The 71,134-nt window shown below is 19.6% G+C and overlaps 1 protein-coding gene and 1 pseudogene across 1 annotated transcript; both read right to left on the bottom strand.

Annotated features, from left to right (window-relative positions):
* Positions 1-10,688: 10,688 nt before the first annotated feature.
* On the bottom strand, positions 10,689-21,524 carry LOC122715586. Its single transcript, XM_043937874.1, has 5 exons — positions 21,487-21,524; positions 16,527-16,779; positions 16,391-16,459; positions 10,845-10,931; positions 10,689-10,790 (listed from the first exon to the last, which is right to left on the bottom strand). Exons 1-5 carry the CDS (start codon positions 21,522-21,524, stop codon positions 10,689-10,691), a joined length of 549 nt encoding a protein of 182 aa, XP_043793809.1.
* A 12,519-nt stretch (positions 21,525-34,043) lies between these two features.
* LOC122715579 lies at positions 34,044-39,515 on the bottom strand (annotated as a pseudogene).
* Positions 39,516-71,134: the final 31,619 nt, after the last annotated feature.

The raw sequence follows: 71,134 nt of genomic DNA, 5'->3' as shown, positions 1-71,134 counted from the left end.
AAAGTTTTTTAGAAAATATTTACTACTAAAATATGAATGTGATTTGAAATGATATTGCTCATTCACAAAGGTCGTTAAAGTATATTTTTTCATTGTTGGATAAGAGGAACTAACATTTGTTTCTCGTCAAAATCTTTAAATTTAATATCTACTGACTTTTACAAATGTTAGAAATAAAATATACAATACAAAAAATGTTGTATAAACATGTTATGTATGTTCTGAAATACAAAATTATTTTCTTCTAACGCGTATTATTATGAAGTTATATTAATTTAAAAGTAAATTTGAAATTTTTAATCAATAAATCTTTATTTTTTTAAATATATTGGATTTATTATTAATATTTTATAATCAATAAATTAGTACATTGGTATTTCTTTGTCTAATTAAATCATTTTTATATGTCAAAAGAATAAAAAATTAATCGTATAATATATAATATAAATCCTTTATGCATAAGGAGTATATTTAATTTTTCGTTAAATTAAAAGCTCAATTTCATTTTTAAATTCAGAGTTTAACTTATTACAAAAATATATAAAATCTTTATATATTTCTTTGTTTTTTATATATCAAATTTTACAAAATTAATATATCTCCTAAATTAATCTCCAAATTAATTTTTTTTTTGCATAAATAGCTTAATATTTTTTTAGAAAATAAAGAGTACTAATTAATACATATATAACTTAAGCGCGATCAAGTTTATTAAAAGCCCAAAATTTTATGGAAGAAGTAAGCATATTGACGTACGCTATCACTTTATACAAGACAAATTCAACAAGAAGGAGTTTTTTCAGTAACATAGCATCGGAGGATCAACAGGCAGACCTGTTGACAAAACCTTTAAGAAAAACAGTATTTGAGATATGAAAAAATGGATTGAATATCAAGAATATCGAAGGTTTATAGAATTATGACACTCAAACATAATAAATATACACATACTATTTAGTATATTTATACTAAATGTGTATATTTATATATATAATAAATATATATAAACAAATTTCAGTTCATAGGGGTTGTTGTAGAATTTAAAGTTCATTGAAATTATATTTGTGATTTTATTATTGAATGTTGCCAGCAATACCACTATTTCATAATAATTGATATCTATTTGTTTTTTATTTGTTTCAATACACATACTTTAAGTGTTTTGTAAACAGATACACGCAATCACATATAATTAAATATATTCATTCAGTTAAACCTGTATATTTTTATTTATTGTTTTTATTGCTCAATCAACATATACATAAGTAAATTTAAAAAAAAATAATTCTAATGAAATTAAAATGAAAATCGATACATTTTAAATTTGTTAATTGTAATTAATTTAGTTACTTAATGCATATAATTAATCTGGTATTAATTATAAGTAATATTACTATAAATTATAAGAAATTATATAAATTACAAGAAATTTAAAAATGCATCATTACATGTTGTTAGAAAAACTTGATTTCAAATCCAGATATCTTTTTTTTATTAAATCATTATTCAATTATTTCTATTCAATTTTAAGATCATAAATATTTCTTTTGAATAATTTATCTTACAAATATGATTAAATGAAATTCTCGTTCATAATTATTAATATATTAATCATAATTTAACAAGATAATACTTATCATTATTATATTGAACATAATATATTCGATTTTGGAAATAAAAATAAACACAGAAATTATTGTTAAAAAACAGAAATTAAAACATTAAAACAGAAATTAATGTTAAAAAATTTTCGTTGAGGTTTAAATAATAATTAAATGAAACAAAATGGAATCTACATTATGGCAAAGACAATTATGTCTATGTCTAATTTAAAGCATTTTAAACATTTAAAGCAAATTGCTAAAACTTAATAAATAAGTCATCATTCGATATTCTTGTTTATTCTAGTTTTCGATTTTTCAAAGATAATCCATGAAGATATTATTCGAATATGTGAGGAAAAAATATATAAAAGTTTTAAATTTACTTAATAAAATTTACATTTCGTGCGTGTTATTGAATGAATAGTTACATATTGCCTAAATTAAAATTTCATTCATTTAAGTTTGCTTTTATTTTTTTATTTTAATAAATCAAAAAGAACAAACAATATTTGATAGATGAAATTCATTATTAAAAAAATTTATTCATTTACAATTATTTTGGACTTTGGATGCATATCCAATATTTGAGATATATTCAATATTTTATTTGGGAACATATTCAATAGAATTTCTAGTATAAATAATATTAATATAGTGATTTTATCAGCATTGCAATTAGTTTCTTCAATGATAAAATGATTATTTATATTATTATGCGATATCGGCATTTTTATATGGATCCTTTAATAACAACAATTAATAAATATTGTTTTTTTAATTTATAGACTTTCTCAAATATAAAATCTTTAGAATACAATAGCAGCATGTTATACTTCATTATGTTTAAATTTCTGTGTCGAAATTAATAGTGTTTACTTATTATTTCATTTAACAATATTGTATATATGAGATGATTCTGATATTAAAAAATTTAACTATATAGTTATGAAGATTTTTTTATTATTATAATTAGCATGAATAATCTTTAAATTTTAAGAAATATTGTTCTCTAACAACATCATCCTTTGTTTTATACTTAATAAAAGATCTTTCAATAATAATAGGGAATTTTTCCAACGCAAAAAAACTTTTTCCGAATCATGTCATAAATCATAAGACAGATTATAAATTTCATGCCCAATTACCTCATCGTAAATACATTTTTTCCCATATCATATTATTTTTTTCATATTATATTGAATTTTTAACTAAATTCAATTGTTGTTAAAAGTATAATTTTAAGAAATATAATAATTATAATATAATTGCATTATAAATAAATGCTCTAATAAACTGTAGTTATAGGATTTGTAAATTTAAATATTTACTATCAATATAACTATTATACAAATACAATTTGAAAAATTTTGGTTCTAAAAATTATTATATATTTTTAAATATTATTTTTTCAAAAAATATTCACCAAAAAATTTTAATAGGATTTTCGATAATATTTTTATTTTCGCATTTTTCATATCTGAAATCATTGGATTTGAAATATTTTAAACCCATTATATATTTTATTGTTGCATAATTTGTTTACATTAAAAGAATATAAGTGATGATCAAATGCATATTCAGTCATGAATACATATAAACAAATTTTATGCAATAGTAGCAATCTTTTTTTGCAAATATTTCGAAAGCTAAAGCCAAACAATTAGAAAATTTAAAAAAAATTACTTGAAATTTTCTATAATATATCTAAAAATTAAAAGGCAGTAAAATTTTTTTATAAACAATTTTTTTTATTCATTTAATTAAATATAATATATTCGATAATACTATATTTTATATAATATATGTATATTATAATATAATATAATATATATGTACATATATTATATAATATATGTATATTATAATTTAAGTACTATTTTATTTATAGATTATTTATGTGAATATTTTATATATTAATTTTTTTATACATTTAATTAAGTAGTAGTATATTTGATAATAGTATATTTTATTAATATAATAAAATATAATATTACTTCAAAAACTTTTCATAATGTCACATGTTATATTATTGAAAATAATCCTGATGTATTAACGTATGATTAACTTATGATAAAACAACTTATGATTAAAACAACTTATGATTAAAACAAGAAGAATGTCTACTACCTGTAGTTCAGACAAATCTGAATGTTTATTTAGACAAATTATATTCTTATAATCAACTTCAAAAGAAAAACTGCATATGAATCAAATAAATGATTAAGAATCAAATTTAGTTCAACAATTCATTTTATTCGACATATTTGCTCTGATTTTATTTCTAAGAATTAATAAAAATAGCAATAAATATTAAAATTGATAAAAATCGGGACATTGAAACGGATATTATACTATATAAAAGTAAAAGCTTTTTTCTAATATTTCTTTAATAATTTATTAAATAATTTTATTAAACTATTTTATAACTATGTTGTTGTATATTATAATAATTTAAAAAATATTTACTTTTATATTCAGGATTCAAGAATTATAAAAATCATGACATATATAATATTAATATATGATATTAGTTTATAACTAATTTTTTGCAGATCAATTTTTATGATTTTTATTAATTGTTGTATTTAAAAATACAACAACATATAAAATAATTTTTTATATTAAAAGAATATATAATTTTCTTACATAAAAAAAAATGTATATATTAATATTTATTTGCTTTTCATATTCTTTTATAGTTTCATTTATGTGAATAATTATACTTATTTATTTGTGAAAAATACATGTATATATTTATTTACTTTAAAATTTTCACTTTTTTTATTATTATCTTTTTTTGCTCCTCTAAATTGTCAGTTATTATTGCAAATTATAGAATAGTTTTATTTATTTATATATTGTCACAACTCTCTTTACATCTTATTTATGGCTAAATATAATAATAATAATTAAAGATAACCATCGTGTTATCTGGAATTACATTTATAATTATATATTTTCAACATAATCCTTTAAAGATTAATAGATTAATAGATTAATAGAAAGTCGCATAAATATTATTTTATTTATTTATCAATTAAAATTAAAGTGAAAAATGTAATCTATCTTTATAGTACTATATTTTTTATTTATAGCTTTTTATAGTTTTTTCTTAATAAAAACTTTTGTTATTTTTTTCATAAAAGTTTTTTTTATAAAAATTTCATTTTAGGAGAAAATTATGATTATTGATAATTAATATATATAAATATATATATATATATATATATATTCTTTTTACATTTTGCATCTAGTTTACGTCTATTTTTTTTTTGTTTTTTTTTTTTCATATATATTATATTTAAATTTGGAACCGAGATTTATTTCTAAATATATTAACAAAAATATGGAACATCTTTAAAGGCTGAGTTCTAGACTTCTAGACAAAACGATGAAAAAAGTTCATATATGTTCGATAAGATTTAATTAACAAGTTATAATCATTTTAAGACAACGAAAGAGCGAGAACGCTCAGCTGGGTGCATGGCAGTATCGTATTGCAATGTCGCTTGCGATGTGATAAAAGGTAAATTTACTCGATAAAAATAAATATACTGATATTTTTTTATATAAAATTGATTATTTCAAATGAATTTCAAATGAATATAAGATAATATACAATGTATATAAATATTATATAATGTAATTATGCAACATTTTTATATCATTTAAAAAAAATTTTAATTATGCAAATTGAATTCTGTGTAATTAGTTATTTAACAAAACCTTTTACCTCAGACAAATTATAGCAAATTCCACAATTTGAAGCTATATGATGATTATATAATATTCTATTTAAAATCATAAATGAATCATTGTATTTCATTCAACCTACCATGTTTATCGAAATCTATAGAAGCAAATCAAAACATACTTCTATAAGATTTCGAATTAGAAAAGTAAATGTGATTTTATAAGCACAATTGCTTTTTTAATTATTTTCACACCTATAAGAAAGTCCGAAATATGTGAATCAATTTAAATTTCAGATTATTAAATTATCCAATCAAATCTCTAACAAATATTTATTTTTATTTGACCTGCACTAAATATTTTTCATTCTTATGCAGAGAAAAATAATAATCGAACTGGATATCATTTATTAATAATATGAATCAATATTATACATTATCATATATTCATAAAAAATGCATACATATTGCAATTTTTTTTTATATATGCTTGAATGAATATTAAATTCACTAATTTTATTTTTATACTTTTATTTCTAATGAACGTTAGAAATGAAGTCCAGAACAAGCAACACTATGTTAGCAACGGGAAAGATTGTTGATCTAAGTTTTCATATTCTTATATTAAAACACACAAACATAACATTCGATTTCGAATATTATTATCTCGTTTTTTCTTTATATCAAGTCTCTCAAGTTTCTTTTTCTAACGCTTAGCATTCAATTATTAGCAACACTATTTCAATAACATTGTTGCGTCGCAAAATCAGTTCAGAATTTGATGAAATAATACATACTTGAATATTTGTTTAAAATAAAGTTTTAATTAAATAATTTTCATATAAAATTACATAATAATAAATAATAATCGAAATAATTTTATTTAAAGAAATTAATGTGAATAAAAAAAATCTAATATGCAATAGTAATATGAAAAAGAAAAATGCAATGCTTATTTGACTTTTTTGGTAGATATAAGATAATGGCATTAGTATTATATTAAAATAGATAATATAGATATAGATATATATTATATATCTATATATTATATATCTATATAGATATATAGATATTGAATTTCAACTTTTTTGTTTAGTAATCTCATATCGGAAAAAAAAATTGAATAAAAAATATTGAATTTAAGTGAAATAGAAACAAAAGTTTTTCATTGATTCCTCTATTGGTCTATGAATTTTAAATTGATTCAAGTGTCATTAATAATTTTCTTGTACATGTGAGGATGAGCAAGTTATGTGTAAAAAAATACGTTCAACTTTTCTAATCTGAAATCTTATAGGAATGTGTTTTGATTTGCTTCTATGGATTTCGCTAAATAGGCAAATTGAGTGTCATACAACAATTCAACTATGGATTTAAATAATATGTTTGTACTATAGAATAATTTATCTAAATTTATATAAAGTGGTGTATATGTTAATATTCTGGAATTTACTAAAACTTATTCGAAGTAAGATTTTGTTAAATAAGAAGTTACATAATACGTACATTATATTACATTACATTATAATTCATTTGTACATTAAAATTCATTTGAAATAATCAATTGTATATAAAAAAGTATCAGTATATTTACTTTTATCAAAGGGCTCTGCTACGCAAACGACATTGCAATATGGTATAACTGCTGCGCATCCAGCTGAGCATTCTTGTTTTTTCGCTGTCTTGCTCTATCTAATATAAACTTAAAATGCTCATAATTCATTAAGCCTTATCGGATATATGTGTATATGAACTTTTTTGATCGTTTTGATGTCTAGAATCTCCAAAGATGTCCCACATTTTTATTGACACTCTGTATATTTCATATAGCTACTATGATATTATGTAACTATTTTATAATGTGATCGGTAAATTTTTTTCTTAATAGTTTATGTGATCTAATCATATGTATGCTATGTGTGATTTGATTAAATTATTTTTCATTATGTTTTATCCAATTGTTTATTTTGTTGATTTGAAATTTATTTCTTTACATATTTTAAAAGTTATTATACCTGTTTGGCCTGAATTATATTTATGAAGTTTATTATTCCTTTTGTTTTATTCATTAGTTTTTATATTTTTTAATTTATATTTTCTTCTAAATATATTCTAAATTGGTTTCAGTTTGTTCTATTGTTGTACAAATATAATGTTAACATTCGTTTAAGAATATATTACATATTACTTCTGTATTTTTATTAGTCAATTTTTTATTTTTGAAGAGAATAACTTTAGACCATGGTTTTTAATAGAGAAAAATATTTCTTTTTAAATTATTTTCGAAATACTTAAGTATCATAAACCATTGTTTCTATATCATAATTATTTCGCCAGTGTATATCATTCTTGTTTAAAGCATTGTAGAATGTTTTTGAGATTTGAATTTGAGATTTGAATTTTGTTTCTTAATGTAGGAAATAATCTTTGTAGTTATTTTCTTATTGTACTTTATAATTAACAAATTGATATATATAGTATTTTACATTATTTATTGATATGTACAAGAGTTCTATTAATTCCTACTATATTTATATGTTTGATAATAGAGTCAATTAAGATTTGTTTTTTTTGTTTCTAGACAATTGGAAAATAATATTATATTTAATAATTTTGATTTATTGATTTTATATATTTCTTTATTGTCTTCTCTAAATTCGATGAAGAATAGCAGTAACAATTACTTTTATTTTCTATTTTTATTTGGTTATATTATATATTTAACTTCTTTGAATTTGCCATATAATAATTATTGCATGTTTTTATTATTATTTTATTATTAAATTTTATTATTATTATTATTATTATTATTATTATTATTTTATTATCTCTTGGAATGCATTTCTTTTAATAATTTTTGTAATTTTGTAGCTTCCTTTCTTTTTGAATTGATGGAAAATTTTTCTCTTTAAAAATTAAAACTAATTTGTTAAAAATCTCAACAATATGCTTGCATTATTATCTGATTTTCTTTTAATTATTTATAAGTAAATTTATTTTACACAATATATAAGTGCAGCGATTCTAGTATTTATATATTAAGTTGCAAAGAAAATTTTTACGGTTTTTATTATTTTGATTTGAAATGCTCTATTTTTGATTAAATTAGTACAAAATTTCATTTACTTTATATATAATTTTAAAGTACAGCGAAAAATACGTTCGCTCTATGAAAATATCATATTAATTTTATTTTCAAATTAGTTTTTTTGATTTCTCAGAATTGAAAACATAATGGACTAGAACCAGATTCGAGTAATTTTCCTATTCCAATTCAAATTAGGTCGGAAAGCTATCAAAACATATTTGCGATATCAATAAGGATTTGGTCCTGGAACCACTAACAAATATAGTGTACAATGGCGGTTTAAAAAATTTCGAAGTAGTGACGAAAGCCTTGAAGACAATGAGCGCAGTGATCAGCCATCAAATGTTGACAACAATGATCTAAAGGCCCTAGTTGAAGCCAATCTTCGGGAACTTGCTTCTGAATTAAGTATAACGTATACAATAATTTATAACCATCTATAGAAAATTGGAAAAACAAAAAAGCTTGATAAATGGATACCACACGAAAACATAAAAAAAAATCATCGTTTTGAAACGTCGTCTCTTACGCAATAAAAATGATACATTTCTCGAACGAATTGTAATGTGCGATGAAAAATGGATTTTTTATAACTATCAATGACGATTGGCTCAGTGCCTAAATTATGAGCTTCAAAGCTTCACAACACTTCCTAAAGCCAAAAAAGGTTTCACCAAAAGGTCATGACGACAGTCTGTGGCTGGTTTGATTTATCATAACTTTCTGAATCCTGGTGAAATCCATTACAATTGAAAAGTACTGCCACCAAATCGACGAAATGCACAAAATGCATAAAAAAACTTCAACGTTTGTGTCCAGCACTGATCAACAAAAATAATCCTATCCTTCTCCACGACAACATCCGGCCACATATCGCCCAACCGACCCTTTAAAAATTGAACGAATTGGGCTAGGAAATTCAATCTTATCCACTATATTTGCTAAATCTCTCGCCTACCGATATTACTCGACAACTTCTTATGAAAAATATTTCAAATCTCAGAGAAATGCTGAAACGGCATTCAATGAGTTTGTCACCTCCAGGACTCTAGAATTTTATTCAACCAGAATAATAAAATTTGTTTCTCGTTGGCAAAAGTGCATTGATTACATTTTTTCTTTATTTTGATTAATAAAGTTTTGTTTGAGCTGAGATATGTGCATTTGAATTTAATAGTTAAAAACTGCAAGAATTTTCTTTCTAACCTAATAATATCACATGCAAAGCAATTTAATTTTTCCTTCTAAAAAAATATTATTAAATACAATTAAAAAATAAATTCAATATGCTTAATTTGGCTCATCAATTATAAATAAATATTTATATAGTATAAAAAATAATTTAATTTAATATGTATTAAAGTAATGTGAATTAAAAAGAGTTTAAATTCTAATAAAAAAATTAATATTAATTATTTACAGAAAAAAGTTTGTAAGATATGTTAAGTATGATATATCAGAAATATTCATTTCACTCAATTTTGTTTTTTTTAATGCAAATTTATATTATTTAAAACTTAACTTAATGAATGATCATTTTTATATATAAACTTTTATTTTTTTTTTGGCCTTTCTTGTTTTCATTGGAATTCTACAAATATAATTATATAGATACATAATATTATATAAATTATGGATTTAGTAATTAAATTATAACATTTAACTTACATATAAGTTCAATTATATTTATATGTTTAATTATTATATATACTTATTAACTATAAACTATTAAATAATTTATAGGTATTATATATTGTACATAAGTATGTTAAAAAAATAAATATAAGAAACAAAATTTTAAATTTTGCATTTTAAAACTATTATAATCGAAGAATTTAAGAATTTTTGATTTATATATTTATACATTCTGAATACTATATGGTGAATCCTATAATTTATGTCAAATATTGTGCTAATAAGTTAGCATTCAATTTGGTTGAAGAGTGAGGACATTAAAAATAACTATTTGTAAATTATTTGTCTCGCCAAATATAACACATATATGCTATTAGTGATAGTTAGTGAATGTGATAAATTCAATTAATTATAAGAATTCTTGTGAATCGATTGTATGTTTATATAATTTAATATAATAATAAGTCTCATAAATATTTTATATATTTATTTTTTTATTTATTTTGTCTTTTGAAATCTTAATATTTTCTTTTTTAAAATCATACAATAAATGTTTAAAAGCAAATATCAAATTGATTTTTTTTCTGCAATAATCTCTTTTTTTCTAAATTATAATGATTTGCTATAAAATAGATAATAGATAAATCATGATCTTAGCAGTAAAAATCATTAATCTTCAATGATCGCACTACTGCTTAAAGGCTTCATCATACTTGGTGACGAACTGATTTGTACCAATACAACCAAAAAAGTCATTATACCACCAAAAATCTAGAAGTAAGATTGAATTTTTAAGTGAATAGTCAATACATTCATTTAACTCACCATTGTTGATAACTTGTTGTTAAGAATATAACCACCAGCAATAAATTTTAAAGGATGAAGAAAAATTTGTAATAAAAATTGTTGCACCTGAAATTATTCTTATTATTTTTTTTGTTAACTTATTATTAATTATTTTTTATTATTAACTATATATTATTAACTATTTTTTATGATAACTTCAATCTGTAAATGAGGATCATATATTTGATATTTTTTAAAATAAAAAGGAGAAAAAGAAATTTATACAGCATATATAATTTTATATTTTAAATAAATAAAAAACTTTAAAATAATAAAATAAATATTCAAAAAATATCAAAAAATAAAACAAATATTCTAAATAAGATCAGAATAGAAAAAATTTGTTTGAATATATAATTATTATAGCACATAAATATATAAACTTGAAGTTTTCGAATACTGTTTAAATATAAATGATACTTTTTGACAGAGTAAAGATTAAAAATTAAGAAGAAAATACATATTAGATATGTAAAATGTTTATAAAAATATGAGACACTTTTGTATGATGAATTCGAAATATCAAAATAATAAAAAAATTCCTATATATACACATAGACTTAAAGCTTATTGTTACTTAATGAATTAATAAATAATAAGTATTTTAAGTATTTTTTTTTTTTACCTCAGGTAAATGAAAATAAAAGGATAAGATAAATGAAAAGAAAATAAAACGATAAAATTAAAAGTATTCAATTAAATGCGTAACATCTATTATATCTTAATATTGCTTTTACAGTATCTTTCAAATAAACAATGAATTTATATTCTTTTAAAAACTCCATTTAATCAGTGGAATTTTAGTATAATATGGAATGTATCATATAAATATAATTTACTATTTAAGAAAAACTTATTGCAAAGAAATTATATAAAATTGTATATTCAGTCCAATATTTTATATAAATTTGTTTTAGATGAATTATTGTATAATATTTTCTTTAAATCCATGACTAAATTATTATATTCATTTAATTTGCCTATTTATTGAAATTCACAGAAGCAATGAAATTACGTATTTTAAATTAATATATATTGTTATCTATTTTAAAATATATAAATAAATTAAAATTGAAATTAAAATTGAATATGTTTTTCTATAACTATTTACTCGTTTTAATTATTGTATATAAAATTTGCTTCATACAATTTTGTTTTTTTTAATTACGTTGACATGTACAAAAGAGTTATTAATTGTACTTAATCAATCAAAATAGATTACTAAATGTATAGTAAATTAACTGAAGAATAAAAATAAAACACAATGATTGATTTAATTTTGTTTCATTAATAAATCCTAATGTTTTATATTAGATATAATAGAAGTCCTATAATAAGCTTATTGCACAAAATAATAATTTATATTCTTTTGAATTTCGAAGTTTCACAAATCAAACGTTTCAGTGATCAACTATTTGAAAATTTACATTTTTTTATAATACCAATAGATATGGTTTGCTCATTGAATTTCTTAAAAATATTTTAAATGTGTGAATTAAAACAAGATTATCTTAAAATTAAGAATTACAAAATAAAACATTTATTAATCTTTAAAAAGAGATACTCTCAAAGTAAGCAAATTAAATTTTATAAAAATATATAACAGTTAATGTTTTTGTTATTGTGTTATGCTTTTATACTATTATTATATTATTATATTATTATATTATATTGCATTATTATACTATTAATTATTATATTATTGCCATTTAATATACCAAAAAAATGTGCATAAAGAAAAGTGTTTGATTTTTTCAAATTTCATTAAAAATAATAAGAAAGTTGCAAGATGCAATATATATAACACTATAGTATCATATTCTAAAAATATATCGAACATGTAATTACATAATCTAAATTATATAAATTGCTGAAATAGAAAACTAAATACATGAATAACGAACAATATCTGAACGATATCTTATAATAACGAATAATATTTTATAATGATTATATTGTTATTATAAATCAATCATTTTCAAGATATTTATAAAAAACTGTTATTATTCTTATTAAAGGCTAAACTGAATAACTTTGAATATTATACAAATATGTTATTACTTGAAGATTTATCTAATGTCATAGAACTGTATAATCGTTTATATAATGATTTTTAAGTAAACGAATAATGGTTAATTTTAACTATTTATGACTGATTAACGATATGATATAATTAATTAATAATTCTAATAATTAGTGATTCTAACTGTACTAACTCTAATATAAATTATATCGTTACTGAATTCTATCTGAACTATATTCTATTCTAACTGATCTGATCTAGAAAACTATGGTGGACTTTAGTTTTTCTTCCAATCATTTCTTTTCGTAAAAATGCAAAAAAGGCATTAAAAGGATCAATCATCATATTGGAAAACAGTTTCGAAGAATGGATTTCGTGGGATCGCGTCGCAACATCGCGATCAAAACTTTACGCTCTCTTTTATAGTAGTTCGTCGCATGCAAGTGTAACTTGTGAGTGGCCATTACTGCTTTATCTTTGTTTAAATTGAGGATCTAGAAAGCGTTAGGGAATTATATCCGCTCATAAATTATTGTTAAACTGAATTGAAGATACTCAAACAATTGAAAATAAAATCTCGGTTATCTAATCGCTCACAAGTTTGGATTTATTCTTAATAACTATATTGAATTTTAGTTATGTATCCATTTTAATGTAAGTATTTATTACAACATATGCATCAGTATATGATCGTCGTTTATTTATTATTTCTATAATAAACAAATCATTTATAATATTATCATTTCATTAAATATATAAATTACGATAAACATTCTATAATTGGCATTCAAAATATATAACGAGCGAATTAATATTATTTATTGTAGTTATTTGTTAGTATTTTTATTTATTTCTTATCTATAGTATCTATAGTATCTATAGATATCTAAGTTTGCACATTTTACGAATTTTTCAAATTTGCGAAATGCGAAAATAAAATATACATAATCTTTAGGAAACTAAAATGATCGAAATATAATGATAATGACTTTAGATATACAATTTATACATTATATAGCCATTTATTTGAATTTTCGCGAGTATAATGTGCATAGAAATAAGTGATATATGATAGAAATAATAAATGATATAAATGATGATTGTATACGGACAGATATCATCATAGATGTATAGATGTATATATTCAGGATGTGCCAAAAATGTAAAAATATCTATTAACTGGAGATTTGTGACATAATTTTAAATTAATATTTTTGTTTTGCAAAAATTTTCATTACTATATGTATATTCCTTTCGCTAGTTCATTTTACCAAAGTGCTGCTATTGAACAGGATTCTGCGATAAAAATGTACACATAACGCGGACAGTCTTCGATGTAACATTAAGATTAATTTTAATATAGTTTTATAAGTTTTACAAATCAAATATGGCAAAAAAAAAAAAAAAATAGAAAATTTATACTTTCTATACATTCAATTCTTGTTGTGTAAAATAATATGAAGCATATAATAAATCATTAACAAATCATTATAATCTGTAAATTTTGAATATGACGTAATTAACTTTAGTTTAATTTATAAAAAAATCAAAAAACTTATTGATAATTTGATAATGATTGAATAATGATTTAAATTAAAATAAATATTTTGAAATGTTATATCCTTTATAAAATTGAAATTTAAATGTTTCTTAATAAATTTATAGAATATTTGTTAACTATTGAAATGTGATCGATCAGTTATTTAATTAATTGTCTGCCTATATATGCGTATTTTGTTTAATCTGTGAACGTTTAAAAAAAGGATTTAAAATTTTAATGCATAAAAATTTTAACATATGGTTATACATTACATTAAAACAATTATTTTTTATAAATTTAAAAATGAATTTTATTCAATTAATATATATTATTCGAACCGCTGTGTGCCAGCATTCTCATGACGAAATCACTCTTTAACGCAACAATTGGTCTTTTTAACTCCCTCTTAGTTTGCAGATCAGAGAAAATTCAGCAACGATACATTTACAAGTACAATTAGCTATAGATAGATAAATAAACCATTATTTCATTTAAAGCTTATAATATAAACTATTATACAGTTTTACGGCTGCAGATAGTTCTTCGGATAATCAGTTCAGGCATCAAATTTGTGCAATATTCAAAGTCGTTCAGTTTAGATTTTAACATATACTATATATATGTATAATAATATAATCAATAGGAGAGTATATCTCAGAAACTAATAAATAATCAGTTAAAATTTTATATTTGCAATTTTACCTTAATCCATCTTTCAAAATTTGAATATACAATAATAATCGAATAATAATTAAATCATATAAATCATATTAGGTCATTATAATCATACAATTTGAACAAACAAAATTATAATGATCACGGTAATAATATTAACAGTGCTCTTAAAATCTATTTTACAATTTTAATAATATTATTTATTGCAATTTTTCTTAAAGATTATTTTTGTTATAGATTTTAAAGTTCACTGAAATTTTATATGTGGTTTTATTATTGGATGTTGCCAGCAACACCAATATATATATATATTGGTTACTGGTGTTGCTGGCAACATCCAGTAATAAAATATTATATATATTATAGGTACCAACTATATTTCATAGTTGGTACCTATTTGTTTTTCTTCGATACACATATTTCAAATGTTTTGTAAACAGATACGCGCAATTATGTATAATTAAATATATTTATTCAACTAAATCTATATATTTTTATCTATTATTTTCATTGTCTAGTCAATAATTCTATATTTATTTTTGTATAATTTGCGAAATATCTCTTTATGAATAAATACTAAAAGTGATAATATTAGTTCATCCATTATATATTTTGTATGTCAACAAGTTTTATATGTATAATTGAAAAAAAATAATTCCATGTTCAAGCATTTCATTATGGACATATATAAAGAGGCGAAATTCTATACTTTTTTTTATTCCATAATTTTATTTCGTAAAAATTTCGTAAAAAAAAGATAAGTATAAATAAATATTGTTTAAATAAACTAAATTTAAATGAATACATTTTTTTAAAATATTAATATTTTTTTTCAAAAGATCAATGAAATATTTGAAATTCAAAGTTTGAGACTATTATTTTTCGTGACGAATACATTACAATGCAATACAAAAATAATCTAAAAATCGCTCTTAAGTTCGATTTTACGGTCATTTTTTTTTTAACAGATTTCCACCGATCCAAAAATATATAGAATTCATCTTTTAAAGCCAATGCCAATTCAATGATTTTTATACTCCATATGAATAGAATTCAATGATAATATTTAAAGTTTTTTGAAAATAATTAAAAAATTAAAATCTCATTGATTATATATAAAGAAATAACGATTATTGAAATATATTATTTCAAAATCATGAAAATCAATAAGAAGAGAAATATAATATAAAGAAATAATCTTTGGCAAAAGTAAATTTTAATTTAACTATTATATTAATCTTATTAATATATAATATATATATATTATATTAATATATTAGATCTTACCTCATTTCTAATGGAATTATCTAAGTAGTAAATATCTATTTCTCGAAGCAAATTTGCTGTTACTTCTATCTATAAAATTTATGCATTATATTTTAATTCATATTTTATAGTAAAAAAAAAAAATATATAATCTTACCTCATGGTAGAATTTAGTACAATGATTATTTACAAAAATAATTTTTGTAGAATATACAAGAACCCATATTAAAGATCCTATAGTTTCTTTATCTGATAATACTTCTGATAAGTTTAATGATATTAAAGAAAAATATATGTTATAAAGTGTACATAATACTACTGAAAATTCTCCTATTAAGTCTAATAAAATTTGATAAGAATATGCTTGATTAAGTATGCGTGAAAGTTTAAAAATCTCAAAATGAATATACCTTTAATAGATAAGAAAGAAAAAAATAGATTAACAAGAAACAAAATAATAATAATTTCATTTTTGATTTATGTTCAATTCAAATGCAATATTATCATTAATAAGGGAAAAAGGCAGCTCTGGATACTTAAATAAAACAAAAAAAAAAAAAAATATTAAGAAATTTTCAGAAAATAAATATTTCATTGAAAAGAAAATTGATTATAATATCTAATTTGCTTGGTATGCATGTTGCAACTAATTTATAATTGTTTATAAGCATAGATAGTCAAGGTATTAATTTTATGAAACTATCTATTGTTTGAGATTACCCGTCTTTCCCCTTTACTAAATAATATTACAAAATTAAAAATTACACATTAATTATTGAGAAATTATCAAACTTACCTTGTAATTTGAAGAAAATGTTGAATAAAATATTTTTTTTGATAATAATCCATTACAATTATAAATTTATGTGTAATATGTGATTGCATTTTATATCTTACATTAATATCTTTTATATTTGATAACTGATATACCTCTTCTATAATTTTATTCATCTTATGCAACTTGTCCTGTAAAATACTTAAAAAAGATTCAAATAATATGATCTTGAAAAAAATATAAATATAATAAGTTATGAGTAAAATTATAAATTTATCTATATGTTTATAATTTACACAATAATAAAACAAGGATTAAAAGGATCTTATACAATTCTTTAATATGATATGTAAGAAAAATAAGGAAATATAATAAAAAAATAAAATTTTTTTTTCAAAAAATCTAAAAAAATCTCAAAAATTATATTTTAATTCATATAAAAATATAAACTCAATATGTAACTTTAATATTTTTATTTTGATAATTTTGATAATTAATTTATTTAATTTTTATTTTGATAATTTTAATTTTATTTTTGACTATTTATGATCAAGTAATTTCAAACTTATTATTGAATAATTTGTGTTCGATACAAATTATCAATTCGTTCTCGGTTTGATCACGTCTTTTTTAATTCATTAGTAGATTTTATATCATAGCGATAAATATGAATATAAAATTTAATGCAATAAATTAATATTTTTTTACAGTTATAGTCTTCAAAAATTTTTCTATTCCATGCCAAATTTTTTTTTCATAATTGCTGTCAGTATATAATAATAATTATAAATTATACAAATCTTTGTTGACTTGTATTAATTCAACGAGCATTTCATTGAAAAATAAAAAAGATGTATCACATTAAAATTTTATCTAATTTTTCAATGAATATATATGATATATTAATATCGATATAAAAATTTAAAAAAAAATTTTAATATATAGTAATATATATATATATAATTTGTAAATAATTAATAATTTCTAATCTTTTTTCAAAACTAGACTGATATATATATATTCTATGAATATGTCTAAACTTATTCATAGAAATTATTATTTTCAAAAATCATTATTTAAATATGATTGAACTGAAATGTTATTCACAAAGATTTTTTTATAATCTTTGTTCAAATAAATTGTGTAACTTTTTATCATTATTAATTTTATAATTTTTTATCATAATTAATTTTATAAATTTTTTTGCTAAAATAAAATAGAATATGTTGTCGATATTATTGGGATCAAAATTTAATTTAGCTAATTAGCTAAAATATTATTTTTAGTCTTGGTAAGTATTAAAATTATTAAAATTAAAATAATTTATAGAAGTGGATTCCAAACTTTTATTGAAATTGATTTTTTGATATTAAATCGATATTTTTGATATTAAAATTGATATTAAATCGATAGAAATATTATCCTGCTAAAAATTAATCTATTTTGTCAATTTTTATCAATCTTTATTAATTTTTTTATACAATAAACAATTGTATAATTGTTAATTTAATATGAAATGTGAGACAATATTTTATTCTGAAAATTTTTAATATCACATATTTTTACAAAATAATATTATAAACACATTATATCAAAAAAAAATTAAAAATAACAGAAAAATATATTTAAAAAAAAGAAGCATTAAAAAATACTATAGTTATGAGAAGAAATTTAAATTAGATTTAATGATTGCAATTATTATTAGCATAATCTAAAAAAATAAAAAACAAATCATGTTATAAATATTATTGATATTTAATTTTCCAGATAATTTTCCTGCAAATTCATTTACTTTTCTATAAGTCATAATCTGGGACCACATTATATAATTAAATCAACTTAAAAATTATTGTAAAAATATTTAATTTCATTTATTATATCATTGACAGAAGAAAAAATTACTTTTTAGGCCTATTCCTCTTATCAATGCTATCAGTATTCATCAAAAAAGTTTAAAGAATTTGAAATTAATTTATTATTATACATTAAACTTTTTAGATACTTTTGGAAAATTTAATGTATTCTGAAAAGAAAATTTGTAATTAAGAAAAGTTAGAAAAATTATATTTTAAAAGTTTAAATTAAAAAATTAAAAGAAGTATATTTAAAAGTTTAAAAATATATAAATATATATATATCAGTTGAATGAAGATAACTCAATAAAATCAATAAATAATTTAATTATTAGTGTTTATAATTCTTTAATCACAAATAATCAAAAATAAAAAAGAAAGGCTAAATAGTAAATATAAGAATATTAAACACACATTGAAATGACATTGCAATTTACAATGCAATTTTTTTTTCAAATTTATAAAAGAAATTTTTATTACTATTATATTTTTTTTCTATTATATTATTATTATATTTCTTGTATTACACTACATTTTAAAAATAGATGAGAATTTTTTAATCTTTGTTTCATTTTTGTAAAAAATATAAAAAGATAGATGAATTTAATCATAACTGTATAGGATGTATAAAAAAAGTGTAAAGAGCGTGATTTTACATCTGTAAATCTGAAAATCTGTAAATAAAACTGCATGCAAAAATGACTTTGATTTCAAATTGGAAGTCATATTTTTTTTATTATATGATATTTATCATAGAAATAAAAAATTTCAAAAGAATTATGGATCTCAATGCGATTATTTTTTCAAAAAAAAAAAAAAAAATATTAAATTTTTATTTCGAATTCATTTAATTTATAATTTGTTATATTATTCGTTCAACTAAAAAAAAAAAAGTAACATGTAGCATCTAGATCTGTTATTATTATATCCTATATTATAAGATGTCAAATAAAATAGCCAATAAAATATCCAAAAGTCCTATCATAATATACCGGTATTCCTTCTCTTCTTTCCGCTCATAATGAAATAAAAATGCGCCGAAAAAAAAGAAAATTAAACACATGTTTCGAAAAAAAACATAGTCATGATTATGAATGAAATATTTCCAAGAAATTTATTTCATTGGACTGTAGATTTTATTATTTTATTTCTGCGCTCGATAATTTTTTTTATTTATATTTTCGACAACTTTTTGCAATAACTTTCTTTTTGTTACTTTTTCTTTAAATAACAATGAATTTTTTAAAATTTCTATATATGTTGAAATAGATATATGCATCAATTTAAACAAAAAGTGTAAGTTAATGACTTATACAAAGCTGAAGTTCAATATCTCTGTTGAGTTTATATATATATAAAGATACGACTCATATCTTATATATATTTATATAATAAAGATGCGACTCATATCATATATATATATATATATATATATATATACATAAAATGCGATTCATATCTTGTATATTTATGTATATTAAATTGGACATCACTGGGACAATACTCCTTTTTCGATTCTATTTTATCCTTTCCCTTTTTGAATCACCGCGCTACGCGACATAATAAAATAAACCACCAAGGAAATGACCCTATATAACATAGTTTATTCCTATTTCTTTTATTAAATATATTTTTTCTTATTGTATATTCTTTATTTTAATCAAATTATTTCACAATCTATTCTCTAATAATTTTTCATTTTGTATGTTTTAATTTGAATCTAATTAAGTTACAAAGAATACATATATATAGTAATATGTATAAAGATTTATATTTTATATATATATATGTATTTTAATATGTATAAAGATTTTTAGAAGCACGAGTTTTATGCTATTTAAAGCAAAAAAGCACAAGACAAAAAAAATATCGAATGTTTAATGAGTAATATAAATTTGGGTTATCTACATGTCACAATAAATGTAATTTTTCTTGCAATTGACCGAAGAATATATGAAAATATTAAATAAAATGAATTTAAAAACTAATAGAAATTTAATTTTTTTTCCAAGAGTAGATATGATTTCTTCGAGACTTTTTATTTTTGCTATGAGTAGAATATGTAATAAAAAAGTTTGACTTTTTGAATTTTAAGATTAAATCCTTTTTTTCCCACATTTTTAATAATCCGAGATAATAATTATTAGATCCAAAGATATAAATACATGTTATATTTCTCTTAACATTTCCTTTTTATATATATATAAATAAAAAAAATAGAAATGAACTTATTAATATTAATTTACTTACTAATATTTATATTAGTAAAGTTGTTTATGAAAATTCATATTTTTAAATTTATAAATTATATAATCTGGCATTAATTATTAGTAATATTATTATTAGAAATTCAGAAGCACATCAATAGTTAAATATTTTTAAAAGAAAAACTTAAGTTTTTAAAAGATAATTTTAAATCTAGAAATATATCTATTTTTTTATTCAATTAATTTTATGTTTATGAACATTTCTTTCTTTATATAATTTACCTTATAAATATGGTAAAAGTAAGAGTTCCCAAACACATAGTTGTTATTGGTATATATAAGAGAATATTTAAATCGTATTCTTGTTCATTGGAAGTAATGTAATTATGTAGCGAAATAATGATTACTATTATTGCGCTAGTTATAATTAATGTTTTTAGAACTTCGAGATAAGTTTTTCGATAATTTTTCTCAATTCCAAATGATTCTAAGCTATTATCTATTTGTTCACATCTTCTAATAATTTTCCTTGAACACTATAATGAAAAGAAAATATAATAAATATAATAAAATAATATTAGAAAAATTGCTTATCAGCAATAATTGTTTGCGAGATTTAGAACATATTTATTCGGAGAAATTTTTCGTACAAAAACTTTTTCTCATTATTATTGATCACCTCTTATTAAGTCTAAACAAAGGATTAAAATGATGTTGTTTAATGAGGATATTTTTAAGGATATTTTTAAGTTTTCAATTGTATATTTTTGAAATACTTCAGTTTCATTGAAGTGCAATATGATTTTAAATCCAAGAGTGATATATTCCATATACGATTGATTCAATAGTAATCAATTTTATATGGAGATAAAAATTTATAAGTATACGCTATCAATTTAGTTCAATTTTCTTAGAATTTTCCTTTAACTTGGGAGCAATGACAGAGATTTTATTGGTTATTATCATAGTATCATTAAGAAATCTTCCAAATTGAACTGTGGAAGAGATTTTTGAGAGTACGAATCCACAACAAAAAATAAGAAAAAATTTAACATTTTGTAGCGAGCACATTTTCTAAATACAATCAATGGTTTTTTTAAAATTCATGCTTTGACTATCATCGTGATATTATGAGAGATTTAAATCTCGTATAGTCTCACACATTGCATTTGTAATTGTTTATTTTTTGTTGAGATAATACATCATTGATTACAAGTATCAGAATTCAAACATGCACCGAGTTTCTATCAATATTATCATGGATGCGAACAAAAAAAAATTTATAATTGTTAAAATCTAAAACTGAGTGATTTTGAATATTACACAAATGAATTGATAGTATTACTCGAAGGACCACCTACTATCGTAGAATTGTACAAATTTATATTTTGAGCTTTGAGTGAAATGATGATTTATTTTAATTATTTTAATTGTTTGCGGTTAATTAAAAAAATGTAATGATTCTAACTGTAATTTGATGTGAACTGTATCGTTGCTGAATTCTGATTTAAATTTTATTTTATTCTAACTGATTTGATCTAAAAGACTATTGCAGGTCTTGGTTTTTTCTTTAATTATTATTTTCCATGAAAATGCAAACAAAGAGCAGATTAGAAGAATTAATAGTCGCGATAGAAGGCGGTTTCAAAAGATGATTTCTCGTAGAGTTGGATTGCATCGTATGAAGATTAAGACGCTCATTTGCATGATAGTTTATCGCAAAGCACTATGTAAATGTGAGTTACGAAGTAGCTATTGCTACTTCAGAGATATAATATATTTCTGTTTAAATTGAGGATTCAGAAAGTGTTAAGGAAGCGTTATATACTCACTCATAAATTATTGTTAAATTGAATTGAATATATTCGAGCAGTTAAAAATAAAATCCAAGCTGTCTGACTGCTTTACAGGTCTTGATTTTGTTTTTAATATGCCGCCCATCATGAAATCGCTGACGAGTTCAATATTATAATATATCTTACTAATATTAATTTCATAAAATATCTCCATAACATTTGTCATCCAAATAAGCTGAGATATGCTAATTTGTTTCCTCTTGATCGTTATTTGGATTCAATAATAATCTGCTTGTGTTCTTTGTGTATAAACATGATGCACAGCTTTGCCGTTGGCAATTAACCGTTGGCAATTTTTAAAATAGCGGAATACCATGTATTTCCAAGTTGCATTATTCTTGCATTATTGTAGAGAGGGAAGGTTTTCTTCCTGTATTATTATCAAGTCATTGCAGAATGTCTACTGACTTGTGTCACTGATTTCATTTCTCTGATATAACTGCTATATATATTCTTTACTCCAGTGCTGCCAAAAACTGAAACATTTGTTGAATTAGCTAATCAACAAACAAATCAGGCAAATCATTTTGACCTCTCGCAAATTGTTCTTTGATATTATAGTCGTCGATCAGGAATGACCTGAAGTCAAAGAATTCAGATCTTCGAGATTGGATGATAAAAGAATGAAAATAAGACAAGACTGTATTTGTATTAGTAGAGTGTATAGTGTTCTTTAAAACGTTAATGTTCACCAATACGACGCAAGTGATTTTAATAAATTTTACCGCAATCTTCTCTCAAAATATAATGCATGCAGAAGATTCAGGCATTATTCTATACTGTATTTTCCTAATGCATCTTATATCCTTGTATTATATTCTTTTTCTTCATGAGCATATCTAATTCATCGAGCTTATTTCGTGCGTTTATAAAATTCATTCTGTTATCTGAAAATATTGTCTTATATAATTCTCTGCGAGCTATGAATCCACGTAAAAGGTTTTCTTCTGAATAAGATATTTTAATGTTTTACGAACTTATGTCAATAATTTGGCAATAATCAAATTACTAAGTTCTCTCTGATTTTTTCAACCAAGTGGGTTAATCACAGTTAGTTTGTGAAGATAGAGAATTCGTACCGCGAGATATATGATCGGCGAGATTATTGTGAATGAAGTTATGTGATACCATGCCCGATGATTGCATTTATATTCTCACAATCTTAGCCAAGAAGATTTTCCATCTGCTAAGTGAATCGTTAATCCACGAATCTAACCAGTAATATTTACGAACAATGTCTAAAATAACCGCTTTAATCTTTGACTTTAATTGTGTGAATAAAAATACACCACAAAACTCTAATCCTGGAAGAGAAATTGACTTGAGTGGAATTAGCACAGATTTAGTTGTGCTTCCTACTTACCTGCTCCTACCGGCAAGTAGTTTTACTGTACAGAATTCTTTCTTTTTATTTCTTGCAATATACGTGTAGCTAGAAATGATGTAAACGCGATAATATATGATTATATAATTCGTATGTCCTCACTCCGATCCGATTTAAAATATGCTGGAATTTACAATTCTCAGTTCTAATTAATATTTTGCGATATATTTTTTCTGCTGATATAATATAATATAACTTGTTGATGAAATAAAGAATAAATTGTCTTGAACGATTCTACTATATGAATATCATTTAATGATAAATCTAATGAAATTCTTGCCAATCTATTAAATACGACATGAACTTTCGTCATGCTGCTAATCTTGAAGACAGTATGGCGCGGTGTGATAGTATAAATAATCTTCTTTACCTAGAGGAACAGTTAATCATATATCCTAATCTTTCACATGAAATCTACTTTGACGTGAAATCCTGATATTGTATTTATTGTTGCCTGGCTAATTTTCTCTCAAGTGAGTACAATCATTTCCGTCTGTCCCCATAAATCATCTAGTTGAAGTACATCATCTTGAAATGATATATTAACTATATAATGTCCGTCATGTTATTTATTATGTATTTTCCGAGAAATGAGTTTCAATAATTTTTTTTTTATTTGAATTTCGTAGATATCTCCTTTATCTCTTAAAATTTGACAAAATTTGTCTAAATCACTATTTCTAGCTACATGACATTTAATCCGTGTATCGGATTCTTTCGATTATACCACATACCGCCAAATAGCACCCAATCGAATTGAATCTTCTACTACAGTAAGCAAAATATTGTCTACACACAACAATACTCAAAATGTGCCTGTTCCAATGAACATATCTATTTTCTTACACTTAAATTGAGAATCGGTTAATACATGGTTATATACATGGTTAATATATGGCGGTACTTTTTTATTTTAATTTTTCTTTTGTTAATAAAAGATTCAACAAATTTATAGTGATTTAATCTAGTCCAACATGAAATACTGGCGCTAAATTAATTATATCCGGAAAAAATGTTAATAAACATTTTCTCTGATAACTGAACTTCCGATATTCGAAATATTCTATTTTATTCTCCTACACTTTATTTCCAATTTATTACATAATTATATAATATTCTTAATATATATAAGATATATATTATTTTATATATTTAATAAAATTATATTAAGAACTTCAGTCTAATAAAATTTAACATTTCTGTCTATTTCCTTGGTTATTTTTCACATAAACGCGATTAACAATACGGCATTCCTTCGACAAGGAATAGGCTGCAACATTTGTAATACAGGATGAGGCTGATGGAATATCCTTGCCAAACTATTCATTTTTGATTCAAGATCAATAACATATAGAGCTTGCGCCCATATGATTTATAAAAATCAATGCGTGCACGCATTCATATGATATAAACAAATTGTAAACAATTAAACTAAAATTTCTCCATTTGTACGATTTTTGTTTTTTTATTTAAATTTAACTCGTTAAATTTTTGCATTATGACAAAGATTGATTACCCGAACTGGATATGCGGAGAAAACATTAAATATGCACCATCGCTCGCTCTGATTAACGCGCTAAAAAAAGTCGGTTTTCGCTATTCGATCGGGCGTTATCGCTATTTATTTATTAAACATAAATCGTTGTTGACTATCCACCGCGGAACTCTTTAAAAAGCTCTTCTAAGAATTCATGGAAATCTTTAAATCTAAATTTGAACACTAAAATTAATACTTGTTCTTGCCATTCACTTAATGTTCGTCTAATTTTCTTGAAAGAAGAATAATAATTAATACAATATTCCATTTGTACAGATTCATTTAATTTTTCTAACGCAAGAAGATGATTTTTTGCGTCATCAATGAATTCTCTTAACACAATGGAAAATCTATTTTTGATCAATGCCAGATTTAAAAGAGTGCCCACATGATAACTAGAAAGATTTGAGGTTTTCTTATATCACGTTCATAAACTCTCCCCAACCAGCCTTTAATTTGTTTCAGATAAGTTCAAGGACTGGATGTGCAAGTAAGCGCAATCCCTTAACAACACCTGAAAGCAAAATCTTTCCAAGTTCGATAGAAATTCATTATTCTGAACCAATGAAACAAACGTATCTCTGAAGTTAATAAAATCATTAAGAGTTTCATCAAAAATTGGCAATTTTATTTGAGACAAAATTACCGAACACTGCTAGGTGATAAGCTGTGTGTGATGATTCTGATTCGGTGCTTGCAATAATTTGTTCCGTGCTTTCCTGCGCATGTATTTTTTATATAAAAAAATCATACATTTCATATTGTTTTTTTGAATATCATAAGTATTATTACTTGGATTCTTAAATCTTATCAGTGGAGTCTTGATCGAACCATGCTCGTTGACTAATCCTTTTAATTGAACTTTTATCTCTGCTAATGTAAGAACAAGAATTTGCTTACCGAAATTAGATGGAAAATAGATCGATGGATGTTAAAATTGATTATAGTTAGAATTGTATTGAGTCTTTAATATTGAAGTAATGAAAAACTCTTTCTTAATGAAAAAGATTTTTGATTACTATTTACCACTGTTTGCTGAATACTGAGCTCATTTTTGAATATTCATTGTTTGACTATATCCGACTATATCAAGCTCGAAGGCTCAAATATTAAAGTCTAAATGATTTTGAATATTGCACAAATATAGTATCTGAATTGTTTATATTACTCGACCACTTATTGTCATAAAATTTATTATGAACTGTATTATTGTTGAATTTTATCTGATTTAAATTCTATTTTATTCTAACTGATCTATTCATGGAAAATTCACGGAAATTCGTTTTTCCTCTAATCATTATTTTCTGTAAAAATTACAAACTAAGAAATTAGAGAAATCAATAGTGACGAAGAAAAGCGATTTTGAAAGATGAGCCTCCGCGTCACAACGCATAGGAATCAAGATATATTAAAAAATTTTTTTTTATATAAAGGAATTAAGATATATTAAATGAAACAAAAAATAAAATTGCTATATTATGGTGAAGAATACAAAATTTTATTTCACTTGCGTTCTGCTTTATCTAAAGTTAATTTAAAATATTAGAACATAATAAATAAGTTTCCGAAATTCTTGTGCATTAATTTTAGTATTTGTTTTTAACAATAATTATATATAAAAAAAAGTGAGATTAGAAAACTAAGAGCAAAGAATAATTATATGGATTGGGAAATATTATTTAAAATGTAAATTTTTATGATATATTCAAAAATCATAAAAATCAACTTCTTTTCTAAATAATTATTGCATTCTTATATCGACATCTTCAGAACATAATAATATCATTATTTTTTAATATATTTAAATCTATGTATCTAAAACTAATATTTCGTTACGTTTTTTTTTAACAATATGATTTTTTTAACATATAATATATCTTCTAGAGAATCTAACCAAATGATATAGTATATAATTCCTAACGAAAGTATTAATATGCATTTCAAATTTTAAGAAACATTATGCTCAACATCATTCTATATTTCTTGTTTTATATTTAATAAAGTGACGAGCTTATGACAATATTGGAAGATTTTTGTACAAGGAAACATTCTCCGAATTATGTCATAAATCTTATAATTATTTGATATATTTTATATTCTATATCTACATATTCTATATCTAAATATTAAATATTTATTAAGAAATCGTATATCAGTTCTTTAAAGATTGTTGTAAAGAGAAGATTTTCATTAATAAAATTATTTAAAAAAAAAATCTCGAAAAAATTTTTTAAATTTTGCAGAATCAAAAGGGCTCATTGGAAAGATTAAATAATTTTAAAATTCTGAAAATAAAAACTTTAGTTTTTAAAATGAGCTCAAGTGAATTGTAATATGATTTTTTTTTTACTGAATTATAATAATTTAAATATCAGCAATTTTCGATGAAAATTTAATGTTCTTTTAATTTTAAAGTAATGTGCTAATGTAAATAAAATAATTATATAATAAATATATTCTGTATTAACAAATTTTATTTCTAATAATTAATAGAAATAGCAATGAATATGAAAATTGACGAAAATCGGGATAATACAACGAGCAATAAGGGATATTAATTAAACAGATTTTATGTACACCAACTAAAAAAAAAAATTTTCTTCCAATATTTTTATTTTATTTTATTTTGTTTTTTATTACTTTATTATCATATTATTTTAATTATTATATATTTAGTTTTAAATACTTACTTCTGTGTTCATGATTCCAAGAACTATAAACATTATAACGCATATAATGTTAATATATGATGTGAGTTTATAACTGATTTCTTGATATGCAAGCCAATTTTTATAATTTGTGATTATTATTGTATTCAGAAATATAGTATATAAAATGATGCATATGCCAGCGTATGTTATACTCCAGCCATATCGTAATCGTCCTTTCAATTCAAATATACGTAAACCAAATATTTCATTAATAATAATGATAGGTATTAGCGAAGCATATTGGGTTTCTGGTGTCCATGCTAAAATTTTTGTCTTAAACGCCTCTAAAAACACAGCACATATATTAAAATTTTGACAAACAAATTTATAAAATAATAATTCTCAGAGATTTTTTAAAAATTATATTACATAAATAATTATACAATATATAAATATAATTATATTATATAAATTTTATAATATAATTTATAAAATAATTATATAATTAATTGTATAAGTTTTTTAGAACAGATTTTTATAAACATCTCAATTACAAATACAATTTTGAAAATATTCAATGTTCAATTTTCCAAAATCATATAATAAAATTTTTTCCTAAATTATGAATTATAACATCAAATCTCTAAAAATTAATATGGAAATATAAAAAAATAAATCAATATCTAAAACTATCACTAAAATAACTCTCTTTAATAAAAATAATATTTTTCTACTATTATTATTGAAAAAATTATTTCTTTATAGTTTATATGCATAAGAAAAAATTCTACATGTACATATAGATATTAATTGACTTACCTTTCATATTTTTCTTAGTTTTGTTTATGATTTGAATAATATTTTTATTTATTATAAAAATTGTCACTTTTTTTAACTATAAATTTATTTATTTTTTCTTATGTTTTTACTGAATTCAATACTATGCAAGTTATAAAATGAGTAAATTTATCTGTTTGTCAATCGTGATAACCTCTTTCATATCTCATTTATGATTAATATGATTAAAGATAATCTTCATATTCTCTAGAATTATTTATAATTATATATTTTTAGTATAATTCTTTTTCAAGATTAATAGAAAATTGCATGTCATTTTATTTACTTATTAATGTAGATACAAACTAAAACAAAGAATGCAATTTTTTTTAAAGAAAATATTAATTTCAATCTATTTTTTTTTTAAACTTATTCAACTATTATGTTTATTTAGTTATTAAATTATGTAATTAATTAGCATTCTGTATTACGAAGAATTAATAAGAGTTAGACTGTTATTGTTAGTTAGAAATTTTATGGTTTTTTCTTTTCAGTCTATAAAGATTTTTATTTTCTATATATTTCGATATTTGAATGCCATTTTAATTTATGATTTGTAACATGTTATAAATTTCATTTTTAATTTTCTGTATTTCAAGATTTTTGAATATAATCATTTTTTCTATATCATGAAATATATAATTATCATAACATTTTAATATTTTAATATTAATAAGTATCTTTAATATTATACCTTATATATATTTATATATATTTATTATGCTTTTAATTGTTTTTTGTTGATAAAAAATTTCTTATTATTTATAGAAATTTCTTTTTTATAAAAATTTTATATGAGAATTTTATTGTATAAAAATAATTGTGATTTGAATCTAGTTCATATCTGTTTTTTTTTTTGTACATTTCAGATTTAAATTTAGAGATTTATCTCAAAGTATTTATATATAAGTTATATATATATTCATTATCCATTTATTTATTTTATTCCAAATTATTTATTTCATTTTTTCATTTTATCTAATTATTTCATTGATTACATTTTGAAAAATTTTTCTTGCATTTTAGAAGTTATCATTTATTTATATTATAATTGTTTCATTTTATAATATCATCTTTGAACTTATTACACTACAATGGTAATCTGATTGATTTTACCATTTTTGGCTTATTTCTTTTTCCACTTTTAATATAAAACTAGATCGATTAAAAATAATTATAAGTAATCTCGTATTTTTATAATCTTTATATAATGTAGAAATTGTGAGTATTATATTCAATAAAATTATGAATTTTTAAATGTCATAACTATGACAACTTATTAAATTTTATAATCAAACAGAAGAATCTTATTTTTGATCAGATCAATGTCAAAAGATTTTTTTTTTTTTGAATTTCTATAATGTTTTATTTTATTTCTTTTAACTTGTTTTATCTAATATTTTGAATTCAGTTAGTTTCAACATTATATTTCAGTGGATAAAATTAAACTTAGAATAATTATAATATTATAATATATAACTAATGTATAATTAATAAATAATATTAATTATATATATTTAAATATATTTTATGAAATATGAATGATATGATATGATATGATATAGTGAATATATAATATAATATATTTTTATATATTTGTAATATATTTTTGCGACAAAAATAATTTTTTTTCAAAAATATTTTTTGCTAATTGTTTTTTCTTTGTTGCAAATAAAGAAATAATTAGTCTTTTCAATTTTCTAATCGCTTTCCATAATAATTATTACACAATAATTATTTTATACAAAATTTATATTAAAAATATAAACAAAATTCTTCATTATCAATAATTTTGAATTAATTGGTTTATTTCTTTAGTAATTGTATTTAATGTTTTGTTCAATTGTGTTTTTTGGTTTTTATTAAATATTTTTCAATTCACGTTAATTTAGTTTTTTTAATGAATTTTCTGTGGGATATATTGTGGATAGAATATTTTTAAACTTGTCTTGTTTAGACGGCTTGCTTTCTAAATTATACTTAAAAATTTTATTATAGCTGTCTATTCATGAGTTTTTAGGAATATTTTGCAATTTATATTTTCTTTCAAATATTTTTTTAAATTGATTTGAATTTGTGTTATTGTCGTATATGTGTGATTTTATATTTATTAGCATAATGAATATGTTTAATTACTTATTACTAATTACTATTAATAATTACTTATTTTTTTTAACTGATGTTATTAATAAATTTTTTTCCTTTCTTAATTCTAAATCATAATTTCTAATAGAAGAAATGCATTTTTCTGAATTACTCATTTTCGAATTACTTGGATATAGCTCATCATTTGTCAATGCTGTCTTGTGAGACATTGTTACTGTTTAAAATGGTAAATTAGGAGATTTGAATTTTATGTAATTGTTTTCTTAATGCGAGAAATAATTTTATTACAATTATTTTTTTTATTATAGAATCTTTATAACAAAATAATTATAATTTTGATAGTTAGAATTTTTTATATATGATCTATTTTGTTTACAATTATTTATATTTAAACTTAATAAAAAAGTTTTGATATAATATATTGAATTTTGTTTATTTGTGTACATTTTTAGTAATATATGAATCAGTATTATACAACTATTTATTATTTATATTTATATATAATCACAGTATGCAGCTAAAATGTATAAATATAAACCAATCAAAAATTTTCTTTCTTATGAATTATGATGGAAATTTTTTATGGATATAATTGCAACAAAAGTAATACTGATATTCATTGTAATATTTAATTATTGTAATTTTGGTCATAATTCGGTTCTAAGTTGTTTATATATATATTTACAAATTTCTTATATTTACAAATTATATATATATATATATAATTTGAATAATATACAAACTCAATATTGAATTTAAAACTTAATTTTAAACTTATCATAATCCATAAAGGATTTTTAATTAGTTCATATAATTATACATTTTAATACTATCTGTTTACATTATTTACAGTAATAATAGGAAAGCTTGCATTGATATTGTCAAAGCATATATACATATAAATAATATTCAATAAATATATAATATTATTATATTAAAAATTTTTTATTAATATTTTAGAAATTAATAGAAAAATATAATTAAAATTTTCTTCTGACAAATATTCTTTAAAATTTCAGTTCGTTTGGAATGTATTTTATTCCTAAACTGCATCTAACAAAAAAATTATTTATATTAATTACTGAAATCTGATTTTAAATACAAACACAATTAAATATTAGAATGCATTACCAGCAAAAAACAAATTACAAGTTTAAAAATAATGAATGCTACATTATTAAAATCATTAATATATATTTATACAAACTTAATAGAATAGATAATGTAACAAAATTATAGATAAAGCAACTAAATAAAACATAAGAATAAAAGTCAGAATTCTGTTGCTATACATTCAAACTTATTCAACTTTTTCCGTGTCTTTTTTCTCAGATTCACAACCAGATTTTTATAATTTCTATGATTCTTGTAATTCTTTTAATCAGTTCTTTTTAAGAGTTATATAATTCTTGTTTTTATTTAATTCTTCCATTATGAATAAACTAATAACTACGAACCAGCACTAATTATTCATTAGTCAATGAAACAAAACATATAAAATATAACGAAGCCATTAAAGAAATGTTATACAATCTGTTTGTATAATAAAATTCGTGTGATATTTAAAAGTAAAATTTTTTAGACTTTATACCAAGAATTATTTTTTTACGATTTTTTTGAACAAACGAAAAGAGACACGAGATATATTTTATATGTTTGCGACCCTATAATTAATCAGATTTGCTACATAGTAATATCTTTATAATGGCATTAATATATAATTATATTTATTAATATATTATTTATTAATATATAATTATAATTATTATTACATTTATAAAATATTATTACATTTACAAAATATTTATATCAAATATATTACATAATTTGCAAATGTACTTGCAATTATAAAATTGAATGATTTGATTTATATGATATGACTCACAATTTTTTGCTATCGTCATCGATGTTACAATCTCGATATTCTGGAAGATGTAATTTTTTTCTTCTATTTCATAATTTATGATAATATTCCATGAATTGTAGAATCATAAATTTAGCTATTACAAATATTTTGTTATTACGCTTATAACAAAATATTCATTTAAAACAATTTCAATTTTAGTGCACATAAATGTAAATTATTTATTAAATAATTAAATTATAATTAAAAATTTTCATTAGGTGAAGCAAGAGTAGTAAAATATAATAGAGATAAAGACGAAAAAAATTTAATGAAAACAAAAATTGCTATTAATTTAATAAATGATTAATAAATCTCAATAAATATTTTTGTATTTATCAATTTATTAATTTTGCTCTCTAAAATTTTAGAAAGAATTTTCTTTGAGAAAAGAATATAATAAATGTATAAAAGCGAATATCAAATTGGCTTTCTTTTTTCTTAATCTTTATTACTTTCTTATTTATAACTTACACTAATGTGCTATAAAATATAATAAAATAATCACAAATCATGATTTTAGTAGTAATAAATCATTAATCCTTAAGGATTTTGCCTAAGAATTTTATTTCATATTTGTTGATGTACTTATTTGTATGAATATAACAAAATAAGTGATCAGAGTACCAAAAAACTGAAAAATAATTAATTAAGAATTAAATTCTTAAGTAAATAGTCAATTATTATTATACAATTATTTAACTTACTTCTGTTGATAACTTGTTACTAAGAATGTAACCACCAGCAGTAAATTTAAAAGGATGAAGTAGAAGTTGTAATAAAAATTGTTGTATCTGAAATTGTTAATTATAACTTTCATTCTAAACATTTTATAACTGCAAACTATAAGTAGGAATTATTTATATTCGATATGCTTTTTAGTATGAAAAAGGAAAAGTCTGAAAAATTTATATATCACATATTTATTTATTAAATATCTTCTAATATTCTAAACAAAAAAATAAGAAAAACATTCAAATAAGAGAAAACAAAAAATAAAACAAACATTCTAAGATCAAAATAGAAAAAAGTAATTTGTTTGAATTATTATATTAATAAATATATAAGGTGCGAATTTTCAAAAATATTCAAATATGAATTTCTTTACAATATAAGGCTTAAAAATAAGGAAAATCTATATATATAGATATAGATTTATAAAAAGATGAAACATCTATGGATGATGAATGTTATATATCAAAATAAAAAAAGAATTCCTATACTATATATATATTTAACAAAAGTTATTGTTAATGAGATATATGCGTTTTGAATTTTGAATAATAGAGTGAAACGATAAATAATAGAATTAAAAATTATATGTACAGTATCCTAGTATCACTTTTTCAAAACTTTCAACAAAATAATAAATATATTTTTTTAGATATATCAGTGTTTGTAATTTTAATTTAATATAATATACAATGAGTTATATATAATTTATTATTTATAAAAAATTTATCACGAAGAAAGAGAAAATTTTAGAATATTCGATATTTTATAACATTAAAATTTATAAATGAATCCTTATATAATTTATATTGAAATCCATAAGTAAATCATTGTATAATATTCAAGTTGCTTAATTGATGAATAGGGAATTTACAAGATTTTTACAAGATTTTCTATAATTCTAATTAGTTAAATATTTTTTTATCACAATTTATTTACTTTAATTACTTTTGCATTCTACATTAATTATTTTTTATATTTATTTCAAAATAAAATTGCTTCTTTTATTTGCTTTTGAACAAGTCAAATTTAAATATATATATATATTTAAATTTGTATATATATATATATATATATATATACATATATATAACAATTAATGTTTTTGTTATTCTTATATTGTTACATTATTATATTCTTATACTTAAGTTATTATTAATTATTATACTTATAATAACTTATATTATTATGCTTATAAATTATTATTAACTTATATGTTATATTATTCTCTAATATTAATATATTATTTAATAAAAAGTGCACATAGAAAGCAGTATTAATATTTCATTAATATATTTCTCAAATTTTAAAAATTATATAAGAAAATTGCAAAATGAATCCAGCCTATCCAAAAAATATTGAAACATCCAAAAAACTAAAGATTAACAAATATTTTTTGATCAATAAAAAATTACATCGAATTATTTCACGATCAATGAATAAATAAATATAATATATTCATAATTCAACACATGCGTTTCACATGATTGGTCAGTATTTTTTATTAATAACTCATTAATACAATTATTTTCGTTATTTTATATATTTTTTTTTAAATTGTTCTATATTCATATACAATAAAAAATAAAAATATTAATTGAGGATTTAATCAAATTTCATTTTTCAATTAGTTGAATGCAGAATTTATAAACAATTTAATTAAAATTCATTTCTTCAAAAGTACATCTTAGAAAAAATATACGTATATAAAAAATTATGAATATTATAAAGAAGGTTCTAGACAAAAATAACTGAAACGATAGCTATGTCGTGAATTGCAAATTAAATAACAACGATTATCGATCCTGAAAATATAATATAAAATATAATTAAAGAAATTTTATTTTTAACAAAAGATTTAAAAAACTTTATTAGTCAAAATCGATTAAAAATATCAAATATGAATGGATTCTAATGAAAGAGAGCAAAATTAAAACCAAAAAATTTATGTTGGAAGATGATTAACTTGTACATATCCACATGATTGTGCGAAAGAGATTTGAACTACATTATAAGATTATTAAAAATTTACATTATCAAGTAAGATTTGTTATTTTTCTTTAAAAATTTATGATGTAAAATACTCGAAAAAAAAATATGAAAAAACATAATCGAATAATCGAATTATATAATTAATTAGAAGCCATTGAAAAAATCACCAAAAAATATCCATTGCAATAGTCTGTAGTTTTTTAGAATCTTATCTCTATAATAATTGATAAATGTTTTTGAAATCAAGCTTAATAAGAATTTATCATTAAATATAATTAAAGAAAACTAATGAATGATTTATAAAAGATTGAATTGATTTACATAATGAAAATTTACATAAATGAAAGTCATTTTTATATAACATTGAAAACACAAAATGATTCCAATCAAGAGATAAAATTCAGTTGAGTCGAGCAAATACTATTGTTATAAAAAAAAAATTAAATAAAACAAGAAAAAAAACAAAAGATAAATAAAATAACAATGAATTCTATTTCAAATCCGGCATAATTAAGATGAATGATATATTAATTCAGAAGCAATAAATTGATATAACATCGATAATAAAAAATTATTTAGCTCTATCAATATTAATAATAAAAATAATATGATGATGGTAAATGGTAAAACAGATGGTAAAACAAACAAGAGTTGAAGATAATTTTATAAAAATAGATAGCATTAAATTTAAGATAGTTTAATATAGAAAAAATTATAATCAAAATTATAATCAAATAATATATTATATGTTCTTGAATTAAATGATAATTTAATTTTTTTAATTATTTAAAAAAATTACTGATAACAGTTTCAAAATAGAGTAACGATAATAGAAGCAATATAATAAAAAGGAATGAAATAATTGTAATTGCCATCAGCTCAAAGAATTTATAAATTCTTATAATTCTTAATTTATTATATATATTATATATATTATAATTTCTTAATTTATTATATTAGATTAAGAATTATAAAATATTGTTAACATTCAACAATCAAAAATAATTGCATAATTGCATAATTCACAGTACAGATTACATATAAAGATTCGGATGTTATACATAGAATAATTAAGAAAGATTAATATCAAACATAATGAAAATGTACTATTGCATTAAAAAGAAAATGACCTAAAAAAATAAAATAAATCTAAAAAATTGCTCAATATAATACAAAAGATATGTTCACATTGATTGATGATTTTGAATAGAGAGATTTAATTATTAGTGCATAAATCGGAAATATATATATATATAAATTTAATAAAAAATCAGAAATTATTAAAAAAGAGAAATAAAAAAGAGAAATAAATTGATATTAATGCTGAACTAATATACTATTTAAGAAATAAAGGATAGGAAATAGAATTGGAACTTTATTCACTGTAACAGAATGAGAGAAAAAGAAGTACTTATTATATGATAGATATCTTATTTATTCCAATGATAAGATATATGTTTATTGAAAATGGACTACTGGAAAAAAATATCGAAATAAGATAATAATGATAAATTTTTTATAAAACCAAATTATTAAATTTATGACTCATATCTTATATATTTGGAAGTGAATCGGATATCATTGGACGCGATTGCTCTTTCGATTTTGTTTTATCTCTTTCACCTTTTCTGAATTGCCGTGCGATGCAACATAGTAAGTTAAGAGAATAAGTTAAGTTAAGTAGAATAAAAATATAGATATAAAACAATTACAAGAATTTCAAATTATTAAAATCATAATGATTGAAATTATAATGATATAATATAAGGATATCATATAATTAGATATTTTAGATACCACTATAATAAATTTATACAAATAAGAGATAATATAATATAATAGTAATAAAAAAAAATCGCATTCTAACGCATATAATCATACACATTATACATAGATATTATGCAATATTCAATATATTCATAAACTGAATAATGCATATATATCTTGCAGTATAATATATATAAATCTTTATTATTATTTATATAAAAAATTAAAAAATAATCGTAAAACTTTATTTAATCCTAATTTAATCCCTCAAAATTTTGATTCAATATATTTAATAATCGGATTATATTGTAATGCAACTAAATTTAAACGAATGAAATAATCGAAATTATAGTGACGGAATTTAAAATGATAGCGATATTAGTATCGTAATTATATCTATTTTTATAACATTGTTCATTGCAATTTCAATTTTTCAAAAATTATTTAATATTTTCCCATTCAAAGGATTTACGAAATGCAAAAATTGTTCATGAATAAATATTAAAAATGATATTAATTCATCTATTATACATTTTTTAATCCAATTTTTTACTTTATTATATTTCTATAAACAGTTGAAAAGAAACAATATGCTAAAGCATATTTTATTACAAACATATACAAACATATTACAAACAAAATTCTATAATCTTATTTATTCTACAATTTCATTTCATAAAAAAAAAAGTATTTATGAATAAGTATTCCATAAATAAATTTAAATGAACATAAAATATTAACATTTTTTCTTAAGAGATCAAGAGATATATTTGAAATCCATATTTTAAGATTGTTATTCTTTGTGATGAATACTTTAAGATACTATAAAAAAATAATTTGATTTTAAAAATCATCCTCAAATTCGATTTTGTAATTATTTTTTTCGATAGATTTCCATCGATCCAAAAATAAGGAATCTCCCAAAATCAATATTGATATAATAATAAATTTTCCATACCTCTTTAAGCAGAATTTAATTGTAACATTGTAAACAGAAACAAAAATTTTCCTAGAATAACTCAAAAATTAAAATGATAATATGTAAATTATGTCAATAATAATATATCAAGAAAATACTTAAAACGATGATTTTTGAAATATTTCAAGATCATAAAAATTAATAAAGAGAGAATACTGAAAAATAATCTTTAACAAAAATAAATTAAAAGTAAATTTTAATTGAAATGTTTTATATATATATATATAATATTTATATATATTAATGTGGATCTTATCTCGTTTCTAATAGAATTATCCAAGTAACAAATATCCAGTTCTTGAAGTAAATGTGTTGTTACTTCTATCTATAAAATTCTAAAATTAAATGCATATCTATAGATTAATTCTTTATTTATGATATAAAAAGATGTACTTCGTGGTAGAATTTAGTGCAATGATTATTTAAAAAAACAATTTTTATAAAAATTAGAAAAATCTATACGAGGAATCCTATAAGTCCTTTATTTGACAACACTTCTGACAATTTTAAGGATATTAAATAAAAATATCCATTATAAAGCACACTCAATAGTGATGAAAATTGCATTATTAAATTTAATACAATTTGATAAGTATATGCTTGGTTAAGTTCACGTGAAAGTTTCAGAACCTCAAAATGAATATACCTTTAATATATACATGTGTGTGTGTGTGTGTGTGTGTGTGTGTGTGTGTGTGTGTGTGTGTGTGTGTGTGTGTGTGTGTGTGTGTGTGTGTGTGTGTGTGTGTGTGAAATGAAATAGTTTAATTGGAAATGAAATAACATGAGTATCATCATTTTCATCAACTTAATAACTCATTATCATTAATAAGAGAAAAGAGAATAGCCGCAGATATTTAAATAAAGCAAAAAATAAATAAATAATCTATAAATTTTAGTGAAATTTTTTTTTCTGAAGATTAACATATGAATTTTTTAATTTACTAAAATAAATCATTTTTTAAAAATACTTTTAGAAAAAAAGATCAATAAACTAAAATTGAAAAAATATGTTTACACAATCACAAGAAAATAGTTCGCAACATTACACATAGTTTTTAACCTTTTTTTATATGTTCACATATACTTAAAATACATCACAATATAAGCTTGATGCATCAATATTTGCACATTATTTATATATCCAATTTTTGGATTTTTGGATCTCATAACATTTTTTAAAGATTTTTTAATAAAAAATACATTGGATGTGATGATATTCGTTTTGATTAAAAAAATTTTTAATATAATTTTAATTTTTAATATAATTTTATTTTTTTCATGACACAATTTATGGCAATCTACTTTATAAAAAGTTTATCCTACAAAATATTGAAATTTCACTTTTTTGTGTTTTCTATAGTTGAAATATAAAAAATTTTTTAGAAATAATAACAAAGATGATAATTTATTTGCATTTGCAATTTAATTGCATTCATTGTATTGTTCGTTAAATCTAGATTCAAAAAAATTTTTTATGAAATTATTGTAGAAAGCTGTTCAAAAATATAAAAAATGATTGATAGATTTTGACTTTTGAATTAATATATGAATCAATTAAAAAATAGTTCAATATCTCTAATAAATTTTTTAATTATTTTATTAAATTTAAAAAACAAATGTGTTTAATGTTATTTTTAATTTAATAAATTTATTAAATTTTTAAATATATTTAATTATATAATACTTGAGATTTTTTAAAATATTCAGGGATATTTGATTGATTTCATCCTATACTTTTACCGTAATTAATATAAATTAAAATTAGCTTAATGAAAATTTTTAAAAATATTATATTGTTAATATTAAAATCAATAAAATATTTAATATTTTTTTATTTATATCTCTTTTTATATTTTTTATATATTTTTCTTTTATTTATTGTCTCTTTTATCTATATTCAATATTAATGATTGTAATATTTTATATAATAAAATCATTGAAATTTAAATAAATATTGAAATTTCATATTAATAATATCATAGTAATATCACTTTCAATAAAAAGAAAATTGATTTTCTTGATATCTTAATATCTAATTTGTTTCATATGCATGTTGTTATTAACTTGTAATTGTTAAGCACAAAAAATCGAAAATTATAAAATTAAAAATTAAAAAAAATTAAAAAATTAACAATTAAAAATTGTATTAAAAATATCTGCATCCACCATCTGAAGCTATCAATTTTACTTTTTTACTAAATATTCTAACAAAAATACAAAATTCTATATATTGTTATGAAATTATCTTGTAATTTGAAGAAAATGTTGAACAAAATATTTTCTATTATTATAATCCATTATAATTACAAATTTACATAAAATAAGTCATTGTATGTTATATTTTATATTAATATCTTTTGTATTTGATAACTGATATATCTCTTTTATAATGTTGTTTATCTTATGCAATTTGTTCTGTAAAATACTTCAAAAAAAAATTAAAATAATCTGATTTTGGAAACAATAATGATTGAAATAAATATAATGCTATTATTAATATTATAAACTCATCCATATTTTTATAATATATAATTTTCACAAAAACAAAACAATCTTTAAAAAAATCTTCAGAAAGAAATCAAAATTTTTAAAGAATTGAAAAAGTCTTGTGTATTTCTAAAATATGATATAAAAGAAAAATAAAGAAATGAAATGAAGAAACAAAATTTTTTCTTATAAATCTGAAAAAAAAATATTAAAAAGTATCTTAAAATTATATTTTTTACATTATTTACAGAATAATGTGAATTCAATATGTTATTGTAAATTCTTATATTTAGAATTTAGTCAATTTTAATTTTGTAAATTTTAATTTTATGTAATAATTTTTTATTACTGAGTGATCAAACTTGTAATTGAATAATTTATTCAATCTAAATGATCTATTCTTGGTTCAATCATTTTTATTAATCAATTAGTAAGTTTTATAAATTTAATGTAATAAAACTTTATTACAATTTTGATTTAGAGATTTTCTTATTCCATCCCAAATTTTTTTTTTGTAATTGTCATCATATAATGGCGGCTATAAATCATATTATATAAAGTCACCATTTTCATTAATTCGATGAGCACTTCATTTAAATATAAAAAATATTTATTATATTTGAATTATATTATATTAATTTGAATATATTGAAATTTTAATTTAAATTTTAATAAAAAATTATCTTATTTTTTTTTAATGTATAATATATATAATATAATGATATTGATATTAAAAAAAAAAATAATTATTTACTTATCATTATATTAGTGTACATATTTCTTTCATAATTCTAACACTTTTCGTAATAAAAGAAAAATAAAGAAATATATAATAAAATAATAAAATTACTATTATTTGATAGAAAATCATATATATATATATATATACCATACTATAAAAATGACTCAAGAAAGTTTAAATAACTTTATATTTGTAATTGCTTAATCATATCAAAAATGAAAGAAAATTGATTAAATATAAGCATATTAAAATTATATATTGATTTTATCGTCTTAAACGCATCATTAAGAGATATTCTATTTTTTATTTAACAAAAAATTAGAAGAATTTTGTTTCTATATTTCTTTTCTTTTCTTCATTTTTCTATCATATTACAGAAATACATAAAAATTTTTCAATCTTTACTTTATTCTTGTAAAAATTGTAAAAATATAGATGAATTTATTATTTGTAGTATAATTATAATATTGTATACCATATAAAAAATAAGTATAAAGAATATTATTATGATTCTATATCTCTAAATTACGATACTATATCAAAATTTAAAAATAAAAATGAATGTAAGCATGATCTTGATATTAAAAATTAGGCAAATTTTTTTATTGCATCGTATTCTATTCATTGCAAAAATAAAAAAGTTTCAAAGGAACTACGAATCATAACTCAATTATTCTCTTGAAAAAAAAAATATTATATTTCCATTATGAATTTATTTTATTTAAAATTTATTTATATTTGGTTAATTTTAAGAAAAGTAGCATATAACATAGAAATCTAGCATATTCTTTATTATAAAGTATCAAACGTTGCATGAACCAACGAAAAACTTAAATATCTCATATGATGCTACTAATAACAGTACCTTCTTTTTCACAATGAAAATGTGTTCAAAAAAAAAAAAAATAAGGCATATTCAACATTTGTCATAAGCAAAATATTTCTAATAAAATCCTTTCATAGATTTCTTTTATTATTTTTTAGTATATTGTATTATTTTCACGCTGAATTATTCTCATTATTATATATTATAGACTTTTTTTTCGAAAAAATTTCTTATAACAGCTTTCTTTTTTTTTTCTTTTTCTTTCTCTTTTTATTTAAACTACATATACATGAACCTACATTTTATCTCATTTACTATGTGTATCAATCATTCATTTAAACTCATCGGTTGAATAAATACATATCGCACAAAATATCAACAAAATATTGCAATATATTTTATTATGTAAAGATACTTTTAGAAATGTCAGATCGATTATTTAAATAATGAAAAAGAAGAAAAAGGAAAAAAATAAAAATGTAATAATTCTAAGATATTTTTATAATAACTTTTTTTTGCAACCAAAGGAAATTTAATTCTTTTTTTCAAAAGATAAATTATAATAATTTCTTTAAGACTTTTTTATTCTTGCGAAAATATAATGCAATAGAAAAATTTAATTTTGAATTTCAAGATCAAAAACATTTTTGTTTGCATTTTCATTTACAAATTTCTTTTTTACAAAAGAAAAAATATAAATAAAATAAATACTATTTCTAGTGAAAAATATTAATGAAGTTGTTCATGAAAATCAATATTTTATTATAAGATTATCAAATATTGATTTGTTTAATAAGTTATATAATTTAACATCAATTGTTAATGATATTACTATAAATTATAAAAAATTTAAAAATTATTAGATTTTTGTAAAAATTTGATTTTAAATCCAGAAATATAATATCTTTTCCTTTATTTTTCTATTCTTTAAATAATTTTAAAATCATGAGCATTTTTTTCTTTATATAATTTACCTTATCAATATGGTAAAAATAAGAATACCTAAACTCATAATTATTATTGATATAAATATAAAAATATTTAAATCGTCTTGGTATTGAATGGAAATAGTAGAATAATAATCTAGCGAAATAATGCTTATCATTATTACGCTAGATAGTAATTAATGTTTGTGTAACGCAAAAAAAAGTTTTTTGATAATTTTTCTCAATTCCAAATGATTCTAAAGTATTGTCTATTTGTTCACATCTTGCAATAATTTTTCTCGTTATAATGAAAAACGTTATAATGAAAAAGGAAAAAAATTGTAAGAAATATATAAATGTTAGAAAAATAAAAAAAATATAATATCTAATGTTAATATTTCTTATATTTAGTTTTAGTTATAAGTCACTTTTTAATTTTAAAGACAAAATACAGAATTGAACATTAGATATAGATATATCATTTGTAATTTTTTATATAATGTATTAATAAATAATGTATTAATTATATAATGTATTAATAAATTAATGTATTAATTTTTAATATAATGTATTAATAATGTTATAAAATGTTAGATATTATTATAAATCAGAGTAAATACAGTTTTTAAAAATTTCTTGTTATGTATAAATTTAAATATAATATTATATTATTGAAGTTGATTTAAATGCGTTAATGATAATCTATGATTAAAATTAACTACAATAATATTTGCGAACATATAGTTCAAATGAAAGTCTGAACATTTATGTGAATATTTTATATGACTCTTAAGAAGAGAGGAAATGTATATATGAGTTTAATATAAAGAATCAGATTTAATTTATCATTTAATCTTATTCAATATTTATGATAATTATTTTGAAATTTTATTTGTGAGAGTTTAATAAGAATAATAACAATATGAAAATTCAAAAATCAAGATGTTAAAATGAACACTATTATTATATATACTAGTTAAAAATTTTCTTCAACATTTCTATTTCATTTAATTATCTTATTATCTTATTATTTATCATTATATATTTTAATTTAAAAAATACTTACTTCTGTATTCAGCATTCCAAAAACTATAAAAACCACGACGCATACAATATTAATGTATGAAGCCAGTTTATAACTGATTTCATTATAAGCAAACCATTTTTTATAATTTATATTTATTATTATATTTAAAAATACAATATATAAAATAATGCATGTGCCAGCGTATATTATACTCCAGCCATATCGTAATTGTTTTTTTGATTCAAATATACTTAGAGCAAATATCTCATTAATAATAATAATATATTAGCAAAGCATATTGGGTTTTTAATGTCCATGCTAAAATTTTTGTCTTAAACGCCTCAATTGTGTCTAAAAGCACAGAATATATATTAGAATTCTGATAAACAAATTTATAAAATAATAATTCTAGATTTCTATAGAATTATATAATTTTTATAATTATACTAACTATATAACTATATAATTGTATAAACTATAATTTCATAAAAATATTTATATAATATATAGATTTATTTAAATATTAATGTAATATAATAAAAAAATAATAACAAAATAATTTACGAAAATTTTTTATTAGTTGATTTTTATAAATGTCTCAAATATCTTTATAAAGTAACATATAAATAAGAAAAAATGAATCAATGTAAACAATTTAGAACTATCAGTGAGATGAACTTCTTTTACAAAAATAATATTTCTCTATTATTTCGTTATTATATATAAAAAAATTATTTTCTTACATGAGAATTCATATTAATATTTACTTACCTTTCATATTCTTCTTAATTTTGTTCATGTAAGAAATAAGTATACTTATTAATAAAAAAGTTATATTTAATTAATTTTAAAAAATTCGTATTTCTTTTATTAATTATCAATTTCTTTTTTTATGTTTTTTTTAAATTACTACATAGTATTGCAAATTTTAAAATGAATAGGTTTATTTATTTATCTATTATTATAGTTTCCTTTGCATTTCATGATTATTGCAATTATCGTCGTATTATCTGAAATTGTATGTTTTCAACATAATTTTTCTTTAAAATTAATTGAATATCGTACATGTCATTTTATTTATTTATCAACGAAGATACAAATTAATATGAAGAATAGAATTTTTTTTTAAAATACATTCAATATTTTATAGAATACATTTTATAGAATACATTCCTCTTAATATAATTTTGTAATTCTTTTTTAATTGATAACTGTGAAAATTTGTATGTTTCTCTTTGAGAATTAAAACTAATTTGTTAAAAATCTTAGTGCTATTTACTGAGATTTTTATATGATTTTCTTTTATTTGTTTAAGATTAATTAATTTTTTTTATTCTTATTTCTTTTAATATTATTTTTATATTTCTTATAGTTATTTCTTTTAGTATTTCTATAATAAATTTAATAACTTAGACTTCAAGTATGTATATAGATAGAGTATGTATATAGATATTTTCATTGCGGATTGCTATTTTCTGATCTTTTTTTTTTTTTTCTGAAAATTCATGTATTTTTTCGAAAATATATTAAAAAAATTTTCGACAGGAATATTGATTTCTCTTAGTTTGCATTTAATAATAGAATTAATGACTGCAGTGTAGATTTTTAAGAATTGTCGCGATTTTTTATTGAATATATTATACCTTTGCCTTATTATTTATATATATTTCTTTACTAATGAAATAATTTTTGAGAAATTCATCAAGAATTAAGTGACAAATGCATTTTAATTAGATTCTTTGACTATATTTGGTATTTTAAACTTAGAAATTTACCAAATACATGTACTAAATAACTAATATACGGATTCAAAAGTAGTTTATTATTTTGCCTAGATATTGCTAACATAAACATTTTTTATCGCGTCAATTGCTCAAAAAAAAAGAAGATATAGAATTGATTTCAGAAATTAAAAAGATTATTCATTATTTGCGCCTGCAATAATAATGACGATGATGGATTAAGTGCATGGATATATGTATTGAATGCTTTTTCGATTGGGGTGTGTATATATGTGAAGAAGTTAGTGATTGTGATCTATTTTTTTCACGATGAGTGAATTGTATTAGTACAGTCTATAAATATCTATAAAAAATCTGAATCTCTCATAATATCGTAATAGTAATCGTATCCGACGGTCAGAGTACGATACATAATTACAAAGAACTATCTATTTGTATCGATAATCAAAGTACGATCTGTTATGAAATATCATAATGAAAATCTCTTTGTAAATATCCTCAGAAAATCAATTTCTCAATTCAATTAGGAGGATCACAGATGAGACATAATAATAACCAATATCGCACTCAGTGCCAAACTCGCGACACATCCAAGTTAGAGGAAAATTCCTCAAATTAGAATGATATTATTAATTATACTATTACTTGATTCAGCCGTGTCTGTAATATATTATCTTTGTGATCAACCAGGCTAAAGTGTGTCAAAAATATACAATTATAAGTGTCGATTAAAACGACAACTGTTTTAGATAACATTATCTTTTGTTTAGGCCTAATGGAAGTCAACAACCAAAAATAATAGAAAAGTTTTCCATACAAGAAATTTTTTTGAATAAGTTTTATAAATCTCGCGAACAATAAGTGCTATCAGTTTCAATAAAAAATCGAAATTATGATGCATATAGAAAATGTACTTAGATCTAAGAAATTGTTATGATAAATATATATATATATAATCAATAAAGAATAATCAAAAAAGAATAATCAAAAAAGAAATTATATAATCATAAAAGATAGAAAAAATAATAAAATTAAAGAAGAGAAAAGATATTCAATTTGAAATATTTGTAATCAACAATGAAATATAATGGCTGCATCAGTGATAGGGATGTATATCTAGTTTTGATGAATTTATATTTATAGATAATATAACTGTTGAGATAATATATAAGATAATATATAATATAATTAAATAGTAAGTAAATTATATCAACTTTAAATTAACTATCAGATTATAAAACTGATTTATCGTGTATTATAGATTTCAGAATAATTACGGTACGCGTACGTCAAATAAAACATATGTTAAATGATTTTCTGATAGTTGAGAACGTAAGGTATTACGTGAAATAGGTCAGTTTCCTGAAGAGTTTCCTGAAAAAAAAATATTAATTAATGTGTTTTGTCTTAATAATAATAAATAAATATTTATATTAAAAATAGTTTAATCTAATATATATTAAGATTATAGATTAAAAAAGTGTTTAAATTCTAGCAAAATAATGTCATAAGTATAAAATATAATTATAAAAACTTATTGTTTAATTGTATTTCTTTTTCTAATCTTTGTACTTACATTCAATTAAAAATCTATAAAAAATTTAATCTTAATTATTAATAAAAACAAAAGATGAATTAAAAAACCAATTAGCAAAGAAATAGCAAAAAGTTAATATAAATTATTTATAGAAAAAATTCATAACATGCTAAAATTATATTATGTCAAGCACGATGTGATAAAAATAAAGCATATTATTCAATTTTTTGTTTCATTTAAATTTCAATTATTTATAAGTTAATGAATGTATTTCGTATATTTTTTCTTATCTTTTTTTTTACATCAACTTTTTTTTTTATTTATTTTGACTTCATTTCTATCTTCAAACGAAAATAGAAATGAATATAATATTCACAAATAAAGCTATATAATTTCACTTTGTGTAAATGAGATTATATATTCATCGCCAAAAGTATGTTAATAAGCTTAAAATGTAATATTTCACTATTAAAATAAAAATGAGAATTAAATGAATTTAATAATTAATGATAATGTATTAATATCTAATTAGAAGATAAATCATATAAGAAACAAAAACTTAAATGATACAGGGTTACATTTATAGCACAGATTTAGTATAAATTTTTGTAATTGTTTATAATTTCGTGAAATCTTTTTACTTTCTATTAATTTATTTGATCAATTCCTAATATACATTTAATTTGATTTCTTAAGAAATAACAATTTATTATTTTTTAATGATTTGTTATATTTTATCTAAATGAAAGAAAATAAAATTAATATATTATGCAGGCTGAATTAGTATTATTTATTTTTTTCTGAAAATTTATTTTTAAAAATTTTTCAATAATTTTATATAAATATATAAATATATAAAATTAACATCTTGTTACAAAATAGATAAATTTCGAATTGACGAGTCACTGATAAACAATTAATATTAAACAATTTACATTACATAACAATTATATTATATTATTTATCAATAATAATTAAACTTTTATATTAAAAAGAAGATTGAAATTTTTTTCTTATTTTAGAAAAAATACAATATAATTTTAAAAGTTTTTCTGCAAATCCCTTGTTTTTTAAATAATTAGTAATCTTCTATATTTTACAAAAATATTAATCATAGTAATTAGGATAGTAAATTAGTTTATGCACAGATCGGCAAAACATTTTCCAATAATATACTTATTTTTATTCTTTGTTATAATAGCTAAATGTTATATAGGATTTAATGATTAAAAAAAAAAATCACATTTATTATGTAATTTATTAATTTTTATTTAATTTTCATATAAAAATATAACAATATAATTATAAATACAAAATATCTTTTATAATTATATTGTTATATTTTTATATATAATTATATATAATACTCTTATATATAATGTTTTTATATATTTATATAATTATATAATTATATTGTTCGCGCCCGCAATAATATATTTAATAGTTTTTTATATTTTATACATATACATACATATATATATTATTTTAATATATTAAATAGTATTGTAATGATTTTGATGGATGTAAGCTAATAATTGCTTGTATAATAAATTCAATAGATTCGTAACAAATGATATACTTCTTAAAGATGGACTGTATAAGTGATTACTCGTGCAGAGCACAAGAGCAGATCTGTTAGAGGTTTATCTATTAGAGAGCAGGGTCTTTCACAATGTCGCAACAGTGTAACCGTGTCCGACGATCAGAGCATATGTTCACGAATTAATTGTCGTATCCGGCGGTTAAACGGCGATTACGACATGATCACAATAAAACTTTCTTTAAAAATAAAATTCATGCTCTCAAAAAATCGCTTTCTGAGTTCAATCTCAGATTTTCTAATGAGAAAAGATAATTAATAATATTGCGATTAATGTCTGATTCGCCAGAGTTCCATGTTAGAAGAAAATTCCTCGAATTTAGCTGGTGATCAGTATACGAAGATATCAAGATGTTGATAATCAAGAATTGATTTTTATTATATATTTCCTCGAACAAGAATGATGTTAATTGCCATGTTCATTAGGATAGATTTAATTTATCTAAAATACATCAGAAATATACAATTATAAGTGTCGGCTAAATTCTCAAAGATAGTCTTTTCAAATAACACCGTTCTTGGCTTAGGCCTAATAAAGATCTGCGCGCAGTAAGAACAAAAATTTTATGTAAAATTTTTTTATGTAAAAATTTCTCTGAATAAACTGTTTATAAATCTCGCTTATTAATAAGTGCTGCGAACATATATAATTATGTATTATATATGTATTATATAATGTATCTAAATATTTCAAGTTAAAATATTTGCATAATTTTATTTCTATAAATATAATTTTATACTCAAGAATATTGTCGCTTTTTAAAAAAGATATATATATAGACATATAGAACAATTTAAATATAGAACAATATAAAAAATATTATAAAATAAAAAAAATTATTTTAAAAATTGATTTTTAAACATATTAATAAAATATAATATAATTGAAAATATTTCAACTCACTTCCAATAAAATAATAATAATAATAATAATTTTTTATCAATGTAACTTTTAATTTTACATTAAAAATAAAACTTCAAAGATAAAAACTATATTAAAAAATAATAATAAATCATTGAAAAAAATGAAAAAAATATATCTTTTGTTCTTAATAAAAGATAGTCAGAAATAGATAATATTTATATGTCAATAAATTTTCCATGGCGAATATACACACTTGTATCAAACAAATTTTTAACATTAAACAGATCATTATTATATTTTATATTTCTTTTATATATTTTTTATTACTTTTAATATATATCTTATAATCTTCAGCATTCATATTTAAAAAATTATTCATAATTGTCAATTTTCAATTTTTAAAAAAAAATATCTTACTTCCTAAAAAAAATCCGAAGGAAAATAGAACTCAAGGTTTAAGTCAAGAATATTATAATTAAAATACCAGATTACATGTATATTCTAAAATCGCTATCATTATAACTTCGGTCGTTCTAATTTCCATTATTTAAAAATTCTTTATTTTATTTTTGCATTTTTTCTAAAAGATCCATGGAATGAGCTTCCTAGATTTTTCAAAGATAAATTTAATATAAATGTAGTATAATATTGTTTTGTAAATTAGTTGTAAATTGTAAAGGTATCGTAATAAAATAAGTTATGTAATAATTTTAATCTTAATAATAGCTAGGAAAAATAGTCAGATTTATTTCTTGCATAAAAAATTTAATTCATTCTTTTTCAATTTCGAATACAATTTTTCATTATATAAAAATACATAGATTTTCATGACTAACAAACTAATATTTCCATTGAATGGTTGTAATCACATTTATTGATAGCTATTATTCTGTATGATGATTGCGAATCACAATAAATAAAGTTAAATTAGAACATAAGATGTAAAAAATAATTGTATATATTTAATATATCTCAGTTATAATCAAATTATAATCAGTATATAATCAAAAAATTGTTTAACTCCAAAATCTTCCAAAATTTCCAAAATTTATAATTGCGTGACGAATATTTTTTCGTGATTGTATTTGAACTCTATTTACGATATTTTAAATTCTTTTCTTTTCAAATTTTTAGAATTGCAACAAAAATAAAATGCATGTCTTTTCTATCTTGCTACTATTTTTTCTTTATCTAAAATTTTATTTCTAGTTTTTCTAGGTTGTAAACATGATATTAAATAAGAAGAATGATGTCTCAATATTATTGTTGTTTCAATTTATGAGTAAAGGAAAATTATCATTTTGAAATAGATAGAAAGATAAAAGTAGTAAATCTAATAAAATGAAGAAAAGAAAGAGTACACTTATATTAAATATAAAATATTAATTTTAAATATAGAATATTATATACATATAAAGGAATGAATATTAAATTTTTTTCTAACAATTTCTTTATTTCTTTATTATTTATAAATTACAATTGATGTGCTATGAAATGTAATAAATAAATTATGATTTTAACAATAATATATCATAAAAGTAATTTTACAAGCTTTTATTTAAAGGTTTCATTAAACTTGGTGACGAATTTATTTGTATTAATACAACCAAATAAGAGATTATAGTACCAAAAAACTGAAAGAAAAATTCTTAAATAAATAATGAAATTACAAACTCACTTTACTCACCATTGTTGATAATCTATTATTAAGAATATAACCACCAGCAGTAAATTGTAAAGGATGAAGAAAAAATTGTAATAAAAATTGTTGCAAAATTGTTGAAATTATTGTTATTATTAATTTTAATTCTGTAAATGTTTTTATAGTAACAAATTGTAAATAAAAATTATTTGTATGCAATGTTTTATATAGTATAAAATATTTAATATAATATAAAAAAGAAAAAATTTGAAAAAAATATTCATATATCATATATATCATATTCATATATTCACATTTCATAGTAAGTTTTCACATTCTAAAAAAGAAAAACATTTAAATAAAATTAAAAAATAAAACAAACGTAAATAAATAAAAAATTAAATTAGAAAAAAGAATTTGTATGAAATAATTATTATTATATTATTATACAGTATTATTTATACAGTATTATTATATTATATTATAATATTATTATATATTATTATACAGTACAAAAATATATAAAATGTAACATCTAATATTTTCAATAATATTTGAATATGAATAATAGATTATTAGAGAGTAGCAATTAAAAATGAAGGGAATAAATCTATATATAGATATATAGAATGTTTATAAAAATATTTTTGGACGATTCTAAGTATCAAAATAATAAAATAAATTTTATACATATGTCCCATAATAGTTTAAGTAATTAATTAACTTTGCGTTAAATTGAATGAAATGGTAATAGAATTAAAAGCGTTCAAATTGGTGAACTATATCGTATCTATCGTATCATAATATTGCTTTTGTATTAACGAAATAATTTTATATATTATATTACTTTTTTAGATTATTTTTTAAATAGAATTTTAGTAATATAATATATAATGTATTATAGGTAATTTATTATTTAAGAAAAACTTACTGCAAATAATTTCAAAATTTTGTAATATTCAGTATTATATAACACGTTATTTAAATTTATGAATTGTATAATATTTTATTTAAATCTATAAATAATACTCAATTTATCTATTTGGTAAAATCTATGGGAGCAATTCATGTAATTCTATTATATATTTCAAATTAAAAAAGTTGAATATATTTTTTTATAATTATTTGTTTTCTTTAATTACTTTCTAAAAATTTGCTATAATACAAATTTGCTTGATTTATATGACAAAAAATCAATTATACTTAAATTAGTTCCATAGATCATTAAATATATCAATGAATTAATTGAAGAGTGAAAAATAAAACGATTAGTTTAATTTTGTTTCATTAATAAAAAATTTTAAATATAAGATAGAGACAAACTTTACAATTTTATGATACGATATGATATGATAATTTTTATGAAAGGAATAATAATCTACATTTTTCTACTCGAGAATGATAAAATCGAATGTCCGAAAATTTACTTTTTTTATAATATATTTTTTTGCAATAATGATGGAATATCATTTACTGAATTTTTTTAAAAGATTCTAAATATATGAATTAAAATTAGATTTCGAATGAAATTATTCAATAAGCTATAAAAACAATATAAAATAGTCTTTAATCTTTAGAGAAATATTTCTCTTAAAGAGAAATATTTTTGAATTGAAGTATATTAAAATTCTTTTATAAAGATAGATTTTGTTATTGTATTACTTGTATACTTTTATATTGTTATTATTAATTATTGTGTTATTATATTGTTATTATATTGTTATTATTGTCATTTAATATAATTGAAATGGAGAAGTTTGGTTGTACTTTTTTTCAAATTTCATTGAAAATTATATATATTGCAAGATATAATATATATAATACATTTTACAATTATATATCAAATATAAATTATATTTAATCTTGATACGAATCGTTTAAATTGCAAAAATAAAAAACTGAATGTATAGACAACGATATCATTCGACGTTATCGGAAAGAATAAATGCAATAGTCATTTTTCTTATTCTCTTGTTTTTAATAAAAATCGATTTATACATGTATACGCAGCAACAAAAATATGGCGATTTAATCGAGCTTTATTTTTAGCTTAATTATATCAAGCTGGATTAAGTAATCTATAAAATTTAATTAAGCTTCAATTTCTTGTATATTATAAAAATATAGTTCAGGAAGAATATACGTATATAAAAAATTCTGAAAGTTATTTTCTTATGTTTTTATAAAATAAAGAGACGAAAGAAATTTGTAAGAAGTTAATATTATTGAAAATTTTATTGGAAATATATGGAATAACTATATATAATAACAGATACAAATTATATTATTGTATAAAATTAATATTATTAGAAATATTATTGGAAATATAATAACTATATATAATAGCGGATACAAATTGTATTATTGTATAATATTTTTTATCTTTTTGATTATATATAATACATAAAAAAACAAAGTTATTTTTAATAACTATATTAAAAATAAAAGGACCATATAAAATATATATGTATAAATTTCTTTTTTTTTCTTTCTCTATTCTCATCTAATATATCAATCCAATATTTAATAAAAGATAAAAGTATATAATATAAATTTCTCTATTTTTAAAAATTCAACAGAAATCAGCATCATAAGAAACTTTTATTTATTAAAAACAAACAATATTTATTTTGTTTTTTTATATCGTAGCATAGTTATTTGATAAAACTTTAGTTAAAAAACAAATTTAAAAAATTTATTAATTTTTTATTTATAATATTTTAAATATTTTAAAGAAATAATTAATAAATGTTTTGCTAGACAATAATTCTTATAAAAAGAAATATTTGTTTGAATATTCTTCTATTTTTTATAATTTGTGAGTTATAACATAAAATCGAATTTTTAAAGATTGATTTAATTATCTTTAAGTGATTTTGGACAGCAAAAAAAAAAATTGCATAATACATACTTATATAAATATTATATGTCCTTACAATTTTATACTTTTTTGAATTTCCGAATTGAAGAACTTTTTTATAAATAATAAAAAATAAATTTCAAATCGAAAAATAAGTAAACAATTAATAAATGAATATTTAATAAATTTTATATTTATTAATTATTTATTAATATATTTATAATTTTATATTTATTAATTATTTATTAATATATTTAATTTTATATTTATATTTAATAAATAAATATTTTTTCGGAATATTGTAATGTATAATATTATATACTGTAAATATACTGTAAATATATTGTTCTGTAAATATAAAAAAATAGAAAAGCTATTATTATATTAAGTGCTTAATATATTCATTTCATTCACTTATAAGTTTATAAGATTTAAAAAAAATTAAAATTAGCAAATATATTTTAGTATTACTGTATATTTTCTTAGTGATTATTATAATATTAGAACAATGAATATTTATGATAGTTTGATTAAAATATTATTATGGTTATGGTTATTATGATCTAAATTGTTGTAAATTGTTGTAAAATACAACAATTTTTGTATTTAATTTTTGTAAATTGTTGTATTTACAAAAAATTGTAACCATTACTAAATTGAATTTTGATCATCCGTCCATAATTAAAATAGTATTACAATATATTAGTAAGTATATGATCGCTATCTATTTATTACTACTGTTTATTTATTTCTTCTATAAACATATAATCCACAATATTATTAATAATTTATCATATCATCAAATATATAAATTATGATAAATATATTGCATTCGGAACATGTACAAGGTGCTCCAAAAATGTAAAAATATTTATCAATAAAATATTAAAAAATATTAAAAAATAATAAAAAATTCCTGAAATAATTGTAAGCAATATTTTTCTTTGCAAAATTTTCATTATGGTTATGTTAACAAATATATAAATATATAAAATATAAGTTTATATTTTTAATAAATATAAAATAATATTTCTAATAAAAATAAATATAAAATTTTAATAATTATTCATTAATTTCTTAGATAATGCACTGTATTATAATATATATATATCATACTTAAAATTTTATAAATCGAATTCTATCTTATTTTTATTCTTATTTCATCCACTTTAAAATTTCAATTCGATATATACATATAATGATTAAGTCATATATATTATCAGAGCTAAATTTAGGAGAGGGAAATTACAGTAATCGAATTTAGAATGATATTATAATTAATATTTTTGTAACATTGTTTATTGCAATTTCAATTTTTCAGAGATTATTTTTATTTATTTTTGCATCTAAAGAATTCACGAAATAAAATTTTTATGAACAAATATTAAAAATGATGACATATCTATTTATGTATTTATATTTGTAATTATATAAACAATTGAAATAGTGGCAGAAACATTTGATTACGAACGTATATTCATAACGTATATCAAATTCTATAATCTTTCAATTTCATTTCATAAAAAAAGTTATTTTATAAAAAAATATTCTGTAAATAAAGTAAATTTAAATAAATATAATATAAATTTAAATTTATATATATATAAATTTAAATAAATATTTTTTTCTAAAAGAAGATACAATATATTTGAAACCCATGATTTCTTTGATTACGTTATTTTTTATGATGAATACTTTACGATATAATCGTAAAATCAATTTTGCAATCAATTTTTAAAAAGATTTTCACCGATCCAAAGGTATATAAAATTATCTTCCAAAATTAATGTTTACAAAGTTAATGATAAATAATATTCTGTATAAGTATAATTCAATAACATAATATATAAAATTTTTTTCAGAATAATTCAAAACTTTATTATTATAAATTTATTATTATTATAAATTTATTAAAACTGACTACATATGAAAAAAACTATATATTTAAAATAGTAATTTTTTAAATGTGTTTTAAAATCATGAAAATGAATAAAAAGAGATTACATATATAGATATAATCTTTGGCAAAAATAAATCAAGATAAATTTTAATTCAATTTATTATATTAATGTGGATCTTACCTCATCTCTAATGAAATTATCTAAATAGCAAATATCTAGTTTTCGAAGCAAATATGCTGTTACTTCTACCTATAAAATTTTAACATATCTGTATATTAATTCTTATATGTAATATATATATATATATATATATATTAATTCTATAATTATATAATTATAATAATCTTCATTATAGTGTACAAAGATATAATCTTACTTCGCGATAGAATTTAGTACATTGATTGTTTATATAAATAACTTTTGTAGAATATAGGCAAATCCATATTAAAAATCCTATATTTTGTTTATCTGATAACGCTTCTGAGAATTTCAATGACATTAAATGAAAATATTCATTATAAAGTGTACACAATAATAAAGAAAATTGCATTATTAATTCAAATAGAATTTGATAAGTATATAATATATAATATATATATATAAGAATATGCTTGATTAAATTCACGCGAAAGTTTTAAAATCTCAAAATGAACATACCTTTAATAAATAAAAAAAAAATAGATTAATAAAAAATAATAAAATATTAATATTAATATAAATATAAAATAATATTAATATTATTATTTTATTTTCGTTATATTATCATATTTATCAATATAATCATCATCAATAAGGCAAAGGGAAATAATCAGATATTTAAATAAAATATCGCAAAAACAAAAAAAAAGAAGAAAAAAATTATACATGTTGGATAACTCCAGATATAATTTTCAATTATTTTCTACGTGTTCACGCATACGTTAAATCATCATGATAATAATGTAAACTTGATACATCGATATTTGCTTATCATTCATATGTCTAATCTTTTCATTTATTTTATATTTTTTGAAATATTTCTTCACAAAGAAAGGATTGTATCTTATAATATTCGTTTTGATAAAAAAAATTTTTAATTTAAATTTTTATTTTATCGTGATACTTTTTACATAAAATGGCAATTCCTTTTATGATAAATTCATCCTTAACTGAAAAAGATTAAAATTTCATTTTTTTGTAAATAAAATACAAAATTTTATTTTTTAAAAATAATAGATAAAGTCAATATTTTAATTGAATTTGTTATTTTACTCGCTGAGGCTATTGGATATTTAAATAGAAATTCTATGGAATTATTATAAAAAACTGTTCAGAAGAGAATTCTATTCATAAAAAACTAAAAAACTAGAAAACTAGAAAATTATTCATAGAAAACTAATCAATAAACTTTGAACTTGAATTATCATATGAATTATGGAAAATATTACGATATCGCTTAATATATTACGATTTAAAAAACAAATCCATTTTGTGTTATTTCAAGTCTAATAAATTTAATAAATCTTTGAAAATATTTAATTTTATATCTTGTAAGACTTGATATAGATTCTTAAAAGTTCTGATTGATTAGACCTCACCCAATATCTTTGCTATTAATTTGTATAATATGAAAGAATATTAGTTTTATATTAAAAAATTATAAAATATATAAATTAAAATCAATAAAATATATAATAAATATAAAATCAATAATATATACAATAAATATACTTAATAATAAACAATGATAAAATTTGATATCGGTAATTTTTAATTTTCAATAACAAATGAATTAAAATACTTAATTAGTTTGGTATGTATGTTACAATTGTTTGTAAATATAAACATTCTGGAATAAAAATATCTGGAATAAAAATATCCAGTCTTGAAGCTTCTCAACTCAATAATATTATAAAATTGCAAAATTCTATACATTATTGTGATCTCATCTTGTAATTTGAAGAAAATATTGAACAAAATGTTTTCTATTATAATAATCCATTATAATTATAAATTTATGTACAATATGTAATTGTATCTTATATCTTATATCAATATTTTTCGTATTTGATAGCTCATATACTTCTTTTATAACCTTGTTCATCTTATACAATTTGTCTTGTAAAATACTTAAAAAAGATTCAAATATGATTTTGAAAATAATAATGATTGAATAATGATTGAAACATGATTTTAAATATAATTAGTATTATAAAGAAATATAACTAATGTTTTAAATTAATTCATATTTTTATAATTTTCAATAAAACAAAAAATCTTATGTATTTCTAGAATGTGATACAAAAGAAAAATTAGGAAATAAAATAAAGAAACAAAATTTTTTTTATATAAATTTGAAAAAAAAAAATTTTTTTAAATTATATTTTAGTATATATAAAAATATAAACTAAAGATATAATTTTAATATTTTTATGTTTAATATTTATTCAATTTTAATTTTGATAATTTTATTTTTAATTATGTATTGAAGAATAGAAACGAATAGAAATTTAATAGAATAGAATAGAAAAGAATAAAAATTTAATCTATAATTAAATAATTTGGATTCAATTATTGATCCTTTTTCGATTAGATTACTTCTTTTGTCGATTAGTAGATTTTTTATATTAGCAACACGAAAAGATAATATAATAAAATTTTAGTATAGTTACGATCTTGGTTCGATTTGGTAGATTTTTTTATCTTTTTTATCATACCAAATTTTTTTCTATATAATTATTGCTATTGTGTAATGTAGTCTATAAATTATACAAAACCATTATTAATTTCATTAATTCGAAGAGTACTTTATATAATAATAAAAATATTCATATTAAAATTTTATGTTATATATGTATTTACATATAATATTGAATGGATATGATAGAAAAAACTTAAATAATTTAATTATTAATATTTGTGGTTACTTGATCATAAATGATGAAAAAAAAAATTTATTGAATATTAAATGTAAAAATTAAAATTATATATTGATTTTATCACACACACTTTAAAATACAACAAAGAATATTCTTTTTCATTTAAAAAAAAATATTATTTCTATATTTTTTTTTCTCATTTTTTTTGTACCAAAATATAGAAATATATAAATAATTTTTCTTTCATTTTTATAAAAATTGTAATAATATAAGTAATTTCATAATTACTTATATTATTAGTATTTTATAGAATAAAAAATAAGTATAAAATACATTATAACATGATGAATTGATAAAGATTTATAAAAAGTACTTTATCAATATTTTTTTATGATTTTATCAAAATCATTTTTGCACGCATTTTTATTTATCAGATTCTTACTGATCCAAAGATATAAAATCACGTTATAATGTTCTTTATACATACTTTTTGTATATAAGAATATTTGGAAAAGAAATACACAACTTGTATTAATATAAAATACTAATAGTAAAGTTGTTCATGAAAAATAGATATTTCTTAAATTTATCAATTATATAATCTGACAATTAATAATTATATTACCATAAGTTATGAAAAATTTAAAATATATCATTACATACTTTTAAAAAAAAAACATAATCTTAAATTCAGAAATATATATCTTTCTATTCAATTATTTTTAATTTCATTAGCACTTTTTTCTTATATATAATTTATCTTACAAATATTGTGAAACTAAAAATCCCCAAATACATAGTTGCTATTATTATATATATGAGAATACTTAAATCGAATTTTTGTTTTTCTTCTTTGGAAATAATATAAAACAAATTTAATAAAGTCATGCTTATCATTATTGTGCTAGACATAATTAATATTTGTATTGCTTGAAAGAAGGTTTTTTTGTAATTTTTCTCGATTCCGAATGATTCTAAAATATTGTCTATTTGTTCACATTTTGTAATAATTTTCCTTGAACGCTATGATAAAAAAAAGAGAAAAGGGTAAAGAAATATAAAAATTTAAAAAAATTTAAATTTAAAAAAAGTTTAATTTAAAAAAAAATCAAAAAATATATAATATTAGATGTTAATATACTTGTATGTCACTTTTCGATTTTGGAAGTCAAAACAAACACGGAAATTGATGTACAAATATTAATTGAATCTTATTCTTTAGATTCATATAAAATTTTTAGTTTAAGTAACTTTAAGTTACATTAAATAAAATGAAATAGACTAAGCTGCATTATGGCAGAGACAAACCGATTTCACTTGTTTTATTTACTACTAAATTGTCTACTATTAAATTATTAAAATTTAATAAAAAAGTTTCCAACATTTTTGTGTATCAACTGTTTTATTTGTTTTAGAGATAATATGAAAAGAATAAGATTAAAAAATTATAATTAAGCAATAGTTATATACATAGGAAAAAATTGCTTACAATATTGATTTCTATAATATATCCTAAAATCGGTGAGGAAACTTATTTCTAGATAATTCTAATTAATACCATTTTCAGAATATAATATCAACATTATTCTATGCTTCAATATATTTAAATTTGTATATGAAAGCAAATATTTATATTATTTTATTTGAAAATATGAAGTCTTCTCATTTAATCAAATAATACAATATTGATATACTCGTAAAAAATATTGAAATACGTGATATTAAAATTTTAAAAAATATTGTAACATCCTATATCTTATACCTAATAAAGGATATACTTAATATACTTATATACTTAATATACTTAATATATAATATACTTATAGTCCATAACAATAAAAAAAGATTTTTCATGCAAAGAAACTTTCCCTAAATCATCATAATTATCATATATCAAAATATCATAAATTATACGATAAATCATAAATTTTAACTATTTATTGGTTGCGAAAAAATTTTTTTCTATCATTCATTATAATATTATTCATTCATTATATTTTTAATTAATTTTGACTATTATATCAAATAATAAACAATAAAGTAATATTTTTTATATTGTATATAATAATATTATGATAAATAGTAACAAGATTCATGAATTTGAATGTTTATTATGAACATAATTTATATAATTTAGAATTTTTTCTTCTAAAAATTGATTTTTATTATTTTTTAATAATTTTTTGCCTGAAAATTAAAATATTAGTTATTATGAAAATCCAAATATTAATAAAAAACCATCAAATATTTATAAGATATCTATTATTGTAATTTGATCATTGTAATTTCGAATGTCCAAGGATTGTTTTATATTTTATAATTTTTGGATTTAAGATATTTAAAGCCCACTATAATTTATTAGAAAGTAAATTTTTAGTCATTATTATATCTTGTTAATCCATAATACTGTTATATATATTCATATTAACAAGAAGATAAATATGGGCCGCATGTTGAACAAGTAATGTGAATGTATATATAAAATGAATATATAAAAAATATATAAAAATGTATAAAAAAATTTTATGTATAATAAATTTATATATAATATTTATAATAATAATTTTTGTTTTGGAAATATTTCGAAAAATAAGACTGAGTGACAGTTATGAGAAAAAAAAAAGTTATTTAAAATATTAATTTCTAAATGATTTCGAAATATCCAAAAATCATCAAAATCGATAAGAAAACTTTTTTTAATAAGCTAGGTAACATAAAGAAAATAGTATATTAATTTTTTACAGTTATAAAAGATAGATTTCCCTTAAAAGCCAAATGCCGAAAAAAAATTTGTAAATTTTTCAAAGAAAAAGATCTCATTAAAAAAGAATCATTGGATTAAATATAATAATGAGAAAATAAAAACATTTAAAATGAATTCAATATAAAAAATTGTAATACAATTTTTTTTTAAATTATAATAATTTAAATATCAACTTTTAATAAAAATTTATAGTATCCTTTTTAATTTCAGATATTTCAATATAAGAAAAATAATAATATAACAAAAATATTTTATATTAACAAAAAAGGCACGTTACTTATAATTTTTTATAAAATATAGCATATTCGATAATATTATATTCTAATAATGGTAGATACTAATTATAAAATATAATATATTTTAAAAATTTCTTGTTCATAATATTATGCATTATATTAATATAATTAATCCATATATATTAATATGTTATATACAATTAATTTATACAATTAACTAAAATTGTATTAGTTTTAACATTTGAAATTCAAATCGAATATCTGATGCTTATCTAGACAAGTGCAATTTTAACATATAAATGAAAAAGAGGAAATATATATGAATAAGATAAAAAATTAATTAAAGAATCAAATTTAGTTCAATACTTCTGACATATTTATTTGGAAGTAACTATAATATAATATATATAACATATGTAATACATTTCCTCTGAAATTTTATTTCTAGAATTAATAGAAATAACAATGAACATTAAAATTGACAAAAAACGGAATGTTAAAACGAATACTATTATATATATCAACTAAGCAAGCTTTTTTAGTTTAGTTTATTTAATTATTTATATATATTGTTATATATTATTATTGTTTTAGAAATACTTACTTCTGTATTCAGCATTCCAAAAATTATAAAAATTATGATGCCTATAATATTAATATACATAGTCAATTTATAACTAATCTCTTGATATGCAGGCCAATTTTTATAACTTGTTTATTATTTCATTTGTATACATACAGCATATAAAATGATACATATACTAGCGTATATTATACTCCAGTCATATCGTAATTTTTATATTCAAATACACGTATACACGTACCAAATATCTCATTAATAATAATGATATGTATTAGTGAAGCATATTGAGTTTCTGGTGTCCATCCTAAGATTTTTGTTTTAAATGCACCAATTATTATTTCTAAAAGCACATATTAAAATTCTCATAAACAAATCTATGATAAATAAGAATTGCAGATTTTTATAAAATTATATAATTATATTATAAAAATTACAATTTTATAAAAATAATTATATAAATTTAATATTATAATTTTATAAAATTATTATAAGCTTTTTTGACATTTTTTTTATAAAATATAATATAACAATTTTTTTCAAATGTGAATACAATTTTAAAAGTATACGTGTTCAAATTTGTAAAATTTTTTTTAAAATGTGTAAACTATGTACAATATCTATATTAATTAATATGAAAAGAAAAAAAAATGGATAATAGATTTAATATGATAAAATGCCATGATAGATAAAAATGCCAGTGAGATGGATTTTTCTAAAAAAAAATAATAATTCTCTATCGTTATTATCAAGAAGATTGTTTCCTTACATGAAGAGAAATTCTATATTTATTTGTTGATATTTACTAAGCTTTCATATTCTTTTAATTTTGTTCACGCAAATAATTATACTTATTAATAAAAAATTATATTTATTTATTTTATTAAAAATTTTCACTTCTTTTATTAATTATCAATTTTTTCTTTTTTATATTCTTTCTAAATTACTACATACAATTGTAAATTATAAAATGAATCGATTTATCTACTTGTATATCGTTATAATCTTCTTCGTATCTCTTTTATGACTAATAATAATATTAAAGATAATCATATTATTTGAAATTATATTTAGAATTGTATGTTTTCAACATAATTCTTCTTTAAAACTAATCGAAAATGGTACGTGTCACTTTATTTATTTATCAATGAAGATAGAAATTAAAATGAAGCATATACTTTTTTTGAAAGAAAATGTTAACTTCAATCTAATTTTCTTTTAAATTAATTTTTCAAGAATAATTTAGATGCGTTCCATATTATTATTAGATTAATGAAAGTTAGAATGTTTGCCACTTGTTAAAAATATATTATAATAAGATCTTTAGATCTTTTCTTTTTCAATTTATGAAAAACCGTATTTTCTATATATTTCAATATTTCAATTTTTTGAATATTATAATTTATTGTTTTTAATATATAAATTATAATGATATGATAAATATTTGCTGATTTCGTTATTTTTCATTATTTTAAGGTTTTGTTAGATCTTACCATTTTTTTTTGTGTCACGAAATATTGGTAATTTTTTATAATGTTTTATTAATATATCTTTTGTAATATTTTAATGTTTGATTTATTTGTATGACTTCATACATATAGATTGTAATATCGTTTTGTATGAAGATTTTTTCTTTATAAAAATTATTGTGTAGAAAATAAATTAAATATAATTCTCTTTTTCTTTATGACTTTTTGTGAGAACTTTATTTTAAAAAACAACAATTTTAAAGAAAATTCAAAAATCATTAATGTAGTCAATATATTTTTTTTAAATTTTTATATATTTTTTTTCTTTTTTTTATATATATTTCACATTTAATATAATAAATAAAATATATAATAAATTTAATATAATAAATAAAATTTAATAAAATTTATACATTATTTCACATTTTAGAATTGAGATTTATTTTTAAATATTTCATATGCTATTATATAATATAATATTATATCATTGTATTTTATAATGAGCAAAAGATACTTTTTTTCCTTAATGCACAGTTTATATAATTTAATCTCATTATGTATCGCCTGATTAATTTATATTTTAATTATACTTTATTCAATTATTTATTATTTTACGAATTGTATTTTGGAATTTGTTTTTTCTGTTTTAGAAATTATCGATTAATTATGGCATGATTGGATTATTATTATTATTGGACTTATTACATTACTCTATTTTGATTTCGTTAATTTTGTTTTATTTGTTCTTTATCTTTAATAATAAAAGTATTAATAGATATATTATGACTAATATAATAATTTAAAATAATAATTTAAAGTAATAATCTCTAATGGTATTTTTTGTTTAATTTTAATGTAATTTTATATCATACTGTTAAAATGTTTCTATGCATTTAAAAATATTAAGCATAAGTATTTCTTTTTGTTTATAATATTTTTCGATTTTCCAATTCTAAATGAAATTCCATATGAATTTTGTTTCGTCACAATTATTAAATTTTTATAAAATTTCTTAAATAAAGCACGAATCTGGAAACAGAAATGCTCTATTCTCAGTTTTCAAAAACTATAAATTTCTATAAAATTATATGATTTTTGACAAAAAATTATGTGAAAACTAATAATGATAAGAACTTCAAATTTTAAAATAAAAAGAAAAGTTGAATATAATATTTATAACTATAATCATTTGTAATTATATAAACTATAATTATTTAAATAAAAACTATCACGTTAGTGATATTAAATATGAATTTTTATATATTTTTATATATTTTTAATATCACGTGAAAAAAGCATTCCTGTTATTAAGAATATTCTTAATAACATTTCCCTGAAATATGGACATAATTGGTATTACATTTATTGGTATAATTGGAATATTGGAATATTGAAATATTCTGATTTTATTGTAGAAGGACACATGAATATTTAGTTAATATAGAAAGAAAACTATTAAAATGAATATTAAAAAGTATTATTATTCATTATCTAGAACTATTAATTTCCGTTTCCATTTACAATGAGTCATTCCAGACCAAATCGATATCTTTTTACTTATATCGTATTTTTACTACAAGTAAAACTACTACAAATCGTATCTTTTTACTACAATAACTTGAATTTTGTTAATATTATATTTATAAAAAATATTTTATTGTAATTCATGCAATAATAGGAATAATTTACTTCATTGCTTTTTTAATTTTGAAATTGTTTAAAAAATATATAATAAATCTTTAAAGTAGATAACTTGCATTAAAATATTTCTTGTTCATTTCTATAAAAATTACTTTCAAATAAAATTATTTTTGTCACTATTAAAAGGATTTTTTTCCCATTTTATTCATAAAAAATCAATTTATTTTTGTTGCATGAATTTTTTATTGTATTTTTATTAAGATTTTTTTAATTTTTTAATTTTTTATTTTAACTATAAAATTATTTTATTAATGCAAATACAAAAATATTGAAAATATTTTGTAAATTTAACTTTTAATTTAAGCTTTAAAAAATTAAAAATATATATATTTATATTTTTGAACAATAATATTTTTAATAATGATTAAGGAAATCAAACAATTTAATATTATAATTATTATATATTATTATATATTGTATACTTATATATTGTAGTATTATATATTGTATATTATATACTTATAAAGTAGCCATTGTTGTACTATATTTCTGTTTAAATTGAAAATTTGGAACTATACCTGCTCATAAATTATTATTAGACTATTAAACATAGTGTAGCTGTTGAAAATATTCGAACTGTTGAAAATAAAGGCAGATTGTCTGATTGCTTTACAAGTCTTAGCTCTATTCTTAACAATACTAAAAAGCTAATATTAAAAAAAACTAATACTAAAATACTAAAAAAAAAAATAATTATTCTTTTTCATTTTAGAAATCAGAAAATACAACAAAAATATATTAGAACATTAGAAACAATTGAAACATATAAATACTATAGAATTACATCGAAGTTCTATCCATTATTTGAAAATTGAATATTAGAAATATATAAGTACAAAACAATAGTAAATATAAATAATTAAAAAAATAAAATAATATTATTGAAAAAAATATATTCAAAGTAATTCAACACAAAGTCGATTTGCTTGAATTTATAAAATTTAAAAAAAAAATCATTTTTGATTTTTTACTCTATTTTACAACAAAAAAAAACAATCTTCAAAAAAATAAAATTTAAAATTATAGAGAAGCTTTCTTTAAAATGAAAAGAATATTACTACAATTCTTCTTTACAAAATTACAAACAAGTTTACATCAGATTCAAATATACAAAGATTGACAGTTTTTTAGTTGAAATTTAATACTCCTTTAATATTTTAAATATTTATCAACAATTATAATTATCTCCATTCTGTTTCATTCATTCTTCCGAATAGAAAAAAACTGCTCTTATAGTAAATCTATTTCTCGAGCTAATGTTTTGAATTCGTCAAGATAATTTGTTGAGATAATAAAATAAAAATAATAATAATAAAATAAATTTTTATAAGAATAGTTATATTATGTGCATTCCATCCTTTGAATATTTCATATTTCACATATTTCACATATAACAAACATTTAACTTATTTTAGTATTAAGTATTAATTTGATAGAAAACAATAATTTGATACATATATTGCATGGCTCTTTAAAAATAAAAAATATACGAATATTATTAAGTCCACTTCCAAATCATATAAAAAATATTAAAAAGTACAAAAATCTTTATTCTATAAAATTATTGTATAAAATTATTGTATAGAAATAATTTTTTGTTTTTTTTTACAAATATAATAATTTTTTTTTACAAATATATCAATTTAATTGTAAAATACAATTAGATTTTTCTTTTTCAATGAAACTTTACAATTTTTTTTATGTACAAATGAAATTCTTAAGTTACATTCACGAGCACTTATTACTTACGAGATTTATAAACAGCTTATTCGGAAAAATTTTTCCTATAAAAAAACTCTTTCTGTTATTACCACGCGCAGATCTTTTAGATTAAGCTTAAACGAAGGATAATATTATCTGAGAAGAGTGTTTTTAAGAATTTAGTCGATATTTATAATTGTGTATTTCTGATATACTTCGGTCTGCTAAATAGATTCTAACAGTGACATTTTCCAAACGTGGATGATTCAAAAACAAATAATATTATTCTAATTCGAGGAATCTCTAAGAGAGATGCACCTATTTATCTGTTCCTATTTATTGAGAGATCTTTATATATAGATCACCACTCAAACGAGAAATTTCCTCGAACTTGGGCAGTCACAAATCGGGCACTAACCAAGATATTATTGATCATTGGCGTGCCTCACTGGAAAATTGTGATTTTCTTAATTAAACCAGAAAGGAATTTTTCTGATAAACTTCACTTACAAATAGAATTTCATGGATCACGCTATAATCCGACCACCGAGTATGACAATTACATTAGTTTTGTTCTAACATCACATCCTCTATCCGTTGGACGCGAATACCTGCTGCGACATTGAAAAAAAACCCTGTTTTCTAGTAAACACGATCTATAAGTAATCATTTATATCATCTACTCATCTATAAGAAGTACCACTTGTTACGATATCTATCGAAGAGAATTCTATAAGCACCTATTACTATTTTACATCCACCAAATCATTATAATAATATTGTTGTGGACGCAAACTGTTATTTTACATGTAAAAGATATAAGAGAAGATTAAATTAAAAACGTAATACTTTCAAATATTTCATTTCACTTTAAATATTTACAATAAACAAACAAACAAATTATTAAAGTTCAAATGTTTCTTTTACTATTTATAATTTGTTACAACTTTCTTGTTACAATGTTCACTTTCTAACATTCATATTTAGAGAACTATATATAATTGTCTTCTTCAAATTAAAAAAATAAAATATTTTATTATATATTTATAAATATATAATAAAAGAATTGTACGATTAATGTTGAACTAAGACTGAGATTTATATTGCAAGAGATGTCTGAACTGAATATTATCGAGGATCACGTTCGAATCATGATTATAAAATACTTCAATTGCCGTTAATATCATTCTAATGAAATGACAACATTCATTTCATAATCCATTGCATTGTGTTTTGTTAATAGTTGTGAAAGAAATTTTGATACTAGTGTTCTAAATGTAAGTTTTATAAAATTAAAAATGAAACTATATATTATTGGAATATATTATAACTATTATATATTATAATTATTATAATTATATATTATTGGAATACAACAAATATTAAGATTAATGACTTTTACGTTATAAAAATTTCAATATTTTACGTTATAAAAATTTCAATATTTTTTTTATAAAAAAAAATTCATCCAATGTATCTGTCATTGCACGTCAACAACAGACAACCTTAAGTTAGGCAGAAGCCATTAATTTTAAGAAATTCTATTTTATTATCTTTAAACATAAATAATGAAACGAAGCAAGAAATTTGGTTATTAGCTGAAGAAACTTTTGGTACAAACTTTAATACAAGGTAAATCTAAAAATATAATGGCAGTAAAATGACAAAACTTCATCTAAATATTCATTAAGTTGTTTTCTTTTGTTTTTCTTTTTTCACAACGTCAAAAATTAATTTAGGGAATAGGAAAAACAGCAGGACAACGCAAACCAGATATAGCACAATGTTTCTTAAAATAAATATATATTTTTATGCTTTTTATGTATTTATGCATTTGCCAGTAATACAAAATTGTAAAAAAGAAGAATATAATTGTTATATCAATTCTATCAATTTAGATCAAAATGATTTAAGCATATCAAAACAACATTAAAATTAACAGTATTAGTAATAATAAACAAATAAAATAATAGACATTGGTAAGAAGATTCGTATTAATTTTTTATGAAATATTCATTTTATAATAAAATTTTAGATCTCGATAATCTAACTACGGATGATATAGATACATATCTTCCGAGATGATACTTTAATAGTTCAAAATTTAGATGGAAATAAATTAAATTGGATTCAATAATTCATTTTAAAATCTACAATTTTACCACAAAATATTGAAAATTTTGAAGTAGAATCGAAATGATCGTATCTTATTAAAAGATAATATGATATATGATATATGATATATGATATATGATATCTATCTAATACATTTTAATATATTTAATATATTTCAATAATAAGCTATACAGATTGATATTGTGATATTATATAAGTTTGGAAATGATATAACGATATAAAATGATAAACGAACAACGAACATAAAATGATGAAACGAACAAATAAATCTGATAATATTTTCATAGATTATGCAGTATTTTTATGCATTTAGAAGCATTCATAACAATAGTAATAATGTTAATGAATATTTAAAAATTTATTAAATTGAATTTAAATCTAAAATTTAATAAATTTAAAAAATATAATAGAAAATTAGCATTTTCCTTCGAAAATTTTCCAATGATAAATTTTTTAAAAATCGATATCAAGCTAAGAACTTGATAGTCCAATTTCTAGACTTGTGCTAATTTTCCTTTAGATATTTTGGTTTTTTTGGTCGTCTAGATTGGATTGCAGATATCACTTTATTAAACCTCCATCG

Source organism: Apis laboriosa, unplaced genomic scaffold (genome assembly GCF_014066325.1).
Source record: "Apis laboriosa isolate Shangri-la unplaced genomic scaffold, ASM1406632v1 scaffold38_cov145, whole genome shotgun sequence".
In the NCBI taxonomy this organism is placed as follows: domain Eukaryota; kingdom Metazoa; phylum Arthropoda; class Insecta; order Hymenoptera; family Apidae; genus Apis; species Apis laboriosa.
The sequence above is the reverse complement of the archived record's forward strand: the minus strand, read 5'-3'. Positions and strand labels throughout refer to the sequence as shown.

What these genes read in the sequence shown, in the direction of transcription:
- LOC122715586 (XM_043937874.1), bottom strand. Translation starts at nt 21,524, where the DNA reads ATGTGTTTGGGAACTCTTACTTTTACCATATTTATAAG. An exon ending in GTACTAAATTCTACCATGAG is followed by an intron (nt 16,460 to 16,526) that starts GTAAGATTATAT and finishes TAAATTTTATAG; the next exon opens with ATAGAAGTAACAGCAAATTT. An exon ending in ACAACAAGTTATCAACAATG is followed by an intron (nt 10,791 to 10,844) that starts GTGAGTTAAATG and finishes TCTTACTTCTAG; the next exon opens with ATTTTTGGTGGTATAATGAC.